This window comes from Puma concolor, chromosome D1 (genome assembly GCF_028749965.1).
Source record: "Puma concolor isolate L17-30 chromosome D1, mPumCon1.1.hap2, whole genome shotgun sequence".
NCBI lineage: Eukaryota > Metazoa > Chordata > Mammalia > Carnivora > Felidae > Puma > Puma concolor.
This window is the reverse complement of record NC_141676.1, coordinates 55145295-55217383: the sequence shown is the minus strand read 5'-3', so window position 1 is coordinate 55217383 and position 72089 is coordinate 55145295. Positions and strand designations below refer to the sequence as shown.

The 72089-nt window shown below is 37.1% G+C and overlaps 3 protein-coding genes and 2 pseudogenes across 3 annotated transcripts; all 5 read left to right on the top strand.

Annotated features, from left to right (window-relative positions):
* The first annotated feature begins 9846 nt into the window (after positions 1–9846).
* Positions 9847–10819, top strand: LOC112865328 (olfactory receptor 51G2-like). Its single transcript, XM_025928388.2, has one exon. The coding sequence runs from the start codon at positions 9878–9880 to the stop codon at positions 10817–10819; it is 942 nt and encodes a 313-aa protein (XP_025784173.1). The 5' UTR covers positions 9847–9877.
* Positions 10820–26508: 15689 nt separating this feature from the next.
* LOC112865719 (olfactory receptor 51L1-like) lies at positions 26509–27464 on the top strand (annotated as a pseudogene).
* Positions 27465–34972: 7508 nt separating this feature from the next.
* Positions 34973–35921, top strand: LOC147576733 (olfactory receptor 52J3). Its single transcript, XM_086679440.1, has one exon. It carries the CDS (start codon positions 34983–34985, stop codon positions 35919–35921), a length of 939 nt encoding a protein of 312 aa, XP_086535566.1. The 5' UTR covers positions 34973–34982.
* Positions 35922–45704: 9783 nt separating this feature from the next.
* Positions 45705–46643, top strand: LOC147576732 (olfactory receptor 52J3-like). The gene has a single exon (XM_086679439.1). The coding sequence runs from the start codon at positions 45705–45707 to the stop codon at positions 46641–46643; it is 939 nt and encodes a 312-aa protein (XP_086535565.1).
* Positions 46644–59532: 12889 nt separating this feature from the next.
* Positions 59533–60182, top strand: LOC147576731 (olfactory receptor 52J3-like; annotated as a pseudogene).
* The last annotated feature ends 11907 nt before the right edge of the window (positions 60183–72089 follow it).

The following is a 72089-nucleotide window of genomic DNA, read 5'->3' as shown; positions in this document are numbered from 1 at the left end:
CACTATTTTAATTTTAATTTTCCTGATGACGTGTGATGTACAGCATGTTACATATACTTATTTGCTATCTGTATATCTTACTTGACAAAGTGTCTGTTAAGGTCTTTGCCCCATTTTTTAATTGTGTTGTTTGTTTTCTTATTGTTGTATTTTACGAGTTCTTTGTGTGTTTTGGACAACTGTCCTTTTCCAGATGTGTCTTTACAAATATTTCTTGGTCAATGGCTTGTCTTCTTATTCTCTGGACACTATCTTTCATAGAGAAGAAGCTTTCATTTCAATAAAGTCCAATTTATCAATTATTTCTTTCATAAGATTGGGATTTTGATGTCATGTCTAAAAATCATTGCCACAGCCAAGGTCATGTACCTTTTCTTATATTATCTTCTAGGAGTTCTATAGCCTCAGCCATGTCTAATGTACTAAAAAGCCCTTCAAGGCATTCTCCTTTCCTATCACAGTGCTTCTGATCTCTAGCTTTTCTTTTTGGTTCTTTCTTAGTATCTGCCTTTCTCTGCTTAGGTATTCCATCTGTTCTTGCATGCTATCTACTTTACTCATTAGAGCCTTTAGCATGTGAATCATAGGGATGTTAAATTCCTGATCTGATAATTCCACCATCACTGTCATGCCTACTTCTGATGCTTGCTCTGTCTCTTCAAATGATATTTTTAGCATTTTAGCATGCTTCACACACACACACACACACACACACACACACACACCAGCCCCCAATAGCTGGACATGATGTATCAGGTAAAAGGAATGGCTTTAAATGGGGCTTTATTAATGTCTGATAAGGTATGGGGGAGGGGAAACATCCTATAGTTTCAATCTTTTGGTGAGCCTATGCCCCTGGAATTTGAACTCCATAAGCGTTTCTCACTTTTGTTTTGTCGTTTTGTTTTAATTCTCCTCCCTTAGACAAAACAGGATGGCTAGAGTGGACTGTGGGTGGGTATATCCTTCTCCCACATGGAAGGCTAGAGGGGCCTGGAGTTGGCTTTTTTTTCTCCCTATGGTCATTTAGGTGCTAATACCATACCAGGTTAGGCTCTGGTTAACTAGTTTCTCCTGAGGCCTTGTTAAAAGGAACAGAGTGCCATGACATGTTTCAAAATGGTTCCTTTCCCCCTCTCCTTGCTAGGAGCATGAGGGGATTTTTCTTAGATGTTTACTGTGGGAGCTTCGAAAAGCTCCTGGAGGCAAATATCACAATATCTTACTCCTCCCTCACCCTGCCATTGTTGGGTCCCCCTGGGTTTTTTAACCCTCAGACTTGTCTACACCAAGACTCCAGCAACCTGTTAATTTAGTTCAAATTTTCCTACCTTAATGGTAGTTCCCACAGCCATCTTGCTTATGAGCCTCTACTCTGTACTCCCTATAATACAGGGAGCCAACTCCCTGTATTACCTGAGTCTCCACTCTCGGGGGTGGTAATGTGCCCCGTGTCCTTTCTTTTCTCATGGATCCAAGAAGAGGAGATGTTGATTTTCATTCTGCTCAGTTTATCCTCATTGTTACGACAGAGTTATGACTCTGAGCTCCTCACATGAAAAACTGGAAACTGGACCTCAGGTTTATTGTTTTTAAAACCAGATTAAGGAAATTCTCATGTTTTTAGCTTAATGTTTTAATAAGCATTGTCAGTATTAAATGTAGTCGAATATATTTTCCTTATCAATCTAGATTATCACATGATTTATTCCTTATATTCACTATATTACATATATACTATATACTATATTTCATATATACTATATTCACTATGTTACATATATACCATATTCACTATATTACATGTATACTATATTCACTTGTATATATTACATATATATAAATCACTGTGTGATTTTTGCATGTAAAACATCTTTGATGCTTGAATTAAATGCACGAAAAGGAGGAAATCATTTGTTATTCCAGACTGAGGTAGAAAAATATTTGATTAAATTTAATACTGATTATGTATTTTCATAAAAATCCAATAGGATCATGGACTGTGTGTGTATGTGTGTGCACACACAATTACTGGATTATATTTGATGATATTTTGTTTTGGATTAAATCAATTTTAAAGGATATTTTGGTCTTTAATATTTATTTTCTGTGATGTCATTTTCTGGTTATGGAATACAGGTTACACTTGCCTCATAAAAATCATTAAGAAGTGATCCTTCTTTTTATATTCTCTAGAAACACAGGTGTAGCATTTCTGTTATTTTTCTTTTCTGTTTTGAGCTATTCATTAAAGATGCCTTCTGGCTCTGGGGTTTTCTCTCTATAAAACTTTCAAATAGGGGTTTCAAGAAAGACATAAATTCCTGATAATCTGCAGAACATTAGTTTCAGATGGAAATTTCTCAGCCATTGTCTCTCATATATTGGTTCTGTGATATTCTCTTTTCTCATGTATCTTCACCATATCTTGGAATCTTTGTCTCACATGTCAATTATTCTCTGTTATGTATGTCTGTTTTCATTGTCATCTTTTTTTTCCTTTTGGTGCCACACTTTAGGTATTTGCAGAAGGTTATTTCAGTGAATGCTTGATCAAGATACCAAATAAAGTGCCTTGAGGAAAGAAGTTATGATTTCTCTTTCCCACTGCTCTGAACCTGGTGTCTATATTATTTCTCAATAAAGTGATTCAGAAAAGAAAATGCTACCCAAGAGTCAATAAGATGGGGTTAAGAAATGCTCAGTATTAGGATATAAAATTCAAATACTTTCCCATCTAATAACTGGTTTTCATTAACTTGCACATCTTAAGCCACACCACTCTCCATTGTCAGTTTTCACACATCCTCTACATGGGCTCTTTGAATCAGGTTCAATGAAGATCTTGTGTTTCTGTGAATATACCATGTGTTAGGAAAATGAAAGCTTCCCAGATTTCCCAACACAAGCACATACAGATGTGCACACACACACACACACACACACACACACACACATACATACATACTATTATCCTAATTCTACTTATAATATTAATTAATAGCAAGGAAATTTTAAGTCTGGATGATATTAAATTAGACAACAAATCTATCAACCCTTCTACTTAAATACACTAAATATTTTTCTTTGGTAAAGAACCTCACTGTGAAATGAGGCATTGTGCCATTTACTCCCCCATCAGCTCAGTCAACAAGGTCTATAAAATTTTATTTCAGAGAAAGATGAGTGTGACTATTGGATTATATGGTAAAGATTTGTGATAAATGATGAGATTGAGATTTGGGAGAATGATGTAGCCTGGAAAACTGGGACTATGGAATTAGTGATTAATCTTCAAGAGGAAAAAGTGAATAGTGCAACTCAACATTTAAACTAAATTATCATTGAGTTAGATGCAGGTGAAAAGAACTTGAAAAATATCATTAAGCAGATTATCAACTGTTTTTTAATTCATATTATCCCTAGATATTCCAACTTTCCAGAAAAAAACAATCTTATTAATATTTTATGACTAATAAAATATCAAGAGAGCAGAATCCCAAAAGCCAAACTGATCTGATACAATGTATATTTTAGAATGCCAACATGTTAATATATGAAATGCAACTTTTCTAAACTGGATGCATACCTCTCAAAGGGAAGACAGTTTTCCTTCTGATAATAAATATATGTGTAAATCCAAATTGTGGTTAAAAGGCACTCTAATACTCATTAGATCACATCCAGACAAATTAGCCTTATGACTTAATTATTTGATAGCTACAAAATTTGATGTACCCTTTGAAGAGTCTTTGAAAGAAGTTTCATCTCAGGGCACAAAATAAAGGATCACAGAAATGGTAGCCTGGCAGAATACTAAGAATAATTAATTTAATAGCAATTATATATCAAAAGAACAGGCAGTAAATTTTTGATTATCTGTTATTGAGTATTCAATATGTTCTAAATGCTATATATGTTAATTCATTGAACATTTAAAAAAAACATAGGAGATAGAAAAAAATATTATGAACTCCTTGTATACATAAGGAAACAGGGGCAAAAATGGCTAAGCAATGTCCCCTAGGTTACATAGTCCGTAAGTGCTGGAACTGGGATTCAAAGATAAGGACCTCTGGATCTCCAATCCATGACCTTTCCGGTCATGGTTCTGGAGCCCGTGCTATTTGCCTTTATGTCACCTTGAGACTTACACACAGAATATTGATTTTTAGTTTAGTTTTGTTGCCCCTCTTTTCTTCCACCTGCCTCCTGCTTAAAACAGGGGTTTTCAACGTTGGCACTATTGACATTGGACATTCTTTGTTTTTAAAGCCTCTCCTGCTCATCGAAGGATGTTTTGAAGCATCCCCTAGCATTTACAAGCTAGATATCATTAACATTTCCACAGTTTTGACCCCTAAAAAAGCCCCCAGACATTGTCAAATATTCCCTGTTAGGAAAAAATTCCTTCTTGTTGAGAATTACTCCCTTAAATCAATGATTCTGTCAACTTCCATTCTCAAACTGAATTCTGCAGAACACAAATTTCAGATCTTAATAAGTGCTGTCTGGATAAAATGTGTCTGGAGAAGGCTGGGTTAAACTATGTTAAATAGGTTTTGTCAGTGCTGGATTTCTCTGAAATATTGGCATACAATATAAATGTTTACATGCAATGGTATTACAATGTATAGGGTTCCTTATGCTGTTTGCTTTTTTAAAAAATATATTTAACAAAAAAAAAAAAAGAGGGGTGCCTGGATGGCTCAGTCTATTAAGCATCCAAACCTTGCTTTAGGCTCAGGTCATGATCTCACAGTTTGTGAGTTCGAACCCCATGTTGGGTTCTGCGCAGACAGTGTACAGCCTGCTGAGGATTCTCTATCTCTCCCCCTCTCTGCCCCTCCCATTCTCGTTCTCTTAAAATAAATAAATAAACTTAATTATATATGTATATATGTATATATATATGATATATAACATTGTATAATTATATTTGACATGACGTTTTCTGTAACATGTTGATTACATATTACAATATATTGATGATTAATATATTGTAATATGACTTTCATTGTAGTAATGTATCCTTATCACATCACATAATTATGATTCCTTTTGTGTAGTTGAAATAATTAAGATCTAGTCTTTTCAGCAAGTTTGATGATTGTGATACAATATTGTTGTCTCTATTCACTCTACTGTGCATTAAGACCTATAGATCCTATTTACTCTAATAACAGGTTTGTATCCTTAAATATTATCTATCCTATCCACACCCTCCTCCTCTCCCAGCCCCTGGTGACCAACATTTTATTATGTGCCGTTTGCCCCAAGCGTAATTGACTGAGGCTTACTTTATTTATTTGTTTGATCATTAATTCTATTCATATAGAGGTTTATTGTACATTTTAGGAAAATCTTATATAGGCACTAACATTTTAGAGCAGTAAGATACCAAAAAATCAGATTTTGGAAAAGTGGAATTTCATGGGGCAGTATAAAGAATATATTTGGATGCAGCTACGGCATCCCTAAAAACCAGCATGAAGTCATGTTGCCCTCCATTGAGATTTTATTGGAAATTACTTGAATTGATCTGACATTGAAGATAATGGGAACAAAATGATGTATTCTGAGAGGTAGTTTACTCTGTGAATAGAGAAATGTTGGTAGATACATTATGAGTTATGATCAAAAGAAAAACCAAATTGGTCTCAGGTGATGGCACCAGCGTAACTGAGGTGACTTTCCTAGTAGTGAAGGTGAACAGCAGTGGAAATTGGGCAAACCCATCCTCTACTCTCGTGTCTACTGCTCATGTAATTTTGGAATGAACAGATAAAACTCCCTTTACAATAGGACCTTCATTTCTTTGCTAGATAGTGAGGACATAGGTGTGTAGCTCTTTTTGTACTCTACCACACTTTTGTCTTTACCATTTAATATAATAGCTCAGGATTGTTCAGAGGCAGATTTGTGGGCCAGAGTAAATAGGACATTTTGCTGGATGAAGAGAGTAGGATGTCTACCCTTCTATCAAATTGCTGGTAAAAGCGTTAAGTATTATGGACTGCCATATATGAATCTCATAGCTCTTTATTGTTTATAATAAATTTACACTCTACACACAAGTTTTCGCACTCCTCACAGGGGCTCCACAAAGTGGGTTTCAAAGTGGGAGGACTACTGTGATTTTCCCACCATTCAACAACTAGTAACTGCTGTCTCTGGTTATTCAAAGCACAGGCTTTTTTTAGTACATTATTCTGACCAAGTCCATTGTTTTTCCCCATCAGATTATCCCAGGGACACTGCTCAATTGCTGCCAAATCTGGACTCCCAGTTTGGGAATTTGGCACAATCATCTCCCTTCTCTGAGCAGGAACAAAAGCTCCAGTGACATTTATCCTCCCTGAAGTTTGCATTAAGAAAAGAAATTGGCCCTGAGAGGATGGCTAGTGAAGAAAGGGAGTGCAGCTTGGAGTGGTCAAAGCCCAGAAGTGTAGTGCTAATAAAGCGCTTTGCTGGACAGAGTCAAAGATGCTGAAAGCAAACATGTTATCTTGGGTCTGGAGTTGCTGAAGGAGAAATGGATGCCTTACCCCAGACATCTATGCTTCCTTGAAGAACTATCTCCCTTCAGATCTATTGTGTTTTTTTATTCTTCTCTTATGTCCATATTCAGTGGCTTGGTCTACCTGCAACAAGTCCGCAGGTCTGGCAGACTGGAGCCCAGCAAATCTGTAACAGGGTGAATGGCTGTTTACACTTGAAGGTAGGTCTAAAGTAAGGCTTCTGAAGTGAGAGAAATGGGCAGATTAGTACCTAATGTATTTGAAGAATCCAGGAAGTAGGAGAGCAAGTCAAGAGGTAAGACTGGCCATTGTACATGTGAATTCACCGTTTTAGGATAGGTCAGAGGTACAGAGTATCATTTCCCCAAAATGAGCCAGAGTATCATCCTCAAGGCTGCTCAGAAGAGCCCTGGGACGGTAAACTCATCTGTAGGTGTAGAGAATGCACATAATGGGAACCCATGTACTGAAATCTCTGTTCTCTGAAAAACTGATATTAACTAAAAATTATGTTAAAATGATGATAATGCTCATGGTGGTTTGTGTATCTCTTCTATCTTATTCTCACATGTATCTTACACAATTAACAATATTATGAGCGAAAAAAATGAATTAGGCAAAATAATTCTCAAGAGAAACCCTGAGGAGTAATATCTTTATAAGTGGTAACTTGGGCACCCTCGGTCACACCTGCCTTTGGGTCACTGTTATATTTGGCTGATATGCTTAAGATTGTCACTACTTCAGCACCTCCCTTAACATTTTGCTTCACTTAGCCCAAAGTATCTCCCAAAGGTCTTAACACTTTTTCTTCACTTAAGCTCAAAGGTCTCAGATTCTGTGCCAAGCATTTTAGATACATTTTCTTGAGTACTTTCTGAAGTAAGGCAATACAGTTCCTAGTTTTTTGTTTTGTTTTGTTTTGTTTTGTTTTGTTTTGTGCTCAGAGAAGTTTAGTAATGTGTCCAAAGTCATAGAGGTAGTGAATGACAGCTGCCATCAGTCTTCTTCTGACTCTAGAGGAGTAGCTACTTGAGAGCAGGGTGCCTGTATCTATATCCAATAGACCCATTTATGGAAGATGGATTATGAATATCTGAAGTGAGAGGAGTCTTTAAAATGAGGCAGTAGGAGAAAGTGATCTAAGAGGGAGGACTTGGCATACTTGGGCAGGATGAAGTCTCTGAGGATACTGAAAGATTTAAGGGAAGGTATAAAGGAAGAATAAAATAAGTGTGCACAAATGCCAAGGTGATGACAATTATTGTTTAAGTGATGTTAAAGGAGACCAGGAGAAGACTGTAACATGATGAGCTACGACAATGAGGGAAGTATATTAAGACTAGTCACCTAATATGTTATAAATAGAATAATATATAAATCACAAGATGAGGATATGTAAAGCAGTTCTGCTCTTCATTGTTATCTTTCTGAAAATGGAAGGAAGATGGTTTCAGAGTGGAAAAGCTCCTGTGATCACTGTAGCTGGTTAGGGAATTACTTACTTTTATTAAGTCTGTCAGAGAAAACTATGAACTGTAATTGTATTAGTGGAACAAGATATGTTGGGGGCCACGTGAATTTTGGAGGAAGTTTGACATCAGATATGCTAAGTGAAAAAAGTATTTTTGATGTTTAGTGCCTAAAGTAACTGGAATTGGGTGGCCATCATGTTGCTAAGTAATCAGTCTTTAGGGTTCCTAGTAGAATACCTCATCTTCTCCAGTTCCTGATAAACTCTGCCTCTTATGTTCCCTACAGCACATTCCATCTGCTGGGTACCTGAGCCCTGAGTACTCAAGCTCTTTCACTCTTCTTATAACATGCCATGTGTTTTTTTGGTTATTGCTAGTTTTATTTTTTTTAAGAAATGTTTTCTCTGTCTCCTTGCTCCATTAGCTATCCTTCCAAATTTTCTAGGAATAATTTCCCTTTTGACAACTCTCTATGGAACCCAATATACCACTAGCCCCTGGACACACATGCTTCAGATTTATCCTAAAAAAACTGAATTATTCTTACCTGCTAGTTTCATAAACTATTCCTGAGGTCCTTCTGAATTTTTGCTTTTTGTTTGTTTCAATAAATGAAACCAAAATCTACCAAATAACTCATTCCTACCATATGATCATGAACCAGTATTTTTTCTCTATATACAACATTTATATCCATTTATCCTTTATTATCCCACATTTTACTTTCATCCACTTAAAAAAATACTACAGGGGCGCCTGGGTGGCTCAGTCGGTTAAGCGGCCGACTTCGGCTCAGGTCATGATCTCACGGTCCGTGGGTTCGAGCCCCGCGTCGGCTCTGTGCTGACAGCTCAGAGCCTGGAGCCTGTTTCAGATTCTGTGTCTCCCTCTCTCTGACCCTCCCCGATTCATGCTCTCTCTCTGTCTCAAAAATAAATAAATGTTAAAAAAAATACTACAATAGCCTTCAAAATGATTTCCATGCCTTCTCTTTTGCCAAACTTTAGTCCATTCTTTACATTGGTTCTAGTTTGACAGCAATATAATATAGGTCTGTTTACAATATATTGTTTACTTTTTATTAAAATTACTATCTTGCATCTTCTAAGATGAAGAGGGAGTTCTTTATATTTATACATAAGTTCATTCAGAAATTCTGGTCTATTTCTTTTTTTTTTCAAGCTCTTTTTTTTTTTTTTCAATATATGAAATTTGCTGTCAAATTGGTTTCCATACAACACCCAGTGCTCATCCCAAAAGGTGCCCTCCTCAATACAATTCTGGCCTATTTCTATTCAGTCTGCACCTCAATACCATCTGAAGAGCCACCCTATCCTAGTTTTGGCGAATTATATTCATTTGCACTCAGACTTGTAATATCTTCCTGCACTTGTCTGGGAGTCAATCAGCACAGAATGCCCAATACAGCCTCTTTGTTCCCATCCAGCTCATATTTGTCATTTGAGACCTAATTCAAGAATCACCTTCAATAAATCTTCCCTGACATATTTGGGTCAGGTTTCTTTCCTCTTACTGTGTTTTTTTAGGCCTTATATTAAATTACTTCTTTAATTTTAGCTTTATTTTCTAGGTTATAAGTATTTGAACGCAGTTTTTATATATTTCTCTCTATTATAGCACTGCCAGTTTTCCTTTTATAAACTATGTTCTCAATAAATACACAGTGATGAAAGAATAAATTAACTGGCAAAATAATAAATACAGGTAGTAATTATACACAGTGACCAAAGGAATGATTGGAAAGAGTCCATAGAGTGCAGCATGCGTCAGAGCATTGCTGTTTCTTGCAATATTGACTGTACCTGAATTGTTCCAGGTTCTCATCTTCCCACTTAGACTGAAGACACCTCCATCACAACAATGTCTGTCTTCAATAGCTCTGCCCTGTACCCTCGCTTTCTCCTGACAGGCCTCTCAGGCCTTGAAAGCAGATACAGCTTGATTTCCATCCCCATCTTCTTGGTGTATGCCACCTCAATTGCAGGAAACATCACCATCCTACTTATCATCAGAACTGAGCCTTCCCTCCACCAACCAATGTACTACTTTCTATCAATGCTGGCACTTACTGACCTGGGCCTATCTACTACAACCTTGCCTACGATGTTCAGCATTTTCTGGTTCCATGCCCGGGAGATCTCTTTTAATGCCTGTCTGGTCCAGATGTACTTCATTCATGTTTTCTCAATTATTGAGTCAGCTGTGCTGTTGGCCATGGCGTTTGACCGCTTTGTAGCAATCCGAGAGCCCCTGCGCTATGTGGCCATTCTAACCAATGGTGTGATCACTGGGATTGGGTTGGCAATTGCTGGAAGGGCCTTGGCTCTGGTCTTTCCAGCTTCCTTTCTCCTAAAGAGGCTTCAATATCGTTCTGTCAATATTCTCTCTTACCCATTCTGCCTGCACCAGGACCTTATAAAGACAACTGTATCCAGCCGTCGGGTCAGCAGCATCTATGGCCTCATGGTGGTCATCTGCTCCATGGGACTTGATTCAGTGCTCCTTCTCCTCTCCTATATCCTCATCCTTGGCACAGTATTGAGTATAGCCTCCAAGACGGAGAGGGTGAAAGCCCTCAACACCTGCATCTCCCACATCTGTGCTGTGCTCACTTTCTATACACCAATGATTGGGCTATCTATGATCCATCGCTATGGGCAGAATGTGTCCCCAATTGTCCATGTGCTCATGGCCAATGTCTACTTGCTGGTCCCACCCCTCATGAACCCCATTGTCTACAGTGTCAAGACCAAGCAGATTCGGGATAGAATCCTCAAGAAATTCAAGCAACAGAAATTTTAGGTGAAAGAGACTCTAAAATATAACTTCCCTCCCAGTCCCTTTATACTTATGAATGAATTTCATATTAATGTAGAATTTTGAATTTAAATATTACTAATAACATTTTGTTTTTAAGATAGTAGATATAAACCTCAATAATAGTAAGCTCTGTTGAACACCTGAAACTACATAACACTGTATGTTAACTATACTGGAATTACAAAAAAAAAAAAAAAAAGTTAAGGCCTTTGGGAGGTGATTAGGTCATGAAGGTGGAGCCCCCATAAGTGGGATTAGTGGTCTTATAAAAGGGCTACAGAGCTCCGTTGCCCCTTCAGTCGTGTGAGGGCACAGTGAAAGGAGGGCCATCTATGAACCAGGATGTGGGCTTTCACCAGACACCAAATCTGTAGGCACCTTTATCTTGGACTAACAGCCTTCAGAACTGAGAAATAAATGCTTGTCGTTTAGAAAAATATATGTGCAAATCCTGTATTTTCAGCATAGATAATAAAGGCATGGTTTTGTTTTGTATGTATGTTGACATACTAGGGAATATGGTCACTAAACCCAGGTTAAGCTATTCTTAGCAGAAGTATATAACTTATCTTTTAATAACCAGCAATAAATATGAAACTAAGAGTCATCAAATCAACAATCTAATGAAATTGTTTATTATATTTTGGGAAGGTCCTCCATTTCTGAAGAAAATTTAGGTTTCAGGATGGCTTTTGATCCGTCAGTTACTGAAAGAGAGCTATTAAAGTCTCAAAATATCATAGTGGATTTGTCTATTTCTCCTTGTCATTCTATCATTTTTATCATGAGTATTTTGATTCTCTGTTGTTAGGTGCATAGACATTAAGATTTGTTATGTCTTTTGGAAATCACTTTATCAAAATGTAATGCGTTTTATTTATCCTTGATAATTTTTCTCATTTTAAAGTATGTCTTTTATGAAATTAATATAGCTTCTCTAGCTTTCTTTTGATTAGTGTTAGCATGGTATATCTTTCTCTATTCCATAAATGTATAATTTGCTAAGTATATCTTTTAATATTAACAACCTTCTAAGATATGTCACATACCATACAATTCATCCATTTAAAGTACACAGTTCAATGTGTACTTTTATAAATTTTAAAATATACTTAAAGGTATATGTAACCATCAAAGCAGTCAATTTTTCTCATCTCAAAAAGAAATTTCATACTCTGCAGCTATCACTTCCATCCCATATCCTCCATGGAGTAACTACTAATGTACTTTCTGGCTCAGTAGAGTTCCATATTCTGCACTTGCCTATAAATGTAATAATGTAGTATGTGGTATTTTGTGGTTGATTTCTTTCACTTAGCATAATGATGTAACATATATCAGAACTTCAGTACTTTTTATGGTTGAATGATATTTCATTTTATGTTGTTATATAAATGGGTAAAGGATAGCCCTTGCACACAGCATGTAGGACTTTAAGCTCAAGCCCACTGACACCAGATAAAAGAAACATTTACACATCCAAATGTTTTAAATACATCCCAAATAAATACAATTATAACCATATAGAGACTTCTTGATTTGCATATTTCACAAAACTGTATTTGATTTCTGCTAGCTGTAGATAAGACAAAGTCTAGGGCTATAAAAGACATTGAACTACTTCTGGTTCAGACACTACCTTCCATGTCGCTGAAAAATATCAAGAAACACGTGTCCTCTCTCCAATTGCCCTGTATCCCAGGAGTTCCTTTGCCCTTTTCTTCTTGGGGTGGTGGCCCTGACAACCACCCCTGGAAGATCTCCTGCTGTGTGGGACTTCCTCTACCAACAACCTGTCCAAGTTCTGCCGGAGAAACCTCACTGTGTCACTGCCATCTCATAGTCAAGGCTTTTCCTTAGTCACTCCCCAGATCCTCAAACTCACTACAATGTATATCATACATTTTTTGTTTACCATTCAGACAGTTGATGAACATTTAGTTTGTTGCCACCTTCTGATTATTATGAAAATACATTCATATATATATATATATATATATATATATATATATTACATATTTTTGTGTGGTCACAGAACATTGTGTTATTTCTATCATTTTGAATGTATGAATATATATATAAATATATATAATATTTTATATATATAAATTATATTATATATTATATATTATATATTATATATATTATATATTATATATATTATATATTATATATTATATATATTATATATTATATATATTATATATTATACTATATAATATATAATATATAGGATATATTATATTATTATATATTATATGATAATATATAATAATAAATAATATATAAATTATATTATATTAATACATATTTATATTATTAATATATTAATATTTATTAATTAATAAATTTAATAAATTTAATAAATTAAAATTAATTATTTAGTTAATATATTAAATATATATATATATATATATATATATATATATATACACTTCCATCTCCTTGTTGGATCTTCTGTCCAGTTGGTTGTTCTGTTCATCATTGATAGTGAGAAAGTGGGGTATTAAAATCTTAAGCTTCTGTTTATTCCTCCCTTCATTTCTGCCAATTTTTGCTTCATATATGTTGCTGATCTGTTATTATGTATGTATGTGCCTATCATTGTTAGACTTTCCTGGTGGATTGATCCCTTTCATCATTATAAAACGGACCTCTTTACTTATAATATAGTATCTTTTTTTACTATACTATAGTATATAGTATAGTCTACTGTACTATATAGTATTTGGTTTGTTTTTTTGTTTTTTGTTTTGGTTTCAAAGTCAATTTTTTCTGATGTAGTATAGCCAGCTTTGTTGTAGTTGCTATTTGCATATTTTGTTTTCCATTCTTTTACTTTCAATCCATTTGTATATATCCTCTACAGAAAGCACATGGTTGGCTCATGTTTTATTATCTAGTCTGACAAACTGCTTTTTGATTGGAGTTCTCAATCCATTTTCCATTACATTCAATGGTAATATTGAGAATGGTAAGGTGGATTTACATCTGCCATTTAATTTTTTGTTTTCAGATTTCATGTTTTATTTTTAAATTTCTCTGTTGGTTCTTTTGCTACTTTCTTTTGCTTTAAATTAATATTGCCCTACATAGCATTTTAATTTCTTTAATGACTTTTTCACCATATATTTGTGATGGTTTTCCTCAGTGATTATAATAGGGCATACCAAAATCATCTTGCCAAAATCAGCTTCACATGTACACTAGCTTAATTTCTGTGATATATAGGACTATTTAAGCTATTACTCCAATATAGCTGTCTTCCATTTCCCCTTTATTTGTGGTATTGTTATATACAATACATCCGTTAATGTCACAATGCCAAAATTTATTGTTTTAATTATTAATTTACCATCTGTCAACATTTCTTTCTTTTATGTTTTTTTAATTATTTACTTTTCCGAGAGAGAGAGAGAGAGAGAGAGAGAGAGAGAGAGAGAGAGAAAGCACCAGCGGAGGAGGGGCTGAAAGAGAGGGGGACAGAGGATCAGAAATGGGCTCTGCACTGATAGCAGTGAGCCCATTTGGGGCTGGAACTCATGAACCATGAGATCATGACCTGAGCCAAAGTACAGGCACCCTGCATCTGTCCACATTTCTTTTTTATTAAAAAAAATTTTTTAACGTTTGTTTATTTTTGAGAGAGAGACCGAGTAGTGGAGGGCAGAGACAAGGAGACACAGAATCCAAAGCAGGTTTCAGGCTCTGAGCTTTCAGCACAGAGCCCAACACGGGTCTCGAACTCACAAGCTGTGAGATCATGACCTGAGCCGAAGTCGGAAGCTTAACCAACTGAGTCACGCAGGGGCCCCAACATTTCTAAGAATATAGCATTGCGTCTGCCTACCTCCTTTGTGCTGTACTCTCAAATATATTATACACACATTGTATTTCTATATGTTATAAGGCCAGCAGTGGAATGCATGCATGTTACTTTATAAAATTGCTTTTTAAGACTGTTAAGAAAAGAAAAGAGATAAAATATACATTTAAACTGTCTTTTATAATTACAAAATTACCTTTACTGGTGTTTGTGTTTATTTTGTGTGTGTGTGTGTGTGTGTGTGTGTGTGTGTGTGTGTGTGTAGATTCATATTACAATCTTGAAGCACGGACTTTTAGCCTACATTTGACTATAATGCTAAACCATTATCTAAGAAGAAGCAATTGATAAGTTAGATTTAATGACATTAAAATATTCTGTGCCTCAGACATAGTGTCAGAAACTAGACAAGCCAGAAACTAGTAGACAAAAATTGTAAAGATCAAACTGGCCCCTATTGCAGGATTCAAAGGACAAATGTGGTCAACTTGTCATGAAGTGGTTGGTTGGTAACCATGAGAAATGATGCCATATCCAATCCTCAACATTAGTCTCTATTGCTAGGAAGTCTGACATTTAGCGGTGGCAGTAGCTAGATCAGTCTTAGCTATGTGGGATTCCATAGTGTTCGACCTTTGTCAAACCCTTGCATCCTCTATGGCCTCCAAGTTCATGTACCCATTGTTCAAGCACTGTGATGGCTGAAAACAGAGGATGACTGATAACTGGTCGTGCTTTTCTATAAGGTTGGCTGCATTTCCGTGGTGGATACTCTCTGGTGGGCACTAACATGTGATGCAAAGATCTTTAAGATATATACCGGTATAATTCTACCACCCCAGATCTCCTGGACTCTGGTCTTTCAATCTTTTCCTGTCAGTCTCCTAACCAGCCCTAATTCACCACTGCCAATGGTTCTGTACATGTTCTAACCTCAGGATACTCCCATTTCTGCACAATGTGAATCACTACCTGCACCACCTAAACCTCAGTAGAGGAGGGATTTTGCTTAAAATAAAAGCAAAATCTGTTTATGGAATGTACATCATGCAACCAAAGGGAATAATGTGGATGCATATGCAGTGATACACATTTTATATTTGATTTGTTGCAAAAGACAGCTGAATAACAGTGCATATAGAATTGTTTCAATTCTAAAAAAACTAATTCAAACAAAACGTGTGTGTGTGTAGTGTATGTGTCTGTGTGTATGTTAAGAGAGAGATTCATGGAATCAAATATTTCAAATGGTCAATGGAGATTATCCTTGGTTATTGGTGAAGGGGAAAAGAGAGGCCAACATTCACTTTTGTATTAAACATGCCAGTATTATTTATTTTCAATATCAATATAGTATTTTAAAAGTAAATACTATCCCCTTATTATTTATTTATTTAAAGTGTTTATTTTAATGTTTATATTTATTTTTGAGGGAGAGAGAGACAGAGACAGAGTGCAAGCAGGGGAGGGGCAGAGAGAGGGAGACACAGAATCTGAAGCAGGCTTCACGCTATCAGCATGAAGCCCAACGTGGGGCTTGAACCCACAAACATTAGATCATGACCTAAGCCAAAGTTGGACACTCAACCAACTGAGCCACACAGGGGCCCCTTGTCTTTAAAAAAAATAATCTGTTCCTTTAAGAATTAAAAAACGCAATAGCTCAAACGTAGTATCACTAACATAATGACATAGAATAATACAATGTGACTACAGCTGGGAAAGAGCCAAAACCAGAATGCTCTGAAGCTGTAGGTAAGGAAGCAATTCAGCATAATGGGACTGGGACACTCTCCTATTCTTTTTTTAAGGCCCCTCAAAATGACTAAATCATTTGCATTATGGGAATTCAGTTGAGTAAGTCTCACTTAACACTTAAGGATTCATTAAAGTATTCGACTGGGCTTTGTAGTCCTTCTGGGTATAGCCTCCGGTGTAATCATTCCCAAAGTCCACTAACAAAGCATCAGGGAGGAAACACTAGTATCAGAAAGTCATAATAATCCCGTGTACCTGAGACTGGGATTGGGGGATTGGACTGACTTCATTCTTGTCATATATATAGTGCCTGAGGTATAGCCCTAATGGCACACCTTGGTAAATTCCTGAAAACCCTATTGTTCGTATTATATATCATCAGTGAAGAACATTAAGATGGATTAGATGTTTCCTTGATAAACTGTTAATATTTTACTATTTAATAATACCTGCTTAAATCTCAAGATATACTTAAGACCTTGGCAATACCATTGTATAGGTCAGAGTTGTCCAGAGAAACAGAAGCAATAGGATATGTACTGGGGGCTGAGGATTATATATGGAGGCTGATAAGTCCCCCAATCTGCCTTTTACAAGCTGGAGGTCCTAGAAAGTTGGTGTAATTCAGCCTGAGTCTGAAGACCTGAGCACCAGGGTGCTAAAGGCAGGAAAAAAAATCAATTGATATCCTAGCTCAAAAAATCAGGCAGGAAGGATTGAATCATTCTTTCCTCCCCCTTTCTGTTCTATTCAGGCCCTGCCCTGATTGGATCACACCATCCTATATTAGGAAGGAAAACTGTCTTATTTATGAGTTCACGGATTTTCATAAATCATGTGTGGATGGTTTTTTTTAAACAAATTCCATTTAATAATTTAATTTTAAGATAGAGGCCTCCAAGTTAATGATATGATCTTTCATTCATTCACTGAGTTTCAGTGTATATTAAAATGATATATGATTATATAGGATACCAAAAGCGACAGAAAGGATGAAAAGCAGAAATATTATCATCAAGAGCACACTATGCCCTGAGTTACTATTATCCTCATTAGTGAGTTAGGCCTGGACCTAAAGTTTGGATTAATTTGTGTTTACTAGGTAGGAAGGGTTAAAACAAACAACAACAACAAACAACAACTGGTATTCCAAGCAGGAGAAAAAAACGAGTGTTGCTCAAGTTTTGTAATATTGAAAATGTCAAATTCTATCCTAGTTTCCTCTATGTAAAATAAAAATGTTATACTATTACATAAAAATATGCATTCTTTAAAGAAATTTTTGTTTGCAATAATTGATTATCTTCTGAAGCAAGGAGTATATGTGTGTTTAGCGGCTAATCAACTAAGCTGTAGCAATAGGGGACCTGAGTGGGGGTGGGGCAGTCCAAGAGAGTGGAAGTGTATGTACCTAATAGGAGAGAAGGCAAAGCTTTGCATTTCAGCCAAGGTATTTGACTTGGGAAGTGGGGGTTATTCTGATTTTCTTAAGAGAAATAGAATGACTAACATTACAGAAAGACAAATCTGGCAGCTGGCACAAAGACATGTTCTAACACCTGTACACAAATGTGGCCTCCTTGATATTGGTGGTGAGTGTCTCCCAAACATGAATGTAATAACCATTTAATCAACTGCTTGTAAGGTTTTTATTTTCTTCTAGTGTGATAACTGCATTTAGAACTTGCTCTGTATTCTCCGCTATTTACACTATTATTCTACATCCATTTACTTCAAAACTAAATTTTTCTGTGATCTATTTATCACTTAATTGCTAATAGGTGACATAGAGACGGAAGCTAAACTAAGCAAGGAATTCAATCTACAAAGATGGAATTAAACCCAGGGGAATATATTCAAAAGCTCAACAAAAGTGGTCACAGAAGTAGCAGCTCAGAAATGCATCAGGCATGTGCAGCAGTTTATGGGTTGTGAGGCTAGAGGTAAGAAAGGCATACCAGAGACAGATGTGGACACACACACACACACACACACGCACACACACACACACACGCACACACACACACACACAATATGTGCAAGAAAAAGAGAGGAATGGAGAAAAGCATGAAATCAAGAATGAGAGGTGAAGCATGTTTAGAAAAGAGAGGCAACAATAGTTGATACTGATCATATACGAAAGATATCCATGAGACTTTTGCAACATATGTGAGAGCAAGAGAGGACAAGAAGAGAACAAGGCAAACAAAGCAGTATAATAAACAACTGGCCTGTATACCACTTTATGGGATAGTATCAATTCCCTAGTGATCAGGAATTGGTATAAAAGCAAATCATGTGTGTTAAATTTATGTTTATTTGCAATGTACCTTTTAACACCTTCGAATATTAAGTTTCTTTAAATAATATCAACAAGTTATCTTCAATAATATTGCTTTAATCCTCACACAGAGTGATAGCCAGGCACCAATTATATCTAAATGTGTCTCTCTTACTTAAATGTTTCCACTTATAACTAACATGGACTCTCTGGGATTCCCTCACTCATATGGATTGGATAGTAAGCCAAGGTTTGAGGTATCATTGCCAGCTTGAGGCAGTCACCCACATGTAGCAGTTATCCTAATATATTTCATTTTAGTCCTTCATTCCTTTAGCCTCTAGTTAAGAAAGATCATTTATACTTATCCAGCAAATATTTATTGAGGATCAAATGGGTGAAAGCATCAGGGAACATCAAGATATACATAAAATATACCCTGGCCACAAAGAGATCAGTCAAGTAGGAGGAACAGATGTGAAATAAATGTCAAATAAATGTTTATATAATTGATGTGCCAAAAGTTACAAAGAAAAACATATTCTATCTTGGGTGGAAGGTGGAGAAGTGTTCCAGTAAAGGATTCTAAAGGACATGATACCAAATTTAGGATTTGGACAAAGACCAATGAGAAAAAGATGAGCATTTTTATTGCAGTTAAAAGCAAAATACTAGAAACAGCATAGCATTCAGGAAATTAAAAGTTGATAGGGACACAAAGAAGAGAGTTAGTCATGGAAAGGTAGGATACTGGTAATTAACATCCCTCTCTAGCCAGGATTATACTGTGATCACTATTATAAATATTTAGTAATATCTGGTCCTGGGCTCTTATTTATTGGGAGATTTTTGATAACTGATGCAATTTCTTCGTTGGTTATGGGTATGTTCAAATTTTCTACTTCTTCCTGTTTGAGTTTTGGAAGAGTGTGGATACTTAGGAATTTGTCCATTTCCTCCAGGTTGTCCAGTTTGTTGGCATATAATTTTTCACAGTATTCCCTGATAATTGCTTGTGTTTCTGAGGGATTGGTTGTAATAATTCCATTTTCATTCATGATTTTATCTATTTGGGTCATCTCCCTTTTCTTTTTGAGAAGCCTGGCTAGAGGTTTATCAATTTTGTGTATTTTTTCAAAAACCAACTCTTGGTTTCATTGATCTGCTCTACAGTATTTTAGATTCTATATTGTTATTTTCTGATCTGATATTTCTTATTTTTCTTCTTCTGCTGGTTTTGGGGTGTCTTTGCTGTTCTGTTTCTATTTCCTTTAGGTGTGCTGTTAGATTTTGTATTTGGGATTTTTCTTGTTTCTTGAGATAGGTCTGGATTGCAAAGTATTTTCCTCCCAGGACTGCCTTTGCTGCATCCCAAAGCGTTTGGATTATTGTATTTTCATCTGGATTTGTTTCCATATATTTTTTAATTTCTTCTCTAATTGCCTGGTTGACTCATTCATTCTTTTTTTTTTCAATATATGAAGTTTATTGTCAAATTGGTTTCCATACAACACCCAGTGCTCATCCCAAAAGGTGCCCTCCTCAATACCCATCACCCACCCTCCCCTCCCTCCCACCCCCCATCAACCCTCAGGTTGTTCTCAGTTTTTAACAGTCTCTTATGCTTTGGCTCTCTCCCACTCTAACCTCTTTTTTTTCCTTCCCCTCCCCCATGGGTTTCTGTTAAGTTCCTCAGGATCCACATAAGAGGAAACCATATGGTATCTGACTTTCTCTGTATGGCTTATTTCACTTAGCATCACATTCTCCAGTTCCATCCATGTTGCTACATATTTCGTTCTTTCTCATTGCCATGTAGTAATCCATTGTGTATATAAACCACAATTTTTTTTATCCATTCATCAGTTGATGGACATTTAGGCTCTTTCCATAATTTGGCTATTGTTGGGAGTGCTGCTATGAACATTGGGGTACAAGTGCCCCTATGCATCAGCACTCCTGTATCCCTTGGGTAAATTCCTAGCAGTGCTACTGCTGGGTCATAGGGTAGGTCTATTTTTAATTTTCTGAGGAACCTCCACACTGTTTTCCAGAGCGGCTGCACCAGTTTGCATTCCCACCAACAGTGCAGGAGGGTTCCCGTTTCTCCACATCCTTGGCAGCATCTATAGTCTCCTGATTTTTTCATTTTAGCCACTCTGACTGGCGTGAGGTGATATCTGAGTGTGGTTTTGATTTGTATTTCCCTGATGAGGAGAGACGTTGAGCATCTTTTCATGTGCCTGTTGGCCATCCGGATGTCTTCTTTAGAAAAGTGTCTATTCATGTTTTCTGCCCATTTCTTCACTGGGTTATTTGTTTTTCAGGTGTGGAGTTTGGTGAGCACTTTATAGATTTTGGATACTAGCCCTGTGTCTGATATGTCATTTGCAAATATCTTTTCCCATTCCATTGGTTGCCTTTTAGTTTTGTTGGTTGTTTCCTTTGCTGTGCAGAAGCTTTTTATCTTCATAAGGTCCCAGTCATTCATTTTTGCTTTTAATTCCCTTGCCTTTGGGGATGTGTCAAGTAAGAAATTGCTGCGGCTGAGGTCAGAGAGGTCTTTTCCTGCTTTCTTCTCTAGGGTTTTGGTGGTTTCCTGTCTCACATTCAGGTCCTTTATCCATTTTGAGTTTATTTTTGTGAATGGTGTGAGAAAGTGGTCTAGTTTCATCCTTGTGCATGTTTCTGTCCAGTTCTCCCAGCACCATTTGTTAAAGAGACTGTCTTTTTTCCATTGGATGTTCTTTCCTGCTTTGTCAAAGATGAGTTGGCCATACGTTTGTGGGTCTAGTTCTGGGGTTTCTATTCTATTCCATTGGTCTATGTGTCTGTTTTTGTGCCAATACCATGCTGTCTTGATGATGACAGCTTTGTAGTAGAGGCTAAAGTCTGGGATTGTGATGTCTCCTGCTTTGGTCTTCTTCAAAATTACTTTGGCTATTCAGGGCCTTTTGTGTTTCCATATGAATTTTAGGATTGCTTGTTCGAGCTTCGAGAATGATGCTGGTGCAATTTTGATTGGGATTGCATTGAATGTGTAGATAGCTTTGGGTAGTATTGACTTTTGACAATATTTATTCTTCCAATCCATGAGCACGGAATGTTTTTCCATTTCTTTATGTCTTCTTCAATTTCCTTCATAAGCTTTCTATAGTTTTCAGCATACAGATCTTTTACATCTTTGGTTAGATTTATTCCTAGGTATTTTATGCTTCTTGGTGCAATTGTGAATGGGATCAGTTTCTTTATTTGTCTTTATGTTGCTTCATTATTAGTGTATGAGAATGCAACTGATTTCTGTACATTGATTTTGTATCCTGCAACTTTGCTAAATTCATGTATCAGTTCTAGCAGACTTCTGGTGGAATCTATCAGATTTCCCATGTATAATATCATGTCATCTGCAAAAAGTGAAAGCTTGACTTCATCTTTGCCAATTTTGATACCTTTGATTTCCTTTTGTTGTCTGATTGCTGATGCTAGAACTTCCAACACTATGTTAAACAACAGCGGTGAGAGTGGACATCCCTGTCGTGTTCCTGATCTCAGGGAAAAAGCTCTCAGTTTTTCCCCACTGATGATAATGTTAGCTATGGGCTTTTCATAAATGGCTTCTATGATCTTTAAGTATGTTCCTTCTATCCCGACTTTCTTGAGGTTTTTATTAAGAAAGGATGCTGAATTTTGTCAAAGGCCTTTTTTGCATCGATTGACAGGATCATATGGTTCTTATCTTTTCTTTTATTAATGTGATGTATCACGTTGATTGATTTGCAAATGTTGAGCCAGCCCTGCACCCCAGGGCATGAATCCCACTTGATCATGGTTAATAATTCGTTTTATATGCTGTTGAATTCGATTTGCTAGTATCTTATTGAGAATTTTTGCATCCATATTCATCAGGGATATTGGCCTGTTGTTCTCTTTTTTTACTGGGTCTCTGTCTGGTTTAGGAATCAAAGTAATACTGGCTTCATAGAATGAGTCTGGAAGTTTTCCTTCCCTTTCTATTTCTTGGAATAGCTGGAGAAGGATAGGTATTATTTCTGCTTTAAACGTCTGGTAGAACTCCCCTGGGAAGCCATCTGGTCCTGGACTCTTATTTGTTGGGAGATTTTTGATAACCGATTCAATTTCTTCGCTGGTTATGGGTCTATTCAAGCTTTCTATTTCCTCCTGATTGAGTTTTGGATGTGTGTGGGTGTTTAGGAATTTGTCCATTTTCTCCAGGTTGTCCAGTTTGTTGGCATATAATTTTTCATAGAATTCCCTGATAATTGTTTGTATCTCTGAGGGATTGGTTGTAATAATTCCATTTTCATTCATGATTTTATCTATTTGGGTCATCTCCCTTTTCTTTTTGAGAAGCCTGGCTAGAGGTTTGTCAATTTTGTTTATTTTTTCAAAAAAACCAACTCTTGGTTTCGTTCATCTTCTCTACAGTTTTTTTAGATTCTATATTGTTTATTTCTGCTCTGATCTTTATTATTTCTCTTCTTCTGCTGGGTTAGGATGTCTTTGCTGTTCTGCTTCTATTTCCTTTAGGTGTGCTGTTAGATTTTGTATTTGGGATTTTTCTTGTTTCTTGAGATAGGCCTGGATTCCAATGTATTTTCCTCTCAGGACTGCCTTCAGTGCATCCCAAACCGTTTGGATTATTGTATTTTCATTTTTGTTTGTTTCCATATATTTTTAAATTTCTTCTCCAATTGCCTGGTTGACCCATTCATTCTTTAGTAGGGTGTTCTTTAACCTCCATGCTTTTGGTGGTTTTCCAGACTTTTTCCTGTGGTTGATTTCAAGCTTCATAGCATTGTGGTCTGAAAGTGTGCATGGTATGATCTCAATTCTTGTATACTTATGAAGGTCTGTTTTGTGACCCAGTATGTGATCTATCTTGGAGAATGTTCCATGTGCACTCGAGAAGAAAGTATATTCTGTATTCGGCGCATAGACATTTATAATTGTTAGCTCTTCCTGATGGATAGACCCTGTGATTAGTATATAATGCCCTTCTTCATCTCTTATTACAGTCTTTAATTTAAAGTCTAGTTTGTCTGGTATAATTATGGCTACTCCAGCTTTCTTTTGACTTCCATTGGCATGATAAATAGTTCTCCATCCCCTCACTCTTAATCTGAAGGTGTCCTCAGGTCTAAAATGAGTCTCTTGTAGACAGCAAATAAAGACCCATTCATTCTTTAGTAGGGTGTTCTTTAACCTCCATGCTTCTGGAGGTTTTGCAGACTTTTCCTGTGGTTGATTTCAAGCTTCATAGCATTGTGGTCTGAAAGTGTACGTGTTATGATCTCAATTCTTTTATACTTATGAAGGTCTTTTTGTGACCCAGTATGTGATCTATCTTGGAGAATGTTTCATGTGCACTCGAGAAGAATGTATATTCTGTTGCTTTGGGATGCAAAGTTCTAAATAAATCTGTCAAGTCCATCTGATCCAATGTATCATTCAGGACCCTTGTTTCTTTATTGATTCTGTGTCTAGAATATCTATCCATTGTTGTAAGTGGGGTGTTAAAGTCCCTTGCAATTACCACATTCATATCAATAAGGTTGCTTATGTTTGTGTAATTGTTTTATATATTTGGAAGTTGTAGCATCAGCAATCAGACAACAAAAGGAAATCAAAGGCATCAAAATTAGCAGACATGATGTCAAGCTTTCACTTTTTGCAGATGACATGATATTATACATGGAATATCCGATAGACTCCACCAAAAGTCTGCTAGAACTGATACATGAATTCAGCAAAGTTGCAGGATACAAAATCAATGTACAGAAATCAGTTGCATTCTCATACACTAATAATGAAGCAACATAAAGACAAATAAAGAAACTGATCCCATTCACAATTGCACCAAGAAGCATAAAATACCTAGGAATAAATCTAACCAAAGATGTAAAAGATCTGTATGCTGAAAACTATAGAAAGCTTATGAAGGAAATTGAAGAAGATATAAAGAAATGGAAAGACATTCCGTGCTCATGGATTGGAAGAATAAATATTGTCAAAAGTCAATACTACCCAAAGCTATCTACACATTCAATGCAATCCCAATCAAAATTGCACCAGCATTCTTCTCGAAACTAGAACAAGGAATTTTAAAATTCATATGGAAACACAAAAGGCCCCAAATGGCCAAAGTACTTTTGAAGAAGACCAAAGCAGGAGACATCACAATCCCAGACTTTAGCCTCTACTACAAAGCTGTCATCATCAAGACAGCATGGTATTGGCACAAAAACAGACACATAGACCAATGGAATAGAATAGAAACCCCAGAACTAGACCCACAAACGTATGGCCAACTCATCTTTGACAAAGCAGGAAAGAACATCCAATGGAAAAAAGACAGTCTCTTTAACAAATGGTGCTGGGAGAACTGGACAGCAACATGCACAAGGATGAAACTAGACCACTTTCTCACACCATTCACAAAAAATAAACTCAAAATGGATAAAGGACCTGAATGTGAGACAGGAAACCACCAAAACCCTAGAGAAGAAAGCAGGAAAAGACCTCTCTGACCTCAGCCGCAGCAATTTCTTACTTGACACATCCCCAAAGGCAAGGGAATTAAAAGCAAAAATGAATGACTGGGACCTTATGAAGATAAAAAGCTTCTGCACAGCAAAGGAAACAACCAACAAAACTAAAAGGCAACCAATGGAATGGGAAAAGATATTTGCAAATGACATATTGGACAAAGGGCTAGTATCCAAAATCTATAAAGAGTTCACCAAACTCCACACCTGAAAAACAAATAACCCAGTGAAGAAATGGGCAGAAAACATGAATAGACACTTTTCTAAAGAAGACATCCGATGGCCAACAGGCACATGAAAAGATGCTCAACGTTGCTCCTAATCAAGGAAATACAAATCAAAACCACACTCAGATATCACCTCACGCTAGTCAGAGTGGCTAAAATGAAAAAATCAGGAGACTATAGATGCTGCCGAGGATGTGGAGAAACGGGAACCCTCTTGCACTGTTGGTGGGAATGCAAACTGGTGCAGCCACTCTGGAAAACAGTGTGGAGGTTCCTCAGAAAATTAAAAATAGACCTACCCTATGACCCAGCAATAGCACTGCTAGGAATTTACCCAAGGGATACAGGAGTACTGATGCATAGGAGCACTTGTACCCCAATGTTTATAGCAGCACTCTCAACAATAGCCAAATTATAGAAAGAACCTAAATGTCCATCAACTGATAAATGGATAAAGAAATTGTGGTTTATATACACAATGGAGTACTACATGGCAATGAGAAAGAACGAAATATGGCCCTTTGTAGGAACGTGGATGGAACTGGAGAGTGTGATGCTAAGTGAAATAAGCCATACAGAGAAAGACAGATACCATATGGTTTCCTCTTATGTGGATCCTGAGAAACTTAACAAACCCATGGGGGAGGGGAAGGAAAAAAAAAAGAGGTTAGAGTGGAAGACAGCCAAAGCATAAGAGACTCTTAAAAACTGATAACAAACTGACGGTTGATGGGGGGTAGGAGGGAGGGTAGGGTGGGTGATGGGTATTGAGGAGGGCACCTTTTGGGATGATCACTGGGTGTTGTATGGAAACCAATTTGACAATAAATTTCATATATTGAAAAAAAAAGTAGAAAAATACCATTAGAAATGGGTAAATATAAATAATGTGATCTAAAAAAAAAAAAAAGAAAAACACTAAAGATTGATTTTACATGAATATGGTAGAATTTGTTCACCAATCTGAATGGTCTGTGACTTTGTCAGCATCTCTCACACCCAAAAGTCTTCTGAAGGCCACCATGGTGGTCTGGAATAACAGTGATGCTATGGAACCCATCCTTCTCTTAGGAGGTTTCCATGGGCTGAAGCCTGTTCGTGCTTGGCTCTCAATTCCATTTTGTCTTGCATACCTGATGGCATTTATAGGCAACATGACCATCCTCTCTGTTGTCTGGAATGAGTCTTCACTCCACCAGCCCATGTATTATCTGCTGTCCCTCTTGGCAGTAACTGACCTGGGCATGTCCATCTCTACACTCCCCACAATACTGGCTGTGTTATGGTGAGAAGCCCAGGAAATCAAAGTAGGAGCTCGCTTTGCTTAGCTCTTTTTCATCCACACCTTCACGTTCTTGAAGTCTTCAGTGCTGTTGGCCATGGCCTTTGACAGATTCATTGCTATATGTCATCCATTGCACTACTCAAGCATCCTCACCAGTGATGTCATTGGCAAGACTGGCTTGGGCTGCTTGCTGTGAAGTGAAGGAGTCATGATGCCTACATCCATATTGCTACAGCGCTATCATTATTGCCAGGCTAATGTGCTCAGCCACCCCTTTTGTCTGCATCAGGATATTCTGAAATTATCCTGCTCTGATGCCAGTGTCAACAACATCTATGGATTGTGTGTGGTCATTATCACACTGGGCACAGACTCAGTTTTCACACTCCTTTCCTACGTCCTAATTATCCATGCTGTTCAGGGCATTGCATCTTTGAAGAGTGCCTAAAGGCGCTCAACACTTGTTTGTCCCAGGTATGTGTGGTTCTTTTCTTCTTTGTACCTCTAACAGGGGTATGCATGGTCCATCGCTTTGGGAAACACTTGCGTCCCATTGTCCATATTATCATGGCTGACATTTACCTGCTTCTCCCACCAGTACTTAATCCCATCATCTACAATGTCAGGACCAAGGAGATTCATCCTGCAGTTTTCTACATGTTTAGACAAAGTAGGAGGCTTTAGAAACACCAGGCGTTGATTTGGAGAAAAACTTTCTCCATCAGATTCTTAACTGTGCAACTTCCTGCATATGTAACTTAGGTGAATTCCATAAATCTCTTTCATTTCTATGCTTCTTCTTTGTAAATTTGAAATTTTGTCATTGCTCTTTCATCTCCCTGCATTTTATGAAGATCATTGTGAATAATACCTTATGAGGTGTTTAATATAGCAATGTAACCTTATTAATGACACATTTTATTGTATTTGAAAATAATAATACAATTGAGATCTCTTAATAATCCAAAGACCTAAACCAGGTTATCTTTGCTAGTCTGTGATTGGTTATTCACCTGCCCAGGGCCAGAATTTTGTGGAAAAACTTGTTTCAACAAAGTAGACTTGTCCTATATTGTACCTGAAATTTGAAAGACCCTTCCAGACCCAATCTTCGCCCTGCTGAATATCATCACTATAACCGACTTCTTAACGTCATCCTTTGCCATTTATCTTAGTGTCCCCCCTTATAGAGCTATTAGAATCATAATCACCTGCCAGTGTTGAGATAAGCACATAAGTCACGATTGCTCACTTGAAGTCAACATATAGTAAGTGGAAAAACTGAAGCAGATGTGCATTCACACCACTGAGATGAAGAGGATGATATTAATCCAGAATATTGATGGTTTTGGAGTGTGTTCAGCCACATAATCAGATTATAACTTGGGACAAAAAAATTAAGCATTCAAATATTAAATACAAAGCAAACATTTTATTTCTGTTTATTGCCATGATGGAATAACAGCTATCAGATTTAGTCTCTCGCCTTAGATAACTAAAAACAAAGTGTAAGTTTATAGAACAATTGTTCTAAGAAACTGGGTAAAAGAAACCAATGACAATGATCTCTAAAAATAGGGGGGCATAATGAGAAGAGCCCAAAGATTTCCCTGACTTACTCTCTGGAAATTTATCAAGTCATGGATAAAGGCAGAGAACCCAAAGAGTCTGACCATCTCCCTGAATTACAGAGAACACCAGAGAGGAGAGAGGTGCATGGAGACTGACACACATGATCTCAGGACATTCCTCAGAAGCTTTCAGTTGTGTACTGGTCAGTATATGTATGTGAAGAAACTACTGAGGCCAAGGAAAGAGCCACCAGAAAGGAGCAGATGGAACAATTCTCAGATCTTATATGTGACTGAGAAGAGTTCTTCTTCTTCTTTTTATTTTTTAAGTAGGCTCCAAGCTCAATGTGGAGCCCAGCACGGGGCTTGAACTCATGACCCTGAGATCAAGACCTGAGCTGAGATCAAGAGTCAGACACTTAGCCAAATGAACCACCCATGCACCCTGAAAAGAGTTCTTACTCTTAACAGAGAGGGTAGAGAAACAGAACGTCTGGCTGTGTACTTGGAAGAGTGTTACTTTAGTAATGGGATGAATTATTCCCAGGCTGAAAGCTATATTTGGTCTTTTCTAACAAAGCATAAAGAAAAGTCTTGGAAGGGGTAAAGCTATTTCCATGTCATTTTATGATACATAAGAATAAAGGTAAAATATATATTTAGAGAAATTTAAAAAATGAGTGCAGTTAATTTGTGCCTTTTGTGTGTGTGTGGAAACCAACAGCCTAGAAAGAGCACAAATTATACTTCCTGCTATATCTTATAGGAATATACTATATGTTTAGATGCCTCTTCTCAGACTATGATGGGGCTAGTAGGCCTACCTAATTCAGTGGATCTGTTAGGAATTTCATTGTAGAAAACACTTAAACAAGATTCTCAGTCATCAGCTTATCAATAATAAAGTTAAAGTCCTTTGTCTTCATTTGTTTGATATTTTAAAAGATCCCTCCATTTGGTTCAGAACTCAGGAACTCAGATAGGAGAAAAAGTTTTTAAATTCTGGAGTGCTTCATAAGTGGCCACACGTATTTTTAAAAAACCAGTATAAGCATGGGGAAATAAATTCGAAGAAATATCTCATAATATTAGGAAGAAGGGAAACAATGATTAAAATATGCAATAAAGAAAAGTATACATAAAAGATCCGTCTAGAAAACTGGTTGCCAAAAAAAGAAGTTACATTAAGAGAAAGAAGAAAAGGAAAATTAAAAAAAAAAAAAAAAAAAAAAAGGGGCGCCTGGGTGGCGCAGTCGGTTAAGCGTCCGACTTCAGCCAGGTCACGATCTTGCCGTCCGCGAGTTCGAGCCCCGCGTCAGGCTCTGGGCTGATGGCTCAGAGCCTGGAGCCTGTTTCGATTCTGTGTCTCCCTCTCTCTCTGCCCCTTCCCCGTTCATGCTCTGTCTCTCTCTGTCCCAAAAATAAATAAACGTTGAAAAAAACAAAAATTTAAAAAAAAAAGAGAAAGAAGAAAAGGATAATCAAGGGATTTTAAATCAAAGAAAATTGTCTTTTAATGTCATAGATCCATACCTTATAAAGGCACAATTCTTTTAGTAAATGAAGATGCATGTTTAGAAATTTAAAGATATAATACTAATGTATTTCAAAGGGGAAAGAAATATCACAAGAGGTTACCTAAAAGAAACAGGAATTACAATGGTATCAGATTCCTTGATTACCGTATAGATGATGGATGATAGGTGTAATCATGCTTATAAAATCATCTGCAACCAAGATAACTGCTTCAGTTTGCTAGGGCTGTAGTAACGAAGCATCACAGACTGGGTGGCTAAGCAACAGAGATTTATTTCCTCACAGTTCTGGAGGCTGTAAGCCTGAGATCATCAGCAGTGCCACTGCCTTCTGAGGGCTGTGGAAAGTGTCTGTTCCATGCCTCCTGCCTGGATTACATGGTGCCCTCCCGGTGGACATGCCTTTCCTCACAGAGCATTTTTTTTTTTTTTAAATAAGAACATCAGTTGGATAGAATTAGGGGCCAAACCTACTCCAGTATGACCTAATTTTAACTTAAATTATTGCATCTGTAATGACCCTGTTCGCAAATGAGGTCATATTCTAAGGTACTGGGTATTAGTACTTTAACATTTAAATTTGAGGGTGGGGGACACAACCAATCATGACTAAATCCATAGTTGAAGGCAAAGTAATATTTCAGTCATGTAAAGATTTTGAAACTGTATCTCCCATTCATTCTGTCTTTGGAATTTATTCAAAGATGTGTTCCAGGAAAGCCAGGGAGCTATCTGGGAAGGCATGAGGTATGAAACAGAAGCGGATCCAAAACAGAGAGTAGAAAAGGGCATTCCCAGCTAGGAACACAAAAAGCAACCAGTTTAAGGGCGCCTGGGTGGCTCAGTCACTGAAGTGTATGACTTCAGCTCAGGTCATGATCTCCCGGCTTATGAGTTTGAGCCCCGTGTCGGCTCTGTTCTAACAACTCAGAGCCTGGAGTCTGCTTCAGATTCCATCTCTCCCTCTCTCTCTGACCCTCCCCTGCTTGCACTCTGTCTCTTTCTCTCTCAAAAATAAACAAACATTAAAAGAAATTTAAAAAAAAAGAAAAGGAAAAGCAACCAATTCAGATTGGAGCTATAGATTTGAGGCCACTAGGAGGTCCTTCAGAAAAAAAAAAGTAATTAGATCCATATCTGTTGTGATATTTTACATTGTAAGTTTCTGAAAGATAATCAAAACTGTTTTTTGTCCAAACTTTTTAATGACTATTGAAAAGAATATATTGGCTTTACAACAATAAAGATGTTGGTCTGGTTTTATATAACAGTTATTTGAATAAATAAACTGTGTCACTGGGACCAAACTTGTTATAATATTTGCTTTTGAGATTCTACATCTCATCCTGATCCTAAAGTTATCTGCCTTTATGGATCCAAGATATCGTTTAGCCGCTCTCAAGACTTGATGTGTCCTAGTTCATACTCACAGAGGAAGAAATGTGCCATTAAGCATTTGTCTTAAAATTTATTTTTATTATGTGTAAAGACCTAATTGGACCCAAGAGAATATTGCATTGTATATGTACAGGTAAAAAAAAAAGTGTAAATTTTCAGGAAATAGCTTTAATGTTTGTAGAGAATAATGGAGAGGATTGGCAAGGTCAAATGAAAGATATTATTACTTCTCATATTTTGTATTCAATGACCTATTTCCTTTTAAATTATTTTTATTTTTTAAAGTTTATTTTGAGAGAGAGAGAGAGAGAGAGAGAGAAGGAGAGAAAGAGAGAGGGAGAGGGAGAGGGAGAGATAGATAGTTCCAAGCAGAGATAATTTGCACTGACAGTGCAGAGCCCCATGCAGGGCTTGAACTCACAAACTGCAAAATCAGGACCTGAGCTAAAATCAAGAGTCGGTTGCTTAACCGACTGAACTACCCAGAAGCCCTATCAATGATTTGTTTCTTAAGCTTAAATACTATCTTAGGGAACTTTCCAGAAACTTTAGCTGTGTGATAAAGAGATATAATTTTTTAAAATTTATCTTGAGAAAGAATGTGTGTCTGTGCATGAGAGTGGGGGAGGAGAAGAAAGATAGGGAGAGAGAATCCCAAGCAGGCTCTGTGCTGTCAGCACACAACCTCACACAGGGATTGATCTCACAAATCGTGAGATCATGACCCGAGCTGAAATCAGGAATTGGATCCTTAATGGACTGAGACACCCAGGTGCCCCAAGAGATATATATTTTTTTCAATCCAAAAAATCACATTCTAAGGGGATCTACATGATTGACTCTACAGTTTGAGTAGAAAATATTTAATATTGTTAGAAGAAAATGGCTCTAGAGTTAGTAGCGATTGGTAAGTGATTCCTAAAGTTGCCCTGCATGAATAATATCTATGGAACTGTTCTTGTGAGGTGAAATAAGAATAAGAATAAGAATAAGAATAAGAATAAGAATAAGAATAAGAATAAGAATAAGAATAAGAATAAGAAAGAATAAGAATATGAAGGAGGAAGAGGTGGAGGAGAAGGGAAAGAAGGGGAGAGAAGAGGAGGGGCAGGACAAGGGGAAAGAGTAACAAATTATAATTGACCACTTACTATGTACAGCTATGTACAGGACACTGTTCTAAATGCCTCAGAGACATTTAATTTATACCTCATATCTACCCAATGAGGAAGACACTATTTTGATTTTCATTTTATAGTTAAAGAAACTGAGGCACAGACATAATACTTGTCACCCAAAGTCATGCAGCTGGCATGTGGCATAGCCAGAACTTGACCACGAGCACTCTGGCTCCAGGGTTGAAATTTAGGCACTTATCAATAGGTCTTTTGCAATCTGTCCAGGTGAAATTGTGGTTGTGGGAGAGAATTCATGCCCAGAAAAGGGTGTGGAAAATGGATCATGGCTCTATGCGTTTAGTGCTACTTGGGGAAACTCAAAGCAGTTATATGAGAGGAGGCTGGTAAAAATTTAGTGAAGAGAAATAGTAATATTTAAAGCCATAAAAAACGCTCTCTATACTAGTTCAAATATTTGAGCTGAAATTAGCTAGCTTCTTCTATATGTAGAAGATCACTAAGCCATAGAACTGGGCCACATAGTCACATTCACATGGAGATACAGTGTATCTCTTGTCACATGTGTCAAGTAATGATGACAATAACTGTGTTTTGTACCCACTCTTCAACTTTTATTTATATACACTTCCTTGTGCTTCTATGTTCCTTAGGGTTTTCTGTTTGGGGAGTAGAATATAGAGGTTTGTGAGCAGTCTCCGAGGACTCTATCCCAGATCACTGTGTTAGGTTGGGGTTAAACTGGGATGTTTTCCTAGAAATATCCCTTAGGTGCTAGAAGCCTAGCATAAAGGCACCTTCCATGTACTGCTCAGAAGAATATAAGGGTTGTGCTGCTTGATGCTGTCTGTGAGTCTTTATTCCTATGGAAGAAAAAGGTGAATCAGCTGCTGGGATCTGGTGAATAGTCGTGGCCGTAAATGCAGAGATATGTGGGCAGAGCAGGCTGAGAACTGGATCAAGTGGCCAACTGCACCAGGCAGGAAAAAAAAACAAAAACAAAACAAAGTTATATCTTTGAAAGGTGATAAGATTATCTTTAAAAGTCTCAGGAAGATCCAATGAATTTAATATTATCCTGTCTGTTGCATTGGATGAAATAAATTTCTATGTCAGCAGGAAGGAATGAGGCCAGTGAAGAGCTGCCATTGAGAGTAGACTCCTAGTGTTTCTCCACAATAAATAACAGACACTCTTCACTTTGGCCTTAGCCATCACCTTTCTAGGCAATGGTTTCTTAATTGGCCGGGTTGTTTATGTTTTCAGAGGCAAATAAGAGTCAGGGCACCTTGCAGTATGTATTCTTTCTCTATTGGACTGAGCTCACAAATAATTATTTATTTTTTTACCTCGGTATGTTTTCTATATTAGAAAACAATTTTTAAATGATAAGAAAGTGAAGCTATAACAGGAACAAAAACAGGGACATCTCTGCTTTTTTTTTTTTTAGTTACAACCGCTGTACCCTACATTCCAGGGTAAGTTTCTTTACCTCCTTCGGAGTGGTATGACTCATCCTGTAGCATTTTGAAGGCATTATTCAAGTGTCTTTCTCATTCCCTTCAGACCATTGCAGAAGTAGATTCTTCTCTGTTGACATACAACAGACTCAGAGAGCTACAAAAAAATACCTTCTCTGGTACCAAAATCATTTGAGGCTTTCTGCCCAGATTTCTGGTGCCTTCAGCTGGTAGGAGTAGCAGCCAGGCAAAAGTTGGCTCCATCACAGTGGCAGAGTTAACACATAAAATTCATAGGTGCTCAGAGAGTACTGGATATGCTATGGAGAGTGAGTGAAAAGTGTGAAAATAGCATCAGAGAGCCCTCCGTTTCCTTTCCCAACTGATTTGCACAGTCCATAAATCATAAACAATGGCTGTTTCAACTCCTGGCCAGGCATCTCAGGGGGCCAGCCCTTATTATCTGGTTTAGTGTCTGCGAGAGGCTGCTGGGCTTGGGTCAGAGTTTTTACATATCAGTCAGAAGAATTCAGGTTTTAATTGTGTGAGTACCTATACATCTGGATCTATAATTTATTTTCATTATGGATTGCTTAAATTTATTTATTTATTTATTTATTTATTTATTTATTTATTTATTTATTTATTTGTTTATTTATTTAGCTTAAAGGTGTTTCTGACTGCCTCTGTAGTATATTAACTTGATCTCATCTATAGTCTTGATGTTTCCAGTGTCACCTCACCAGGGTGTGTTTCCCAGAGTGAAATCACATGCTATTCTTCAAAGTGAATGATAAGCTCTAATTATTAGAAATCTTCACAGAGCTTGCTGTAAGCCTCCATGTTTGGGATTAGAACTCAATTAGCAGGCTGAATGAAAACTCTGGACATGACCTTGACCTGGGAATGGCTGTGTGATATCTCATATATGTCCTTCAGTAACAGACCTACTATGTATTAAACAAGACATCAACTCTATGTTAAAACACTGAGCTAGCAATTTATGATATGGCCTCTCCTTCTCTCTCTGATCTCTCCCTCTCCCTCTCTCTCATTTTCCCCTAGAGAGGGAGCAGATTCACCTCGTTTGATCAGTAATAGGATGATATACCACAACAGGAGCATTTTTCACCCAGAAACATTCTTCCTCGTTGGAATCCCAGGGCTGGAAGGAGCCCATGCCTGGATCTCCCTGCCTTTCTGCTCTGTTTACCTTGTGGCTTTGCTGGGCAATGCCACCATTTTGCTAGTCATCAAGATGGAGCAGACCCTGCGGAGAGAGCCCATGTTCTACTTTCTGGCCCTCCTTTCAACTATCGATTTGGCGCTTTCCACAACCTCTATGCCCCGCATGCTGGGTATCTTCTGGTTTGATGCTCATGAGATTAACTTTGGGGCTTGTGTGGCCCAGATGTTTTTGATCCATACTTTTACTGGCATGGAAGCTGAGGTCTTGCTGGCCATGGCCTTTGACCGTTATGTGGCGATCTGTGCTCCACTCCACTATAGGACCATCTTGACATCCCGGGTGCTGGTGGGCATCAGCATGTGCACTGTGGTTCGTCCAGTTCTGCTTACGCTTCCCATGATCTATCTCATCTACCGCCTACCCTTTTGTCAGGCTCGTGTAATAGCTCATTCCTACTGTGAACACATGGGCATTGCAAAACTGTCCTGTGGTAACATCCGTATCAATGCCATCTATGGGCTCTTTGTGGTTTCCTTCTTTGTCCTGAACCTGGTCCTTATTGGCATCTCCTACGTTTACATACTCCGAGCTGTCTTCCGCCTCCCATCACACGATGCTCGGTTAAAAGCCCTAAGCACATGTGGCTCTCACGTTGGGGTCATCTGTGTTTTCTATATCCCCTCAGTGTTCTCCTTCCTCACTCACCGATTTGGACACAATATACCACGCTACATTCACATTCTTGTTGCCAACCTCTATTTGGTTATCCCACCATCACTCAACCCCCTCATTTATGGTGTAAGGACCAAACAGATACGAGAGCGAGTACTCCATGTTTTTATTCAAAAATAAGACTCATGACACATTCTTGTACTAAGGATTTTGATCCATGTAGAAAGACTTGTGTGTTCTTACTTCAACAAACATCTCCTGGTCCTAATCTGTTGCTGCCAGGTTGAGATGCAAGTTGATTTGTTCCTAGATGCTGACTGATGGATTCCGAGACTTGTGGAAACATCATTGGATCTCAAGTCAAAGGGCTAATGGGGTATCTTGGAAGGAGCTGTGTGGCCTCTGTCTGTATGTCTTCATGCAGAGTCCTTTATAACATTAGGCTACTCTTTTTCTGGGTAAAGAACATATTACATTCGGTTTTTTGAGTTCTGAAATTAGACAAATGTGGCACCAGAAATTTGATCCTATCCTACTTCATGTGTTGGTTCATTTATTTATTCATTCATTCATGTGTGTATGTATTCATTTTATTATTCCTTTAATTTACATTCATTTTGTGTTTATTGTATGTCTTGAATCATTCTAATTGCTAGGGATGAACCCATAAACCTAACCAACACAAAATGGCTGGCCCTGAGGAGCTTGCATTCTGTTATATTCTTTTTACAAAACCAAGTTCATGGGTTCAAAAACAATCATTGCCAAATCTGTAGCCTGAAGTGGAATGATCTGCCAAACATGTAAGATTCAGTGGGATGATAGCCAAAGAAAACATGTAATTTCAAAACTATTTCTTACTAATATCAAGAGTACTATATTACTGAATATCTCTCTGTATTCAGGCCCATAGCATAAGCACAGTGTAGTCATAATTGAATTATGTATGATATTTCTCTCTATCTACATGACGCATGCAGGCCTCTGCCTATCACTTCATTCACTTTTGTTCTCTCAATCTACATTTGACTCTAAGATTCTCCATCCCCAGATAGAAGGCCTCTCATCCTAGACCCATGATCTATCTCTACTTCCTCCACTTACTTTAATGTACAAGCATTTACACCAACCTATGAAAAGTCACTTTTTTTTGTATACTACTGAGCGCTTTCTGTTGATTCAATAATATTTCACATAGACCAAGCAATGGCTTTTTGCATCATCAAACTTGTCATATTGCTTTACATTAAATGTTTTTTCAGACTTTTTAAAAGAGAAACTAAAGTATAACACAGAGCATTGTTCCTACAACTTATGAATTAACAACTTTTAACATTGCAACTCATCTCAAATAAAATGCTTAATAAAAATATATATAGAATTACAGTGGAAATGGCTTTCAACAATGCCTCAAAACAGATTTTCTCCTATTTTTCCAGGATCAAAATGTATCATTTGTGTTTCTGACACACAGACCAGAAACTTTTAATTTTACAACCAGTCACAATATTTTAGTTAGGTCATTTGTTATTAATTTATATAGATTAAAATATTTTGGTTTGTTTCACAACATTGATATTTATATATTCATCTATTAATAGATATTCATATTATTTTTTTAATTTGAAAAATACTGCATTTCCTGGCATTTATTTGTTGGGATTTGTTTATTCCTTGCATTTATGTTAAGACAGTTTATCCAGGTTTTAGAATTTGAGGTAAAATTATTGAGTAGCAGAATTGTAATTAATTTGGACATATTTCTATTTTCTCGATCTTTGTTTTTGATCACTTCTTAAAATTTTCACATTTTCCAATACTTTCCTTTTTCCTAACTTGCTTGCTTTCTTAATTTAACTTTGTTTCCCAGCATTAGTTAAATATTAGTTTTCTACTTATAGTAATTTGTAACTACCATACTCTGAACAAAACAAAAATTTTAGCCCTTTTTTGCTTTTTCCTGTTCTTCTTGTACATATATCTCTCGTTTTGGAATTGTCCGGAATTGTGTTTCCAGGATTAAAAAGGCTTCTTAAATGCCCATTTTTATTTGATCAAATATATTTTTAATGATCTTTCTGCAATAAATCTTCATGAATATCTTCTAGCTCTGAAATTCACAGTTCTTAGTGGAGAATATCTATTTTTCCTACTAGCTACAATCCCATCTATTCTTGCAATATTTAATTGTAACTTTATGTCTAAATACATCCTCATTTGCCCTCATATTTGAATAATGAATTAAAAATTCATAGGATTTTGAAACCAAGTTCTATCCTACCAGCTTTCTGAATTTATTGTCCAACCTTTTGTTTTCCTATAGCTAATGCTATTAATGGAACATATGCCAATCATTTTTCCACTTTTTTGAAAATATGTATATATTTAGAATAACCTTAATTGTAATCTTCTGATATTTAATGTTCTAAATTTAATGTTCTAGATTTATAAATTTGTAAAATTTTTTTAAGGTCTATTTATTTTTGAGAGAGAGACAGAATGAAAGTGGGGGAGGGGCAGAGAGAGAGGGAGACACAGAATCCAAAGCAGGCTCCAGGCTCTGAGCTGTTAGCTCAGAGCCCGACTCAGGGCTTGAACTCAAGAACTGTGAGATCATGACCTGATCTGAAATCGGACGCTTAACTGACTGAGTCACCCAGGTGCCCCATAGATTCATAAGTTTTTTAAAAAGTCATGTTCAGTGTTCAGTCAGTCCTTATTTTCTTATATGATATACACTATATATGTGTGTGCATGTATATATATATATGTATATATATATATATACATATATATACATTATATACATATATAATATATACATATATATAAACTTCTAGATACTTTTATATCTATTACTTTTAAAACTTTCTTTCTTAAAAAGATATTTTTTAATGTTTATTTATTTTTGAGAGAGAGAGAGAGACAGCGCAAGTGGGGTAGAGGCACAGATAGAGAGAGGCACAGAACCTGAAGCAGGCTCCAGGCTCTGGGCTGTCAGCACAGAGCTGACGCGAGGCTCAAACCCACCCACCATGAGATCACGAACTGAGCTGACCTCGGATGTTTAACCACCTGAGCCACCCAAGTGCCCCCAAACCTTATTTCTTTAAATATTTCCTTCCCCATTCCCCCCATATTCTTCTGTAAATACTTTAAAATAAAGTTTGAATGCCATATATTTATTCCATGCATTTTAACTTTTCTTTCCTTCCATCATTTATTTATTTTACTATGGACCTAAAAATATATCCATCTACTCTTAAAATTCCAAGTTTTTATTTTCAGCAATTTCCATTCTATTTTTAGTTCCTTAATATCACCATTTTCAACACTTAGATTTCCTATGTTTGATCTTTTTGATAATAACAACAAAACCTGTGCTTTCTTCATGATTATAATTCTCTCTCCTGTCTCATCTCTTTTTTCTTAAATTTTATTTATTTAGTTTGAGGGGAAGAGAGAGAGCGAGAAAGCAACTGAGAGAGGGGCAAAAAGAGAGGAGAGAGAGAGAGAGAGAGAAAGAGAATCCCAAGCAGGCTCTGAATCGATATGGGGCTTGAACTCACAGACCAGATTATGACCTGAGCCAAAATCAAGAGTCGAATGCTTAATTGACTAAGGCACCAGGGTGACCCTCTCTCTCTTATCTCTTTAAGGTTCCTAACTTCATATATATTTTAAATCCCTGAAGTGGTTGATTTGATTTTTTTTTTTTTTTTGAGACAGAGAGAGAGAGAGAGGTCTCATGTACAAGTGGGGGGAGAGGAGCAGAGGGGGAATCTTAAGGCTCAATGCTCAGCACAGAGCCCAATATGGGGCTCGATCCCATGACCCTGAGATCATGACCTGAGCTGAAATCAAGATTCAGATGCTCAACTCTGAGTCATCAAGGCATCCCTGAAGTGGTTTATTTTTTATTTTATTTCACATTATCTTGTTAGCTTTTTTTTTTAAATGTTGTTACTAATCTTTGGACATTTGGTACTATTTACTGTGAGTTTTTCTTTGCCAATGTGATTTCTTGGTAGGCTCTTCAAAGACCCTGGCTAAGCAGTGTTTGCAGGTTGGATTTCTTAGAAACCACATCCTGAGATGGAAAATTTCATGAAGTCAGAATAATGCCCCCTTAAAGATGTCCTCATTCTAATCTTCAGAATTTGTGAATATGTTAAGTTTCATGGCAAAGAGGAACTAAAGTTGTACATGGGATTAAGGTTGTTTAAGATAGGGAGATCGTCCTGGACTATCAAGGTGGAGCCAGTGTTATCATGAGTCCTTGAAGGCAGACAATAATAGAAATAGAAGACAGAGTCAGAGAAGGAAACATGATGACTCAATTGCATACTTATTTACACATTTCTTTTTTCCAAGTTATTGTTTAAATCCCAGTTCATTAACATAGAGTGTAATATTAGTTTCAGGTATAGGATTTAGTGATTCATCACTTACATAAAATAGCCAGTGCTCATGACAACAAATGCCCTTTTTAATACCCATCACCTATTTAACCTATCCCCCCACCCACCTCCTTTCTAGTGATTATCTCTTTGTTCTCTATAGTGGAGAGTCTGTTTTATGGTTTGCCTCTCTTCTCTCTTTCCCCCCTCTATGTTCATCTGTTCTATTTTTTTAATTCCACATTTGAGTGAAATTGTATGTCATTTGTCATTCTCTGACTGACTTATTTTGCTTAGCATAATACATTCTAGCTCCATCTATGTCTTTGCAAATGACAAGATTTCATTCTTTTTGATTGCCAAGTAATACTCCATTGTGTGTGTGTGTGTCTGTGTATATATATATATATATATATATATATGTGTGTGTGTGTGTGTGTGTGTGTGTGTGTGTGTGTGTGTATATATACCACATCTTCTTTATCCATTCATTAGTTGATGGACATTTGGACTCTTTCCATAATTTGGCTATTGTTGATAATGCTGCTATAAACATCAGGGTGCATTTATACAATTAAAGCAAAGTAAGAGCAATATCACATGTGTAAGACTTAAGCTGTCATTATATTGGCTCTGAAAATGGGTAAGAGAGCCATGAATTAAGGAATGTAGACAGTCTACGGAAGCTGGAAAAGGCAACTAAACATATTCTCCTCTAGTGTCTCTAGAAAAGAATGCAGACTTGATGAACACTTTATTTTAGCTCAGTGAGATATGTATGCATCAGCTTTCTAACAAACTGAACTGCAAGATAATAAATTTATGTTGATTTAAGGCACTTCATTTATGGTAATGTATCAGAGCAGCATTAGAAAACTAATACAGCTTTGCTCCCAAGATCAGCACCTGGGTGAGATGGATGAAAAGAGAGGGAGAAAATGATTTTTAATGAAATGGCAATGAAAGTGTCAGCCAGACGTTTAATTTTTTTAGTGTTTATTTATTTTTGAGAGGCAGAAAGAGTATATGAGTGGAGGGAGAGAGAGAGAGAGATAGAGAGAGAGAGAGAGAGAGAGAGAGAGAGAATCTGAAGCAGGCTCCAGGCTCTGAGCTGTCAGCCCAGAGCCCAATGTGGGGCTTGAACCCACTGACTGTGAGATCATGACCTGAGTTGAAGTCAGATGCTTAACCAACTGAGCCATCCAGGTGCCCCTTTCAGCCAGATATTTATACAGGAGTCTTTGGAGCTGGAATGGCCCTTCATAGTTGTCCTGATTGGGGTGAATCGGGTAAGCTTTATGCTGCTTTACCAACCAGTCATTTTTGGGGCTCTCTGGGAGGAGGATTTGATCTTAGGTGAAGAAGGTCCATTAGGCAAGAGAAGAAGCAAAGAGGCACACATTACAGTGGTTTGGTGATTCAGAACTTCAGATCTGAAAATGGGTTAAGGATGACACCCTGTAGCATCCACTGTAAAACCCAACTAGGGTAAGAGTTTTGTGTAGTGGAGACACTACTGTGAAACTCCACCTAATTCTTTAGGAATTTGCTTTTTGTTGCTTTTTGCCTCTGGCTTTTCTGAAAATCTCAAGACAGAGAAACATTCACGTCCCCCCACCCCCAACCCTGTCTTTGAAATATAACAACGTCTTGCGTTTGCAGGTATACGCTAGGCTGCTTATTCTTGTCCTTTAATAACTGTTCCTATTGATTTGGAAGGTATATATAAAAACCACTTAGTTTTAACATCAATTTTAACATATCTAAAGATTTCGGGGTGGGAGGAATGACAATAGTTACATAGGCTGCCATCTTGTTAATAGAAACTGTCACATTATTTTTTAAAAGCATGGGAAACCTATTTTTTTAGTATATCCTATTTGACAATAGATCTGAGTGAAGTCATTTTTTTAGTTAATATTCATTTATGATAGTTTTCATTGTTAAATTGTTGTATGATCATTAAACATTTTAAACTCCACATGGTAGAATGAGAGAAATTGATGGTATCTGTATTGCAATGACCCTAAAACATTTTGACACTGTGATGCTATTTCAAAATACGTTTTTCTGTATTTTTGACTTATTCACTGAAATTATATATTATTTTATATATTTCATGTACATTTATAAACAAAAGTATGTACATTATGTGTAGATTCCTAATGCACTTTTATTTTAATGGAAGTACAATATCTTTGAGTGAATATACTCTTCTGTCCACTTAAGTACCTATTTTGTTTTTTGCAATCATTCAAAGCCATATAATAAAAATATTTTGGGGGCGCCTGGGTGGCTTAGTCAGTTGAGTGCCCGACTTCGGCTTAGGTCATGATCTCATGGTTTGTGAGTTTGAGCCCCGCATCAGGCTCTGTGCTGACAGCTCAGAGCCTGGAGCCTGCTTCAGATCGTGTCTTCCTCTCTCTCTGTCTCTCCCCCACTCGTGCTCTCTCTCTCTCTCTTAAAAATAAATAAACATTAAAAAAATATTTTTGTGTGCAAAGCTCATTTTATATTTGAAATAGATAATATAATTATTCCATATTTCCAATGATCCTTATTTCTTCATTTACAGCCATTTAAAAACTTCTGCCATTTCCCATCAGCTGCTAGTAATTCTTTAACATTTCTTGTTGTACAGCCTGGCTGGCAATGAAGTCTGTCAGTTTTTGTTTCTCTCAAAATGTCTTTATAGATAACTGAAGATGAAAAATAAAATTTGAATGGACACTTGTAATTGAGCTAGTAATCAAATATTTCCTATAATGAAAAACCTAGGTACAGATATCTTCACTCCACTATATGTATAAAGAGGACTTAATATCTCACAACATTGTACAAGTGCTTCCAAACCATATGAGAAGGAAATCTGAGAAATCCAGTATCTGAACTGAATCGGACCGACTCCAGGATTGGATATTTTTACCACTTATCCCTATGGCCTTTGTGAGATAGATATGAAAAATTGTCAATGGGGGAAGACTGAGGAGATCTGTCATGAACAAAGGACAGTGGGACCAAAACCTCAGAGATGTCAATCCCCATAGCTAAGGATTCAACAAACCTAGAACACATGGTCAGGCCAGTGCATGGGGATAGTGAAAGCTCAGGTTGAAAATGCGTCTCCTATGCCAGGTTATTATGTTTGAGCTTAGAATATGGATTAAGTATTATTTTATCTAGGAAACAACAATCTATAGAATTAGGCTGCAAAATATTACTTAGAGGGAGATGGAATGTATCTATCTTTATGTCATATATAAATGATAATATTTGTGGGGTTTTGCCCCACATGTGTAATTTTCCTTCTAGAAATTCCTATCTATGCCATTTTTTCCCCTTAGGCTTCTGTTGATCTAAATCATAGTCTAGGAGTTTTGCCAGCAATCTCAGAGGATTCGATCCCTGGGCACAATTTATAGTAGAAAATGGAGTTAACTCATTTTTCTAAAATTAGAAGCAGCTAAAGCCTTAATATACAATGACTCTCCTTGGATGTATTTTTTCAAAAAAGGCAAATAGAGCTGTGCTGCTTGATATTTGCCTTGTATCTCTATTCCTGTGGAGGAATGAAGCATCAAAGATGAGTTTTCTTTTGATTTGGGTATGTACTGCAGTCAAGTGAAAGAGATATGGTCAACTGTGGCTGACAACTGCTGGCCTAATATGATAGGATATGCATCATGTGGTCCAATTTCTGAATCTAATGGAGAAAAACCATGCAGTTTTTTTTTTTACTGAAAATTTTATTTTTTTCATTGTAGTTTTTTTTTTTGTTTTGTTTTGGTTTTGTTTTTGTTTTGTTAATGTTGCCAGTTTAATCTTGCAGCTTTTAAATGGAGAATAGGTTTCCTTACAAATATCTAGGAAGATCCAAGTCTTTTAAAATCCATCTATGAAATGAGCATACAGTTGGTTGATAAAGTATAATTTCTGTTTCTGTCATGGGTTATAGGGAATGAATGAAATAGACTTCTGTAGCACGGCGAATACCTGAGGTGAGCGGTAGCATACTACTGAGAGTCTATTTTCAGAGTTAAACCCAAGGTAGGCATCAGGGTATTAAAAGGCTTGTTCTTGGCCAGCATCCTGCTACTGGATGGTGGCTGTTACCTGGAGTTTCAGTCCTTAAAAAACACAAATAAACACAAAATAAAAAACACAAATTGTGTTAAAAAACAAAACTCTTCTCTCCCTCTCTCCCTCCCTCTCTGTTTCTCTCATTCTCACGCACACACAGACACACACACACACACACACACACACACACACACACACGCACACACACACACACCTCTAATCCTAGAATGGATATAGCATTTATTTTATTTTTTTTACCTGGCTATGTTTCCCCAAGAAATATGGAGCTATATAAAGGATAAAAAATGGAGTCTATGCTACTTCATCCTGATCTTGAATCCCTCTGCCTCAAGGTGGAGACCCAGAGAACATTCCTTTATTTCATTATTTGAGTTTATAAGTGATTAGGTGCTTCTTCATTGTTTTTAAGGGATTGCAAAAGCACCCTTCCCTGTGTCCTTTACACAATCACAGAAGGCAGTTGTCTCTCCAACCAGACTTTGTTGTTCCAGACAGTTCTGTGCTGCTCAAAAAGCCTTCTTCAGGTGCATGCCACCTGAAGCCTTCCAGGCAGTCTTTTACCCACATCCCCAGTTAGGCAAAAGGAGTGCACTCAGTACACGCTAGTTCCTTAGCAGTGGTGGAATCGGCAGGCTTTCCCAGAGGAACTGGTGCGGTGTGGAGGGTAAATGAAGAAGCTTTCAAATACCACTAGAAACCACCATTCCCTGAACACTCTAAAATGCAGTGGGCTATGAAATGGGATGGTCTTGGGAAAATAAGAACATGAATGAAAATAAACATAAGGTTTATCATTATCTTTCTTTGTGGGATGTTTCAAGTGTAGAGGTATATGACCCAGCCTGTGTGTGCTCCTGGGAAGGCATCCCAGAGTGTCTGTGCTTTTGATTGTGATAATGTGTACTTCTGATATTGTGTTTCTCTCTTTTCGACAGGATATTTGGCTGGATCTTGGCATTTTCTCTGTGTCCAGAAGTGACACATGAATCATTAGATAATTTCTGCACTTCCCAATTACAGAAGTGTCTTGTACATCTGTGTCTGCCACTCTACTTTCTAGCTGGCCTATCTCCTTTTGGATTATATCTGCATTTCCATGTGTGCATCCTTGATTTTTCATCTGCCCCTCTTCAGATGAGAGCTTTACAAAAGATACAGGGCATACAAAATTATTCCGTATTTAATATCAAGTTCTGTGTCTCATAACTTTGCCATAGGTTTGCTGATGAACCTCATGTGTTAAACAAAAATGAGTAATAAATTCTTTGAGACTGGCCCATTCAAATGAGTATGGCTCAGCTTATAATAAAAGATATATATTAACAAGCCCTTTCAAATAGCAACCTTTTTCATTTTCATTACCTATTGAAACATTAAGCTAATCATTTTCATAAGCACATCTTATTCAAGCTTCTTTTTCCCTCCTTCCAGGATGGCAACTCCTTCTCTGTCACTGGGGAGGATGCTTTATCCCAACAGGAGCATTTTTCACCCAGATACATTCTTCCTCATTGGAATCCCAGGGCTGGAAGGAGCCCATGCCTGGATCTCCCTGCCTTTCTGCTCTGTTTATCTTGTGGCTTTGCTGGGCAATGCCACCATTTTGCTAGTCATCAAGATGGAGCAGACCCTGTGGAGAGAGCCCATGTTCTACTTTCTGGCCCTCCTTTCAACTATCGATTTGGCCCTTTCCACATCCTCTGTGCCCCGCATGCTGGGTATCTTCTGGTTTGATGCTCATGAGATTAACTTTGGGGCTTGTGTGGCCCAGATGTTTTTGATCCATGCCTTCACTGGCATGGAGGCCGAGGTCCTGGTAGCCATGGCCTTTGACCGTTATGTGGCAATCTGTGCTCCACTCCACTATAAGACCATCTTGACATCCCAGGTGCTGGTGGGCATCAGCATGTGCATTGTGATTCGTCCAGTTCTGTTTACACTTCCCATAGTCTATCTTATCTACCGCCTACCCTTTTGTCAGGCTCGTGTAATAGCTCATTCCTACTGTGAACACATGGGCATTGCAAAACTGTCCTGTGGTAACATCCGTGTCAATGCCATCTATGGGCTCTTTGTGGTGTCTCTCTTTCTTCTGAACCTGGTCCTTATTGGCATCTCCTACGTTTACATACTCCGAGCTGTCTTCCGCCTCCCATCACAGGATGCTCGGTTAAAAGCCCTAAGCACATGTGGCTCTCACGTTGGGGTCATCTGTGTTTTCTATATCCCCTCAGTGTTCTCCTTCCTCACTCACCGATTTGGACACAATATACCACGCTACATTCACATTCTTGTTGCCAACCTCTATTTGGTTATCCCACCATCACTCAACCCCATCATTTACGGTGTAAGGACCAAACAGATACGAGAACGAGTGCTCTGTGTCTTTGCTAAAAAGTAGATACTCTTGCCTTTGTTTACCAAATATTTTGATCTAGCAAGGAAAATGCGTGTTCTTTCCAGAGATTTTTCTCTGTGTACATTTAGTGCCACAAGATGATATTCCAGGGGATGTGATCTGGGCCCGTTATTGATTCTATGATTTGAATAATCTTCAAAATGTTTCAGGTTCAAGGACTAATTCCTATTGTGGAAGCAAGAACTGTTTTCATTATTTCACTTTGTGTGAGAATGAACAGTCCAAGCAATGACACTTCCCATCATTACATTTGCTAACAGTGCTCTTTTCTCCCCTGTTTTTAAGTTCTCTATTTTTACCTCAGTTCAACAAAAGTAAGACAAGGAAACATAACTAATACCTTTGTTCCCACAACATGAAATTAAAAACTATTATTACTGAGACTTATTTATCTTTAATGTTATTCTTAATCAAACACATGAGACAGTTAAGTTGAAATGAACTATGACTCGTACCCCAAACCACTTCCCATTTTTTTCTTATCCTCAGAGACAGGAATGACCACCACATGCCTTTTTGTCTTTCTTAGAGTCTAAACAGATCATTTTAAATTCAGTTTTCTCTGTGGGGGTTGGGATTATAATTTTTTAATTCATGTAAATGGTAATATACTGTATCATTTCATAGGCAATTTTTTCACTTAATATTAAATTTAGAGATCTGTTTGTGTTGATATATATGGGATACAATATTCCTTTCTAAATGTATTCGAATCTGTCATTTGCATTTTATCTTTTCATAATTTGAATGTATGTAATATTTTAGTTATTCTTAATTCCAAATTGATGTTGTGACATCTTTATGAATTGTCTTTGTGCATATTTGAAAATTTCCTAGTGGTTCTACACTTACAAAGAGGACTGTCAGATAGTAGGTTACTGATGGAACAGGTCACTTGTTTATTTTGATTGTGGTTATTTACTGTGATTTCTTTGTGCCCTCTCCCAGTTTTCTGCCCAGCTTCTTAAAAATATCATAGCATGAGTTTTTGATTACACCTGACATATTAACACCTTTCTATAAACCCTTTATAATTAGTACCTTATTTTCATATCACAGATTAAATTTTTAAATGAACTCAATACTGATAATATTACCTATAACACAGCATTTTATCCCTTTGAAACATAGGGCTTATGCACAGCTTTATTATATATAGACATCCCAACATCTATATTGTTATTGGTGTGTGTGTGTGTGTTTATTAAGTCTTACTTTTAATTCTAATCTACTTGCAATTTATTTTGATGTAAGGTTGTAAGAATATTAAACACCTTTCTGTTTCTATTTCTAATCTGTTTAATAACATAATTGACTTACGAACTCATCACTTCAGAACTGATTTGCATTTTTTTCTTTCTTCATATTAAATTTCAATTTGTACAAGAGTCTGCTTTTCATTTATATAGTTGGTTTGTCTGTTTGTTCTTGAATCAGTGTCAGTCATCACTAGAGAAATACATTTCAATAACTTTTAAAGCTGATTATCCTCCTGTACTTTTCTCACTCTTCATTTGTTCTTTAAGCTAATTTGTAGAACAATAAAATGAAATGCTCTCATTTTGCTACAGTTAAAAATATCCTGATGGAATTTTGAGTTCACTTATTCCTTGGCTTATTTACTATCAATCAGTTAAACAATGTGTTATTAATTCCTTGAAATATTAACTGAGACTTAATTATGCTCCTCATTTGGATAAGCACAGATGATAAAATGTGCATCTGTGACAGTTCTGTGACTACCCTGTTAGCACTCTGTTTCCCAGAATTCTCTTCCCTGTAAGTTTCCAGTTGAGAGTTGGTCACATAAGAAATGCATAAGCCGTGGGAGCAAATGTGAAACAGCAGCCATTATTTTCTGTGGCTCAATATTGTTTTCAGGCAGTGATAGAAACACAGCGATACTAGAGGATTCTAATTTCTCCCCGTATCCCTCAGCTTCATGCACAGCTCTCCATGCCTACTGACCTGCTGACCAACAGCCATCACAAATCTACCACCAGGTATTTTACTTGCACACACAGAGGCAGTAGCCAGGAATAACAAACCATCTACCTTAAATTTTGACGCTCACTCCTTTATGATTCCATCCCAGAAGCTGAAAGTACCTAGTCTTTTTTTTTTTTCATTTCTTTTTAATGTTTATTCATTTTTTGATAGAGAGACAGAGTGTGAGCAGGGGAGGGGCAGAGAGAGAGGGAGACACAGAATCTGAAGCAGGCTCCAGGCTCTGAGCTGTCAGCACAGAGCCAGATGTGGGGCTCAAACTCACAGACTGTGAGATCATGACCTGAGCCAAAGTTGGACGCTCAACCAACTGGGCCACCCAGGCACCCCTGAAAGTACCTAGTCTTCTCCAAACATCACCTTATTCATGCAGGCCTAATTTGACTAGAAAATTTGTTTTGGGATCTATTTTTCCCCTTAGCTCCTCCCACAATTGCATCTAACTCCTATATTTATTTATTATTTATTTTTTATTTTTTAAAATTTACATCCAAATTAGTTAGCATATAGTGAAACAATGATTTCAGGAGTAGATTCCTTAATTCCCCTTACCCATTTAGCCCATCCCCCCTCCCATAATCCCTCCAGCAACCCTCAGTTTGTTCTCCACACTTATGAGTCTCTTCTGTTTTGTCCCTCTCCCTGTTTTTATATTATTTTTGTTTCCCTTCCCTTATGTTCATCTGTTTTGTCTCTTCAAGTCCTCATATGAGTGAAGTCATATGATTTTTGTCTTTCTCTGACTGACTAATTTCACTTAGCATAATACCCTCTAGCTCCTTCCACGTAGTTGCAAATGGCAAGATTTTATACCTTTGATAGCCGAGTAATACTCCATTTTATATATACATTTTCTTTATCCATTCATCCATTAACGGACATTGGGCTCTTTCCATACTTTGGATATTGTTGATAGTGCTCTAAAAAGATGGGGGTGCATGTGTCCCTTCGAAACAGCACACCTGTATCCCGTGGATAAATGCCTAGTAGTGCAATTGCTGGGTCGTAGGGTAGTTCTATTTTTAGTTTTTTGAGGGACCTCCATACAGTTTTCCAGAGTGGCTGCCAGCTTGCATTGCCACCAACAATGCAAAAGAGATCCTCTTTCTCAGCATCCTCGCCAACATCTGTCATTGGCTGAGTTGTTAATGTGAGCCATTCTGACAGGTGTGAGGTGGTATCTCATTGTGGTTTTGATTTGTATTTCCCTGATGATGAGTGATGTTGAGCATTTTTTCATGTGTCGGTTGGCCATCTGGATGTCTTCCTTGGAGAACTGTCTGTTCATGTCTTTTACCCATTTCTTCACTGGATTCTTTATTTTTTGGGTGTTGAGTTTGATAAGTTCTTTACAGATTTTGGATACTAACCCTCTATCTGATATGTCATTTGCAAATATCTTCTCCCATTCTGTCAGTTGCCTTTTAGTTTTGCTGATTTTTTCCTTCGCTGTGCAGAAGCTTTTTATTTTAATGAGGTCCCACTAGTTGATCTTTGCTTTTGTTTCCCTTGCCTCCAGAGATGTGTTGAGTAAGAAGTTGCTGTGGCCAAGATCAAAGAGGTTTTAGCCTGCTTTCTCCTCGAGGATTTTGATGGATTCCTGTCTTACATTTAGGTCTTTCATCCATTTTGAGTTTATTTTTGTGTATGGTGTAAGAAATTGGTCCAGGTTCATTTTTCTGCATGTTTCTGTCCAGTTTTCCTAGCACCACTTGCTGAAGAGACTGTCTTTATTCCATTGGATATTCTTTCCTGATTTATCAAAGATTAGTTGGCCATATGTTTGTGGGTCCATTTCTGGGTTCTCTATTCCATTCCACTGATCTGAGTGTCTGTTCTTGTGCCAGTACCATACTCTCTGGATGATTACAGCTTTGTAGTATAGCTTGAAGTCTGGGATTGTGATGCCTCCTGCTTTGGTTTTCTTTTTCAAGATTGTTTTGGCTATTCAGGGTCTTTTCTGTTTCCATACAATATTAGGATTATTTGTTCTAGCTCTGTGAAGAATGCTCATGTTACTTTGATAGGGATTGTATTGAATATGTAGATTGCTTTGGGTAGTATCGACATTTTAACAATATTTGTTCTTAGTTTCCAGGAGCATGGAATCTTTTTCCATTTCTTTGTGTCTTCTTCAATTTCTTTCATAAGCTTTCTATAGTTTTCATTGTATAGATTTTTCACCTCTTTGGTTAGATTTATTCCTAGGTATTTTATGTATTTTTGTGCAACTGTAAATGGGATCGATTCCTTGATTTCTCTTTCTGTTGCTTTATTGTTGGTGTATAGGAATGCAACTGATTTCTGTGCATTGATTTTATATCCTGAAACTGTGCTGAATTAATGAATCAGTTCTAGCAGTTTTTTGGTGGAAGCTTTTGGGTTTTCCATATAGAGTGTCATGTCATCTGTGAAGAGTGAAAGTTTGACCTCCTCCTGGCCAATTTGGATGCCTTTTATTTCTTTGTGTTGTCTGATTGCAGACGCTAAGACTTCCAATACAATGTTGAATAACAGTGGTGAGAGTGGACATCCCTATCTTGTTCCTGACCTTAGGGGGGAAAGCTCTCAGTTTTTCCCTATTGAGGATGATATTAGCTTTGGGTCATTCATATATGGCTTTTATGATCTTGAGGTACAATCCTTCTATGCCTACTTTCTTGAGGGTTTTTATGAAGAAAGGATGCTGTATTTTGTCAAATGCTTTCTCTGCATCTATTGAGCGGATCATATGGTTCCTGTCCTTTCTTTTATTGATGTGATGAATCACATTAATTGATTTGTGGATATTGAACCAGCCCTGCATCCCAGGTATAAATCCCGCTTGGTTGTGGTGAATAATTTTTTTAATGTATTGTTGGATCCGGTTGGCTAATATCTTGCTGAAGGTTTTTGCATCCATGTTCATCAGGAAAATTGGTCTATAGTTCTCCTTTTTAGTGGGGTCTCTCTCTGGTTTTGGAATCAAGGTAATGCTGGCTTCATAGAAAGAGTTTGAAAGTTTTCCTTCCATTTCTATTTTTTGGAACATTTTCAAGAGAATAGGTGTTAACTTTTCCTTAAATGTTTGGTAGAATTCCCCTGGAAAGCCATCTGGCCCTGGACTCTTGTCTTCTGGCAGATTTTTGATTACTAATTTGATTTCCTTACTGGTTATAGGTCTGTTCAAATTTTCTATTTCTTCCTGATTCGGTTTTGGTAGTGTATATGTTTGTCCCAGTATAGGGTCTATTCTGGAGAACATTCCATGTGCACTGGAGAAAAATGGATATTCTGCTGCTTTAGGATGAAATGTTCTGAATATACCTGTTAAGTCCATCTGGTCCAGTGTGTCATTCAAAGCCATTGTTTCCTTGTTGATTTTTTGATTAGATGATCTGTCCATTGCTGTGAGTGGGGTGTTGAAGTCTCCTACTATTATGGTATTATTATCAATGAGTTTCTTTATGTTTGTGGTTAATTGATTTATATATTTGCGTGCTCTCACATTTGGCACATAAATGTTTACAATTGTTATGTGGATAGACCCCTTGATTATGATATAATGCCCTTTTGCATCTCTTGATACAGTATTTATTTTAAAGTCTAGATTGTCTGACATAAGTATGGCTACTCCAGCTTTCTTTTGTTGACCATTAGCACGATAGATGGTTCTCCATCCCCTTATTTTCAATCTGAAGGCCTCTTTAGGTCTAAAGTGGGTCTCTTGTAAACAGCATACAGATGGACCTTGTTTTCTTATCCATTCTGTTACCCTTTGTCTTTTGATTGGAGCATGGAGTCCATTGACATTTAGAGTGAGTACTGAAAGATATGGATTTATTGCCATTATGATGCTTGTAGAGTTGCAGTTTCTGGTGGTGTTCTCTGGTCCTTTCTAATCTTTTGTTGCTTTTGGTATTTATTTATTTTTATATATTTTTTTCATCTTTTCTCCCCTCAGAAAGTCCCCCTTAAAATTTCTTGCAGGGCTAGTATAGTGGTCAGAAACTCCTTTAATTTTTGTTTGTCTGTGAACTTTTTATCTCTCCTATTCTGAATAACAGTCTTGCTGGATAAAGAATTCTTGGCTGCATATTTTTCTGATTCAGCACACTGAATATATCCTGCCACTCCCTTCTGGCCTGCCAAGTTTCTGTGGATAGGTCTGCTGCAAACATGATCTTTCTTCCCTTGTAGGTTAGGGACTTTTTTTCCCTTGCTGCTTTCAGGATTCTCTCCTTGCCTGAGTATTTTGTGAATTTGACTATGATATGCCTTGTTGATGGTCCGTTTTGTTGAATCTAATGGGAGTCCTCTATGCTTCCTGGATTTTGATGTCTGTGTCTTTCCCCAGGTTAGGAAAGTTTTCCGCTATGATTTGCTCACATAACCCTTCTACCCCTATTTCTCTCTCTTCCTCTTCTGGGACCCCTATGATTCTGATGTTGTTCCTTTTGAATGAGTCATCGATTTCTCTAATTCTTAAATTGTGCTCTTTTGCCTTCATCTCCCTCTTTTTTTCTGCTTCATCATTCTGTATAATTTTGTCCTCTATATCGCTAATTCTCTGTTCTGCCTCATCCATCCTTGCCGCCGCTGCATCCATCTGTGATTGCAGCTCAGTTATAGCATTTTTAATTTCATGCTGGCTATTTTTTACATCTTTTATCTCTGCAGAAAGGGATTCTAATCTATTTTCGACTCCAGCTAGTATTCTTATTATCGTGATTCTAAATTCTGGTTAGGACATCTTGCTTGTATCTGTGTTGGTTAAATCCCTGGCTGTTGTTTCTTTGTGCTCTTTCTTTTGGGGTGAATTCCTTCATTTTGTCATTTTGAAGGGAGAAAAAGAATTGAGGTAGAAACATTGAAATTAAAAAATAAAATAAAAAAATATTAAAATTAAAAATTAAAGACACACACACACACACACACACACACACACACACACATCGAATAGATGATGCTAGATCCTAGGTGTGTTTTGGTCTGAGTGTTGAAAGTGTTTTGACAGATTAGAGAAAAAAAGAGGGGAGGAGGAAATCGTTTGAGAATTTGAAAAAATGAATACACTGAAGTAGACTAAAATGAGATGGGGTAAAATAGAATTTGAAAAAATATACACAAAAGTAAAGAATACAGTAGAAAAAATTAAAGAAACATTTTTAATAAAAATTAAAAATAAATGTGATTTTTTAAATTTTCTGTATTTAAGAAAAAAGAAAAGAAACAAAAAAGAAAGAAAAAAAGAAAAAAAGAAATCGTTTGAAAATTTGAAAAAGTGAATACATTGTAGTAGACTAAAATAAAATGATGGAGGTAAAATAGAATTTGAACAAATTTGCATAAAAGCAAAAAATATAGTAATAAAAATTAAATAAAAATATTTTATTTTATTTTTTTATTTTTTTATTTTTTTTTTAATTTTTTTTTTCAACATTTTTTTTTTTAATTTATTTTTGGGACAGAGAGAGACAGAGCATGAACGGGGGAGGGGCAGAGAGAGAGGGAGACACAGAATTGGAAACAGGCTCCAGGCTCCGAGCCATCAGCCCAGAGCCTGACGCGGGGCTCGAACTCACGGACCGCGAGATCGTGACCTGGCTGAAGCCGGACGCTTAACCGACTGCGCCACCCAGGCGCCCCTAAATAAAAATATTTTAATAGAAATTGAAAGTAAAGTGAACTTTTTCTCTTTCTGCATTCAAGAAAAAGGAAAGAAACTAAAAAGAGAAAAAAGAAAAAGAAAGAAAAAAAGGAAACTGAAAATTTGAAAGGTGAATATACTGAAGTAGGCTAAAATAAAATGATGGAAGTAAAGTATAATTTGAAAAAAATTTACTCAAAAGTAGAAAAATATAGTAATTAAAATTAAAGAAAGATATTTTTAATAAAAATTGAAAATAAAAATGAATTTTATCTTTCTGTAGTCAAGAAAAAGAAAAGAATTGTAAAAGAGAAAAAGAAAAAAGAAAGAAAATTGAATAGATGAACCTGCTAACAGATTGAAATAGGACTGAAGTTGCTTCGTTTTCCCCTAGAAGTCAGTCTACGTAGCTCTTTATAGTCCATAAATTAAGCCGGCGGTGAGTCTTGTGTACTTGAAGAGCAAAGATGGCCTAGTTGGGTGGGGCTCAGTGTAACAGCTCCACTCTCCACTAGATGGCGCTGCTAGCCTACTGGGATGGATTGTTGCAGCGCACATTGGTGCATATGCGCATGCACAGGAATGGTGAAAATGGCGCCTCCCAGGTACCTGGTCTGTTCTCCCGGATCAGCAATCGCCCACCGTCCTCTGTCTTCAACTCTTGTCCACTCCCCGCTTTTTCACTATCTGTGACCAGGCCCAAGGCAATACCTCTCTCCCAAGTTTTGTCTCAGACGCGGCTGTTTTCCCTGGCCCCTTACTTCTAAAGGACTGCAGCTTTGACCCGTTCTGCCCCTCTGTGGGAGGGTCTCACCAAGCAATGGCCAAATGAGCAATGGCTGAATATTGAGTGCACCCAGGAATGCCCACTGGACCCTGTTGTTGCCGGTGCCCTGAGACTGTGGCCAGGTGCCAGCCCGCCCCAGAAAAAGTTCACGAGACAGAGTAGCTGCAACGTTTCAGGGATTATGGAAAATCACAACACACATCTGGCACCAGGCTTCACTCTTAGTAACCTTGCCCCAGCACCAGCGAATGCGGCTGCCTTCCAGGGTCTGCTGGCACCAGGTGGCTTCAACAGTCTCAAGTGTCCTTCCAGCAGTGGAACCGCTTTTCTTCATGTGGCCCAAGAACCTCCCAGACCCCACTCTGTTCCTGGGGATTCGTCTTTCCCACCAGAGCACCACCAGGTATCGAGCTGCGGAGTTGCAGCCTTTGCGTTCCCCTTGTTTACAGTCTTAATGGAATTTAAACCCTCTCCTTTCTCCCTTTTTAGTTTAGTACCTGCAGCTGTTTCGAGTTTTCCACTTTCTCTCCAGCTGCTTTTGGGGAGGGGTGCTTTTCCCATACTCTCCCTTCCTCCCCAGTCTCTGTCCTCTCTCCACAGGCAAAAGCAGTTCCCTACCTTTCACAGCTTCTCGCTCCCCAATTTCAGCTCTCCGCGCCGTTTACCTGCTGAATTTCGTGGTTCAGGTTGTGCATATAGTTGTGTTAATCCTTCAATCAGTTTTCTAGGTGTGTCAGATGGTTTAGTGTTGGTCTGGCTGTATATCATGGACTTGAGACACACAAAAAGCTTCCATGCTGTTCCGTCATTTTGGCTCTTCCCCTCCGCAGCTAACTCCTACAATAAATTCTTTATTCTTCATACTCTTAGTAGTTCTGAACCTTAGTTGACATAAATATAGATACCAAAAGTGGTTCCTGGATAACAAATTCTTAAGGATGGAATTTGGAATTAGTTCCTTATCTAATGAGCCTTAGGGATAGCAAGGCCCCTGCTGCTATTGGCAAAAGAGACATTGGTCATTTGTAGAATGCAGTGATGAAACTGTTATGTATATTATTCTCCGTAACCAAGGGCTTAAAGGAGGCAAACCTTTTTGAGTGTCCAAGTATTTCTGCCAAAGATTTTAATAAGAATGAGGACATTAGAGACTTGATTTTTTTGTATGAGATATAAGCCAGAGAAGTTACAATGAACTCAGGGCTTTAATACCCAGCTGAAAGTCCAGGTAAGGAAATAAAGCATTTTTGACTATGCTAAAAAAAAAAAATCATCTTCTACGAGGTCGTTTATTGGAAAGAAATAGAACTCCAAAAATTGGAATGATGTTATGTGGGTAGACTCCAATGAAGCAAATCCTGAATGCTGCCAACCCCCCTTTTACCGTTAGAAGCAGCTCTTATTCTCTTGTCTCAGTTAGATAGTCTCCCTCTGTTCAAAATAAATGTAATATCCTCCCCTGAGGTAGCTGAATTGAAATGGATTCCTAATCTCAGCCATGAAAAGTTCCCACTGCTTCTTACAGTTTCTGAGAATAATCGTGTTTAATAAGAATAAAATGTGGGTCACCTATGTAATTTTTCTATTAACTATGTTATGAAAGCTAAAAAAAAGTAAAATTAATTCAATAGAATATGTAATCTAACCTAATATTATTCAAAAATTATTTAAACATAAAATCAATATACCTATCAATTAAATATTTGATATCATTGAAATTATCAAAGTAAGTCTTCTTAATCCAGTATTTAACACTTGAAGCACATCTTTTTTTGTACTAATCTTTTTGTACTATTTTTTGTACTAAATAATCAATGGCTAAAATAACATGCAACATAAGAAATTATGTTGAATTGAAAAATATTTTATATTTATATTAAAGTAAATATTAAAATTCATCCCATCAGTTGAATTTGTCACATGTCCGATGTTCAATAATCATATATGGCTAGTGTCTACTGTGTGGGAAAGTACAATTCTAGGTTTATAACTGGACTTAAATGCCAGCAGGCTCCAGGGGATAAAATATACTAACCAAAAGAATTGTAAGATTTTGCCACTTTATACAGATAGAAGCCTGGGGATCATGTGTGGTACTGAACTCTGAGTACTAGATCTGAGTAGAAGAAATGTGACACAGTATGAGGCTGAATTGTAATATGAGAATATTAAATAGAGATTCTGGATTCAATGTATTTGGGAGTGGTTACAACAGTTAGATGATTGACTAAAACCTGTTCTCAAAGATGGTCCTCAGTAAAATGAATGGAAATGCCAGACTTTCTCTGAAAAATACAATTAAAAAAAGTTCCCAAAGACTTCAGGGAACACAGAATGTTAGAGTTTATTTATCATGCATACCTGCTCAGTCAGCCCTTAAGTCTATCCTGGAGGGCCTAGAAAACACTCTCCTCATCACGCTGTGAGAAATATATTCCTGAGGAGAACCTAGGAAACCAGGAAAAGTTCTGCAAGTAGGAATGATGTCAGGAATTTTTTCTGTCAAACTGTTCTTCCTGATTTCAATCTTGAGACAGCTCTGAAGCCTGGAGCCCACTGAAGTGGGCTATCTCCCCTTGAAGAAGGATACTGCTGAGAAGCTGACTATACACTAGTCTTCCTGAAAGGGACATGTGACCATTTACTATCAAGACTATGCACTGGGAAGAGAAATAGCGAGAATCTTGGGTGATTATAAGACATTGGTCCTGAACCAACATTAATATCTGGAGAAGCAAAATGTCACTAGTGAGTGTAGGGGTGTATGAAGGTCACTACAAGATCAGTTGCACTGAACAACCACACACTAGAGAACAAACCCTCAAAGTGACTTTCCTCCTTCCCTTCATCTTTCCCTTGTACCCCACTCCGCCTTTCTCGGATTTTACTCCATAGAATTTACTGACTCAAGCTTTGTTCTCTAAAGAACTCCTACCAAGACCATTGGAATCATAGTGACCGTAGTAAGTAAGCACTCAGAACGAGGTTTCACAGCAAAGATCCTATTGCTAATAGTATAGTGATACCATTAGTATACTGCAATATATAGTCTTGTCTGCAGACCATATGTGATGCTATCATTTTTGCTCAGGATTTCACTCTGGCTAATTAAGAGGAGGCCCAGGTTAAAAATGAGACTTGATAGTTCTAGGGCTATTTAAATGATCTATTTCATATTAATAAGATGTGGCAATTTGTAGAGTTTGAGGAATCGGTCCATTTGATCTACATGGTCACTTTCATTTTTATGGAACTGTCAATGTCTGCAGTATCTAGAGTGATACACTCTGCTTCATTCCTGACATTGAGAAACCATCTTCTGTCTTTCTCCCTTTCCCTTTCCCTTTCCTTTTTTTTCCTTCTTCTTAATCAGTTCTGACAGAAGCTTGTTAATTTTTGCTTTAAAAAATATCAGCCCTTGGCTTAATCTATTCTCTGCTTTCTACTCATCTCCATGTTCCCATGTCCTTAGTCTGTTTTTTCCTCACTCTCCAGGTTTCTTGTCTTTTCTCACTATGTCTGATTTTCTGTGTTAAAAAAACTTTCCTTATCAGAAAATAAGGACAAGGTCTTATGGATAGTGCTTGGGGTAAAGACAAAGAATGTATGACCTCACCCTGACCTGGAAGAGCTATTTCCATGATCAGTACCTCCCTCAAATCTTTCTTTCACCTCCTCTGAGCACTGTCTTTCTTAGATATTCTCCTTAGATATAGGAAACAGGGAAGAACCTGAAGTCCTCCTTGTTTCCTTATGCTCTTTCATCACCCCAGGAACAAAGGGATGTACATTGTTGTCATAAGAAATATTTTGGCTCTGAGGCTGGTTTTTACTAGTTAAACCTTCCTGTATCTATTTCGGTTTAAGATTTGTTTGACGGTGTTTGTCTATGAATGTTTGTTGGGTAATTTCATGAGGATACCTGTTGATTTTCGAGGTGATTTTTGAATTGGAATTCACATGAACATTAGTATCAAATGCAACATACTTAAGTTACTTGGCATATGATGTTTCTTTATGTTAGTGTGGCTATGCTTGGGGACCCACATCGGTCTTTCTCTGTCTTGATGATCTGTTGGCTTTATCCTTAACATGCTCATTTGGGGAAGTCCTTACATTTTATATGAATCCAGATACCAATCTTCGCTTAACAGAAAGTACCAGAATACAGATTATTTTAGTTCAGAACTTCAGAGGATATTTTATCATTTCTTGGCATTAGCTATGCTATTAGTTGTCATAAAACTTTGGTTTCTTAGATTCAAACTGTGTTCAGTGTCAGGAATTTTCTTTAATAGACAAGAAACAATATCACTGCCTTCTCTTGCACTCTACTAAAATATGAACTAAGCATTTGAAAGCATTATGCTTTTTTAAATTCTTTCTAGGAATGAATCATATCTCCTCCTATTTCAGCCAATTCCAGAATGCCCCATAAAAATGTAACCATGCTCCATCATCTGCACTTTGTTCTTTTAGGCAACCCAGGGCTTGAGACTGTCCATGACTGGATTTCCTTTCCCTTCTGTTGCATTTACATTTTGGCTCTTATTTTCAATGTAACATCTCAGATAATGATATGGATAGACAGAATCCTCTTGAATCTTATATTTTTTCTGGCCATGTATCTGGCCCTCTCTACATTCCTGGCTGGGTACATTCTGGTTTAATGTTCATGAGATTGGCTTTGGAGCCTGTGTGGGCCAGATGTTTCTCATACACAGGAATGTGTCTGCAGTACTGCTGGCAATGGCCTTTGACCACCATGTGGCCATCTGTGCATCACTGCACTGTACCACCATCCTGACAGTCTGGATGTCAGAAATTAGAATGGGTATTTCCCTGAGTGCAGTTATATGCACACTGTCTACCTAATTCACTGTCTGCCTTTTTGTGATGCCCACGTTATTGCTCATAAAACTGTGAGCACATGGGCATGGCCAAGTTGGCTTGTGCCAACACTTATATCAATGCCATCTGTGGTCTTTTAGCTGCTTTCTTCCTCATCTTAATCCTGGTATGGGTTGGGATCTCTTATGGCTATATCCTCTGCCCTGTATACGTCTCAAGTTACAAAATACCCATCACAAGACACTGAGCACTTGTGACTCCCATGCTGTAGTCGTGTTTGTTTTCTATACACCTGTCTCTTCACTTTTAAAAACTGCACTGTACTAATGTACATTGTTAATAACAGGGAAAACAGTGAAGGCTGCATGGGAACTCTGTTCTACCTTTCCATTTTTCTGTAGATCTAAAATTTCAAAAAAAAAGTTTATTTAAAAAATAAAAATAAGGGGCACTCAGTGGCTCAGTTGGTTATGCCTCCGACTCTTGGTTTGGCTCAGGTTATGATCTCATTATTCATGAGATCAAACTCCACATCAGGCTCTGTGCTGACAGCGTGGAGCCTGCTTGGGATTCTCTGTCTCCCTCTCTCTCTGCCCCTCCCCAACTTGTGATCTCTCTCTCTCTCAAAATAAAAAAATAAATGTTTTATTTTTTTTAAGTCTATTTATTTATTTTGAGGGGGGAGGAGCAGAGGGAGGAAGAGAAAATCCAGAGCAAGCTCCACACTGCCAACGCAGAGCCTGATGAAGGGCTTGAACTCATAAACCATGAGATCATTACCTGAGCCAAAACCAAGAGTCGAATGCTTAACCAACTCAGCCACCCAGGTGCTCCAATAAATACACATTTAGAAAAACATAAAAATATAAAGTAAACCTCACAAGATTTGAAAATTAGTGGTTCTTCTGATGACGAACACATAGTTTGGTTAATTAACACTGTTTTGGAATAACTGAAACAACTCTATAACATATTAAATGTTAAAGTTGCATTTGAAAGGATCAGAGAGCTCTCATGGCTGTTAAGCAAATAACAAATAAAAGAGCAAATAAAAGAAAAAAAAAAGAATCTAAAAAGTTTGACATTTGTGGTCACTTTTTCTTTAAAAATTATGTCTGTCAACCCTCACATAAGGTAGTTAAAGAGATGGGGCGCCTGGGTGGCTTGGTCGGTTGAGCGTCCGACTTCGGCTCAGGTCATGATCTCACGGTCCGTGAGTTCGAGCCCCGCGTCAGGCTCTGTGCTGATGGCTCGGAGCCTGGAGCGTGCTTCAGATTCTGTGTCTCCCTCTCTCTCTGCCCCTCCCCTGTTCATACTCTGTCTCTCTCTGTCCCAAAAATAAATAAACGTTAAAAAAAATTAAAAAAAAAAAAGATAGTTAAAGAGATACGTCAGATTTTCTTTAGATTGTTTTGCCAGTTGAACAATATTTTAACAGAATTTGGCATTTAGGGAACATAAACAAGGACTTGGTCAATTCCAACCAGTGCTTCCCACTTGTTTATGAACTTTTTCATGTGTAAGAAAGTGGGGGAAGAAAAGTTAAATGACAATAAACACTAAAGTTGGGACAGTAATAGTTACATGTGATGAGGAAATGAGAGCGAGGAGTACATAACATGCCTCCATTCTAATCCATGTCTTATTTGCGCTAACCACCGAATGCACAGCCTACTTATATGTCTTCCTGTGTTCAAATATTGTATAATGGGGCGCCTAGGTGGCTCAGTCAGTTAAGCATCCAACTTCGGCTCAGGTCATGATCCCATCTGTGTGCTGATGACTCAGAGCCTGGAGCCTGCTTCGGATTCTGTGTCTCCCTCTCTCTCTGCCCCACCCCCTCAAAAAAATATTAAAAAAATATCGTATACCAAGAATTGTTAAAAGCAGCTTACAGAAGTCTGAAATTATGATACATTTGGGAGATACTGGAGATCAGGAAGACCCTCGTGAGAAGTGTAAGAAAGCTGCATGCTACATGGAGAAGAGCAGCAGAGAATTACGTGCTGGGACCTTAAAATGCATTTGGGAGCTCGAGTTTATTTTGACTTTGTGAAGAATCATGAGGGAATTTGTTTGAAATAAAATGAATAGGCATCATTCACAAAGTCAGTAGAATTTTCTAGTTGTTATTACATTTATTAAATGCTTATTGTGTAAAAGATATACTACCAGGGACACTGCCTGTTACTTTACATGAAACATATGAAGTAGATACCATTTTATTTCCCCTTTTCCATATAAAAAGAGTATTAGGTCTTAATGAGAATAAGTAGCTTGCTCAAATCACACAGTCTGTAAGTGGATGACCTTGCAACTAGAATCCACTCTGCTTGGGCTTGATCAGATTCAAATACTGGCTTTTAGGGTGCCAAATGTTCTCATGATGTGTTATGACTTATCTTTCAGGCAAGGAATATAGTTGGTTCACATAGGCTCAGGTGCACATCATTGCACTGATTCTGGGTAGTTGGAATCTTTGTCCCTAGAGAAGAGCAGAAGTCCCTGGTGGATGTTTCTACCCAGTGTAGGACCTGGCTCAAAATAGGGAACTTGGGGCCCTCTTGTCCTTCAGAGATGAGGCCCTGGAGAGTTTCATTTGGAGGCTCTCCTTTGGGGAGCATCACATGAAGGATAAAAACTCCATTCCCTATTTCAGTACGTATGAAAATAGAAAGGTCACGACAGGCTCAGAATCGCTTATGGTGCACACTTTGGTGAGTCTGCTACATACTTCCCCAGCCGATGGTAAGATGACAGACAGAGGGGAAGAAAGGAGAAAAGATAATGGAATATATATGGAATATACTGCTTAATGAAATAAGTCAGAGAAAGACAAATACCATATGATATCACCCATATGTGGAATTTAAGAGACAAAACAAAGGAGCAAACAAAGAAAAAGAGGATAAAACCAAAAGCCTCTTAAATACAGAGAACAGAGTGGTGGCTGCAAAGGGGAGGTGGAGGGGTGAAGGAGATTGAGTACACTTAACCGTGATGAGCAATGAGTAATGTATATAATTTTTGAATCATTATATTGTACATCTTAAACGAATATAACATTGTATGTTTATTATACTTCAGTTTAACAAAATCCCTTAATGAGATGCCTGGGTGGCTCAGTTGGTTAAGCGTCCGACTTGATTTTGGCTCATGTCATGATTTTGTGGTCTGTGCTGATGGTGCACAGCCTGCTTGGGATTCTCTCCACTCTCCCTCTCTCTCTGCTCCTCCCCTGCTCATGCTGTCTCTGCATCTTTCTAAATTAAAAAAAAAAAAAACACCAAAAGCCAAACAAATAATAAAATCTCTTAAAATATGTGTTAAAAATTCTCTTACCCAATATGCTCAGCTCCGTACTACATTTTGAGTATACAGATATAAGTAAGTGAAAGTTTCTTTAACATTACAGGGCTGTCTATAAATTAGACTAAAACAACAGGTAAATACAATTTAATATAATTTTTTAAATGAACACTCCAAATAAAACTGGTATGTAAAGGAGAGTATCTTGTCACGATTTCCTCCTCTGTCTCTGAATCTTCAAGAAATTTTACTTTCTCTCTTTTTTTTACCTACTTAAATCTACATCTGAGTCTCTTTGTATTCCTTTTCTCCTAGTTTTTTTTTTTAATATTGTCTGCTACTCTAGAATATATCTGTGAGAAATGGAAGATCCATTTTAACAAAGATATTTATTATTCCCCAGGTCTTGGAATAACTTAGGTTCTCCTTAACAGCCAAGGAGGAAAAATCCCTTAACAGTCATTTGTGTAACTACTACTTGTATTGACTTTACCATTTGCAGAAGGTAAACAAATTGTGACCACAACATTTATGTATGTATAGAGAAACATAGAAATAGCTCAATCTTCACAACATCTTATAACTTTGTATAAACATTTTTTAAGTTAAATAAAGAAGATTTTTTAGATTAAACCAAAGACTTATTTGATGAAAACCTTTCGTTCCCATGTCTGTAACTTTTTGTTGCCCAACAGTGATTAACTCCTAGTTTTTTAGCCTCCTGTCTTTTTTTTTTATGGAATACACTTGATATATAGCATTGTGTAAATTTAAGGTGTACAACTTGTTATTTTGATGCATTTATGTATTGTAACATGATTGCTATTGTAATGAAACTTATCTATCCCAGCCTCCTGTCTTAACACTCCATGTTCTTGACAGGAAGCACACATTTTGAACCATAGGACATACTCAAAAATGTCTTAAAATGAAGAGGCTCAACTGAAATCAGTGCTACCATTATATAATATACTAATTTCAAGTATATCCCTCCCTTCCCCCCATATCATTGTATTTATGGATTAAAACATTTTCCAGAACACCCAAAGCTTTTGAACTTAAGCATTTAAACAACAGGTTCTAGGTGGCTCAGTCAGTTGAGTGTCTGACTCTGGATTTTGGCTTATGATCTCATGGTTGTGGCTTTCAGCCCTGTGCCAGGCTTGGGTTGACCGTATGTAGCCTGCTTGGGCTTCTCTCTCTCCCTCTATCTCTGCCTCACCCTTTCTCTTTCAAAATAAACCTTTAAAATAAAATAAATAATGCCAACATTACCTTGAATCCAAAACCAGACAAAGACCCCACTAAAAAGGAGAACTAAGACCCAATTTCCCTGATGAACATGGATGAAAAAATTCTCAAAGAGATACTAGGAAACCAGATCCAATAATACATTAAAAAATTATTCACCATGATCAATGGAATTTATTCCTGGGATGCAGGGCTGGTTCAATATCTGCCAATAGTGTGATACATCACATTAATAAAAGAAAGGATAAGAACCACATGATCCTCTCAATAGGTGAACAAGCATTTGACAAAATACAGCATCCTTTCTTCATAAAAACCCTCAAGAAAGTAGGGATAGAAGGATTATACCTCAAGATCATAAAAGCCATATATGAAAAAGACCCACCAGTAATATCATTCTCAATGGTAAGAAACCGAGAACTTTCCGCCTAGGGTTGGGAAAATGGCAGGGATGTCCACTCTCACCATTGTTATTCAACATAGTGTTGGGAATCCTAGCCTCAGCAATCAGACAACAAAAAGAAATAAAAGGCATCCAAATTGGCAAGGAGGAAGTCAAACTTTAACTGTTTGCAGATGACATGATACTAGATGTGGAAAACCCAAAAAACTCCACCAAAAAACTGCTAGAACTGATCCATGAATTCAGCAAAGTCACAGATATAAAATCAATGTAGATAAATCAGTTGCATTTCTATACACCAATTATGAAGCAACAGAAAGAGAGATCAAGGAATCGATCCCATTCACAATGGCACCAAAACTCATAAAATACGTAGGAATAAATCTAACCAAAGAGGTGAAGAATCTATACACTGAAAACTATAGAAACTTTAGGAAAGAAATTTAGGAAAGAAAGACACATACAAAAAAAGGAAAAACATTCCATGCTCATGCATTGGAAGAAAAAATATTGTTAAAATGTCAATACTACCTAAAGCGATCTACATATTCAATGCAATCCCTATCAAAGTAACACCAGCATTTTCCACAGAGCTAGAAAAAACAATCCTAAAATTTGTATGGAACCAGGAAAGACTCTGAATAGCCAATCCTGAAAAAGAAAACCAAAGCTGGAGGCATCACAGTTTTGGACTTCAAACTGTATTACAAAGCTGTAATCATCAAGACAATATGGTCCTGGCACAAGAAAAGACACTCAGATCAATGGAACAAAATAGAGAACCCAGAAATGGACCCATAAATGTATTGCTAACTAATCTTTGACAAAGCAGGAAAGAATATCCAGTGGAAAAAAGACAGTCTCTTCAGCAAATGGTGTTGAAAAAACAGGACAGCAACATGCAGAATGAACCTGGACCACGTTCTTATACCATACACATAAATAAACTCAAAATGATTGAAAGACCTAAATGTAAGGCAGGAAGCCATCAAAATCCTAATGGAGAAAACAGGCAACAACCTCTTTGACCTGACCTGCAGCAACTTTTTTTTTTTTACATTTGAAATATGCTTTATTGTGCTAGCTAATTAAAAACATCTCTTTCCTATTGATTCTTTTTTTTAAACATGAAATTTATTGTCAAATTGGTTTCCATACAACACCCAGTGCTCATTCCAACAGGTGCCCTCCTCAATGCCCATAACCCACTTTCCCCTCCCTCCCCCCCATCAACTCTCAGTTTATTCTCAGTTTTTAAGAGTCTCTTATGGTTTGCCTCCCTCCCTCTCTAACTTTTTTTTCCCTTTCCCCTCCCCATGGTCTTCTGTTAAGTTTCTCAGGATCTACATGAGTGAAAACATATGGTATCTGTCTTTCTCTGTATGACTTATTTCATTTAGCATAACACTCTCCAGTTCCATGCACGTTGCTACAAAAGGCCAAATTTCATTCTTTCTTATTGCCATTGTGTATATAAACCACAATTTCTTTATCCATTCATCAGTTGATGGACATTTAGGCTCTTTCCATAATTTGGCTATTGTTGAAAGTGCTGCTATAAACATTGAGGTACAAGTGCCCCTATGCCTCAGCACTCCTGTATCCCTTGGATAAATTCCTAGCAGTGCTATTGCTGGGTCATAGGGTAGATCTATTTTTGATTTTTTGAGGAAACTCCACACTGTTTTCCAGAGTGGCTGCACCAGTTTGCATTCACACCAACAGTGCAAGAGGGTTCCCATTTCTCCACATCCTCTCCAGCATCTATAGTCTCCTGATTTGTTCATTGTAGCCACTCTGACTGGCGTGAGGTGATATCTCAGCGTGGTTTTGATTTGCATTTCCCTGATGAGGAGTGACGTTGAGCATCTTTTCGTGTGCCTGTTGGCCATCTGGATGTCTTCTTTAGAGAAGTGTCTATTCATGTCTTCTGCCCATTTCTTCACTGGATTATTTGTTTTTCAGGTGTGGAGTTTGGTGAGTTCTTTATAGATTTTGGATACTAGCCCTTTGTCCAGTATGTCATTTGCAAGTATCTTTTCCCATTCTGTAGGTTGCCTTTTAGTTTTGTTGATTGTTTCCTTTGCAGTGCAGAAGCTTTTTATCTTGATGAGGTCCCAATAGTTCATTTTTGCTTTTAATTCCCTTGCCTTTGGAGAAGTGTAAGTAAAGGCAGAAGGCTGGGGAACTAAGCAGAAGTAAAATGCATTCTTACACATACTAGAAATTCATTATGTTTAAAAATAAATACATAGCCACCTCACTAACAGTAGATCATTTGTAGAAACACTATTCATTCAGAAGCCAATGACGAACACATTTGGCTCTATCAAATGTCTCTCCTCCCTTTAAGAACAATGTCCTGTTTCCTGATACCACTTGTATACTTTGGCTGTAAAAGTAATTTGCCTTACAAACATTGGTTGTGTGTTTGCTAAGAAAACACAGAATATCTGCAATGAAATATGTTGGGAGTGAAACATATAGAGCTACAAAATGATACTGAGTCTCCATGGTTTGCAAACATAATTCATTCCAGAAACATGCTTGTAATCCAAAGCACTTGTATATCAAAGAGAATTTCAAGAATCATTGGCTCAGTTGTGATCATGTGACATTTAGCATCATGTACTACTTGTATTGCAAGACATTGCTCGTTTATCAAGTTAAAATTTTTTAGAAATATTTGCTCATTTAGTGGAACACTTGCAGAACAAGTTACTTGGAATGCAAGATTTTACTGTATGTCTAATCAGGAAGCGAATACATGCTCAGATACAAGCTAATGATTGGTATTTGCTCCCAAGGACTACTTTCTTAGTAGGTATATGAAAGTATTTCAAGAAGAGAACACATGAGGAGGATCATAGAGATTTGCTAAATCTCTGATTTAGGTTTACAGATTCATATGTAAGGTAGAACAGTGTGGTTAATACAGAGATTGAAGTGGGGGCCAGAGCTGGTTTACATCAGATCATGCACTATTTATTTTCTATGTTAAATAATTTGATATTTAATTATAATAACTAGTTCTGCAACACTAGAACTCTGCTTTCTCATGTGTAAGATGGAGGTAGATTATATTTATTAGGAGGAACAGAGATAATATGAACAAAAGGTTAATACTACACCTGATACATAGCATGGACTTAAAATATTGTAAGAGATTATTATTATTTTCATTGTCTGGAAGCTTTGATTTTTTTTGCACATGACAGAACATTATTGCTTTCACATTATTCCCAAATTTAATTGGAAAAATTTTCCTGCTGTATTTTTTAGTAGATACTCTAATATCCTTAACGTATAATGATGCATTTTGAAGTCAAGAGTAAGAGAGAGGTGCCCACAAACTTAGGAATGGGTATCAAAACTGTATCTGAAATCAATATGATCTTAAATGTTGAATTAATAATAAAGAAATACACTATTCAAAACTGTATAATAGCTAGTGCTTCTGAAGCTCTCACTGTGTATCAGACACAGTTCAAATACTTACATATATTATTTGATTTCATTATTGTAGCAATCTTATGGTTCAGGTGCTATTTTTATCTTCTAAGAGTTAAGGAAAATGAGACATGCAGACATGACGCACTTTGCCCAAGGTCACACAGTTAGTAAGACATAGAGCCTGTATCCCAAGCCAGCCAATGTGATTCCATAGTTTAATTTTTACAGCTATGCTATAATGGAATAAGATGTATAACATTTAAAGATTTACTTTAATATATCTTACTTGCATTGGACTCTCTTCATGATTCAGTGTTAAGTGGAAAAAATGAAAATTATAAAATTATGTGCAACATGCAAAACATCAAGAAACTATAATTTTCGGGGCGCCTGGGTGGCGCAGTCGGTTAAGCGTCCGACTTCAGCCAGGTCACGATCTCACGGTCCGTGAGTTCGAGCCCCGCGTCAGGCTCTGGGCTGATGGCTCGGAGCCTGGAGCCTGTTTCCGATTCTGTGTCTCCCTCTCTCTCTGCCCCTCCCCCATTCATGCTCTGTCTCTCTCTGTCCCAAAAATAAATAAAAACGTTGAAAAAAAAAAAATTAAAAAAAAAAAAAAAGAAACTATAATTTTCACAAATATACCAGATTTTAAATTATTTATCTCTAGACAGTGAGTTTATTTTTCTGGAAATTTTCTTAATTTTATAAAATGTTTAATGTTGAACATATATAATTTTTGTTTTCATAAAATATCATTTAGCCATAAAAATTAAAAAGATTAAAACAAAGTAAAATTGAATATGTACTGTTTAATCATTTCTTATACTTGAAATTTTTCTGGTCGCTTTTTAACTTAATTCATAAATAAAAGCTAAGGGACGCCTGGGTGGCTCAGTAGGTTAAGCATCTGACTTTGGCCCAGGTCATGATCTTACAGTTCTGAATCCCGCATTGGGTGAGCTCAAGCCCCGCTTTGGGTGAGCCCTGCTTTTCTCTCTCTTTGTCTCTGGGGATAATTTTTTCTGCCTCTGATGGATTCTGTCTCTCTCTCCTTCCCTCCCTCTCTGTCTCTGCCTCTCACTCACTAGCACTCTCTCTCTCTCTCAAAAATATAAATGAATGAATGAATGACAAGGTTCCTAATTGTACATAACACTCCTGTACACATACACATAACACATCTTCATTATTGATCATTACTATCCTATTTCTGATATCCTAAGAAAAATAAAACATGAACTCATCCTTGATCCCTCTCTTTCTCTTACCATCTACATCAAACATATCAGGCTACTGTATGTACTGTGCCTTCAAATTAAATGCAGAATCTGAGCATTTCTTGAGATAAATCCAAGCTCTTAATCCAATTGAAATTCAAATTATAAGGTCCCTAGAAGACATAATAAGATAATGTATTTGAGACTTTGAGGAAGGAAAAGATTTATTTTATTCTGTAAAAAAAACTATCCAAAAATTAAAGGGCAAATCACAGACAGAAAAAACATATTAACAATAAATAGTTCTGACAAAGGTAATGTAACTTCACTATATAAAGATCTTCTATGATTTACTTATTAAGAAATGAAAAAAGCAATATAAAAGGTAAGGAAAAATTTGCATATGTACTCATAAAGATATGTAAGATTCAATAAATATAATAAAACCTGCCTAGAAACTTTAATTGTAAGGCAAATACATATTAACTCCTTAATGAAATGCCTGTTCATGCCATACAAGATTGGTACATTTAAAAAAAAATAAAATATTGACAATATGAAGTGGTGACAATATAAATAGGGAGCAACTGAAAACCTCTTAAATTGATGGTGGGGGTGAAAAGTATTCTAATGTTAAATATACATTTGGTTACACCTATCCTGTACCCAAAAATTCTACTGTTGGTCATTTTACCAAGAGAAATGGAAACGTTTACCCACAAAAAAGCCAATATTTAAATGTTCATGGCAACTTTATTCACAATACTACTGCCAAAGGGGAAACAATTCAAATAAACTTTCACTGAACAACAGACAAACACATCAGGGTATATTCATCCAATGAAATATTACTCAGCAATAAAAAAGAGAAGAATTACTGTACATACTACAACATAATAAATATTAAAAATGAACACTTTTCTGAGTGAAATAAGCTAAAAGGAAAAATCTATTTACAGTTTGCTTCGATGTATTTAAAGTTCAGGAACATGGGGCGCCTGGGTGGCGCAGTCGGTTAAGCGTCCGACTTCAGCCAGGTCACGATCTCGCGGTCCGTGAGTTCGAGCCCCGCGTCAGGCTCTGGGCTGATGGCTCGGAGCCTGGAGCCTGTTTCCGATTCTGTGTCTCCCTCTCTCTCTGCCCCTCCCCCGTTCATGCTCTGTCTCTCTCTGTCCCAAAAAAAATAAATAAAACGTTGAAAAAAAAAAATTTAAAGTTCAGGAACAGGTGACACAACCCTACTGTGATAGAAATCAGAATCATGTTTGTCTATCTTGGGAGACAAGACAAGAGAACTTCCTGGAGAAATAAAAATATGCATAATTAGATTTACATTTGCTACATAAGTACCTTCACTTGCCAAAATCCATGGAACTGTACACAAAAGATCTATACATGTTACTATATGTAAGTTACTCCTCAAAAAGTAAAAACAAAACAAAACAAAAAAAACAACGAAAAAAAACAAAATACAAAATACTTCAGAAAAAAAAAAAGGTACTGAATAAGATGAAATATCTACTCCTTTGAGCTAATGAAGGCAAAAACATTCCACCAGAGTTAGAACAAACCCTACTATTGGAAGTCAAGTCTGGGATGTGATTTACTACATCAGAATGAAAACTGAAAAAAACTATTAGGGATAATTTTTTGGGGCTCATACTTCCATGAAGGTGTATGAGCATAGTTTGCAAATCACACTGTCAACCTCTGAACTCAAATGATCCAAGCACCTTTTGGTCACTGTCTCTCAGATATCCTGAAGCTCCAATGAGAAGACAAATTTTTGCCTTGAAGCTCTCTTGGTAGAGACCATCACAAAATTTCTGGACAGGAGTTGATTTGTAGGTACAATGACGGTAAAATTTATAGGAGAGAGGATAAAGTGAGCAAGTGAGACAGGAAGTAGGAAAAAAGATTTTAAAAAGAGAGTAAAAGGAAATAGGGAAATATCCCACTTAAGAGGGATCTTCAAACCTATAAAATGCAACACATAAAGTCAACTAAAACATTCACAGTAAGAAAAAAAAAAATCAGTCCAGAAAAAATAGAAATAACCAAACAAAATGAGAAACAATTCAAATATTTATATCTCTCAACTTCAAAAACAAAAGATTAAAATTTTTAAATATATATTATAATAACTGAGTAAAAGGAAACAACCAACTAAAAAATGGAGAATCATGTAAATTATTATAGTCATGTGATTATTATAGTAGAACTTTATAATTGTTGAATACAAATCAAATAAAAAAGTGAGAATCCTAAGAAATAACTACAGAAAATTTCCAAACAATACTGAATAATTCACTAAAGATATAGTATAAAAGAGCAAAACAATGAGAGGTTGTTGAATAATATTTACATAATTGGAGCATAAATTAAGAATAAATAGTATTTATAGAATTTTTTAAAAAAGAAACTGGAAAATAGGATGAAGGAGCTATATTAAAAATACTATGAATGAGAACTTTCTAATTACAAAAATAATTATAAGTATTTACATCAATAGTTTATTTGA

Bases quoted from the DNA above. Each gene is read 5' to 3' on its own strand.
- LOC112865328 (XM_025928388.2), top strand. From the start codon at position 9,878: ATGTCTGTCTTCAATAGCTCTGCCCTGTACCCTCGCTTTCTCCTGACA.
- LOC147576733 (XM_086679440.1), top strand. From the start codon at position 34,983: ATGATATACCACAACAGGAGCATTTTTCACCCAGAAACATTCTTCCTC.
- LOC147576732 (XM_086679439.1), top strand. From the start codon at position 45,705: ATGCTTTATCCCAACAGGAGCATTTTTCACCCAGATACATTCTTCCTC.